Source organism: Ochotona princeps, chromosome 19 (assembly GCF_030435755.1).
Source record: "Ochotona princeps isolate mOchPri1 chromosome 19, mOchPri1.hap1, whole genome shotgun sequence".
In the NCBI taxonomy this organism is placed as follows: Eukaryota; Metazoa; Chordata; class Mammalia; order Lagomorpha; family Ochotonidae; genus Ochotona; species Ochotona princeps.
The window spans coordinates 4,040,955-4,112,255 of NC_080850.1; the positions used below are offsets into that span (position 1 = coordinate 4,040,955).

General features: G+C 49.9%; 1 protein-coding gene across 1 annotated transcript; it reads right to left on the reverse strand.

The window, feature by feature from the left end:
• Positions 1 to 52,472: 52,472 nt before the first annotated feature.
• Positions 52,473 to 57,193, reverse strand: MSX2 (msh homeobox 2). The gene is made up of 2 exons (XM_004587409.2): positions 56,722 to 57,193; positions 52,473 to 53,016 (listed from the first exon to the last, which is right to left on the reverse strand). The coding sequence occupies exons 1-2, from the start codon at positions 57,098 to 57,100 to the stop codon at positions 52,592 to 52,594; spliced, it is 804 nt and encodes a 267-aa protein (XP_004587466.1). The 5' UTR covers positions 57,101 to 57,193; the 3' UTR covers positions 52,473 to 52,591.
• Between the last annotated feature and the right edge of the window lie 14,108 nt (positions 57,194 to 71,301).

Consider the following 71,301-nt stretch of genomic DNA (forward strand, 5'->3'; position numbering starts at 1 on the left):
GGCCTGCATTAGCAGGAAGCTGGGATCAGAAGCATAGCTGGGACTCAAATTTAGACCCTGTGTTATGGTGCGTATCTGATCAGCATTGGGACCGCGACCCCAGACACTTCCCTTTATATTATTTCAATATCTACTCTAGCCTTGTCTTTTTTGAGAGTGTTGGGTTTTTTTTTTTTTTTTTTTGTAAGATTTATTAATTTACGGGCCCAGCAGCGTGGCCTAGCGGCTAAAGTCCTCGCCTTGAAAGCCCCAGGATCCCATATGGGCGCCGGTTCTAATCCCGGCAGCTCCACTTCCCATCCAGCTCCCTGCTTATGGCCTGGGAAAGCAGTGGAGGACGGCCCAAAGCTTTGAGACCCTGCACCTGCGTGGGAGACCTGGAAGAGGTTCCAGGCTCCCAGCTTCGGATCGGCACGCACCGGCCTGTTGCGCTCACTTGGGGAGTGAATCATCGGATGGAAGATCTTCCTCTCTGTCTCTCCTCTTCTCTGTATATCTGACTTTGTAATAAAAATATAATCTTTAAAAAAAAAGATTTATTAATTTACATAAAAGGCAGAGTTACAAAGAGAAGAAGAGAGAGATCTTCCATCTGCTGGTTCACTCCCCCAAATGGCCGCGACACCCAGAACTGAGCCAAACCAAAGCCAAGAGCTTCAGCTGGGTCTCCTTTGTGGGTGCAAGTCCCCAAGCACTGTTCCCAAATGCATTAGCAGGGACCTGGACTGAAAGTGCAGCAGCAGGGACTTGAATCAGCACTCGTATGGATGTCAAAGATGCAGGCTGCAGCTTGATCTGGCTTGAACCGTCTACGCCACAGTGGCAGCTTTTAAGTTTATCTTTGAATTCCACTTTCCATAAGCTTTAGCTTAAAAAGATTGATTTATTTTTATTGCAAAAGCAGACATTACAGAGAAGAGAGACAGAGAGAAATCTTTCACTTGCTGGTTCACTCCCCCAGTGATTGCAATGGCTAGAGCTGGGCTTATCTGAAGCCAGGAGTGCTTCCTGCTGGTCTCATATGTGAATGCGGGGTCTCAAGGTTTGGGCCCATCCTCCACTGCTTCCCCAGACCATAAGCAGGAAGCTCAGTGGGAAGTAGAGCAGCCAGAACATGAACTAGTGCCCGTAGGGGATGCTGGCACCACAGGCGGATGGTTACCTTACAATGTCACTGTACTGGCCCCATCATAAGTTTTTGGAAGGGTCTTGAATTTGAGGAGTGGCTGTGGAACAAGGGACAAATCTCTTGAGTTTCAGCTCTAATGCCTACTGGCTGTGACCTTGGACCAATCACAGGACCCTCCTTCCTTTCCTCCCAGAGTCCCAGGTGAGATGGTGGCTTGAAGGAACTTGGTCAGCAGGAAAGACCTGTAGCCTCCTGCCTACATTATACCTGGTCTATTTTGTGCTAGATCAAAGGCATGCAATACAGGCGGATTCTGCAGATGGCATAGAACAACTGGGCTGTCTTTTTCGTTAAGGGCTGGATGGTGAAAATGGCCAGCTCTGCAGACCCTGAACGTCCCCCGCTAGAACAGCTCTGTCACTGAGGAGTGCCAGAAGCCGTGGCTTATAAGGCAAGTGAACAGATATGGCGCCAATAAACTTTCACTTTATGGGAGAAGCAGAGAGAAAAGAGACAGAGCTCCTAGCTCCTCGGCTCACTCTCCGCATGCGCACAGTGGCTGGGGTTGGGGTCCGTGGGGAATGGGAGCAAAGTCAGGGGCTGGTCAAGTTCAAGTAGCAGCATTCCTGCCACACCTGTGCAAGACCAGGACTTGATACTTCCCAGGATCTCCGTGGCCAGGAAGCTGCCGTCAGCAGCAGAGCTGGGAAATGAACTCACGCAGGGATCTCTACGTCTCAACCACCAGCTAAATGGCCACTCCCTAAAGCTGTGCTTAGAAAAACAAGCGGATTGGATGGACGCACTGTCAATCACAGTCCTCTGGCATACAGGACTCCTCCCCCCCACACACACACCCTACACAAAAGCAAAATGCGAGGTAAACCTGAAGTGTGCAGGATGGCGAGATCTAGTTGCACACTGACAAAATGAAGTTCCCTTTCCCACGACAGGGCTCCTCTCATAGCGAGTGAGATACGCGTAGAAATACGCGTGCCAAGTTCTCCAAAGATTCCAAGGACTGTCAAGGGGGTTTCTGGGAACAGCTTTCAAGTCGCGCTTCCTCTGTTTTGCATTCCAGCTCGGTAGGAGTCCCGGAGACCTTGCCTGCATCCACAGCCAGGACTGTTTTTGTGGGAGGAGGGGCCTACCTAGCATCACAGAACCGCTGTCTTAGAATGATGCAAGACCCTGACATGGCCCTGAAGAGGGCTGGAACTCCACCACCCTCCCTGGGCACCAGCCCTCTGCCCTCCCTGCTCCGGGACATCTGCCAATATCGGTGAACATCAGTGGCTGTCCCCGGGGAATGCGGAAAGCGATGATACCACTCATACCTGAGGAGGGGTGGAGGCCAGGGTTGCCAGTTACCCCAGTAAGGCACAGGAGGGGCCCTGCCGCACCCAGCACGTCTGCACCTCCCTGCCTGCTGCAGGGAGTTGCTTTTTCCATCACGAAATGGGGGAGGCAGAACGGGACACGAAGCCAGCCTATTTCCCCATCAACCTCACCAGGAAAGTGCAGAGTGGACTGGCGTGATCACCTAGGGATTCCCTTTCCTACATCATATGACCTTGACCTGAGGTCATGCCCTTTCACCTCCTGAGTTCCATGGGGCCGGTGACAACTGCTTGACAGGCACCTAGGAATACCACTTCTTTGTTCCAGCCCCTCAAAACTTTTGCAGCAGAATTGAGTTGAACGCGAGATGAAGGAAAAGAAGTGTTCTGGAATCCTTGAAGATGGAACGTGGGGACACTTTCTGAGCACTGAAGGCCACGCTGCAATGCTGAATGCTGTTCATTTCAGGCCTGGAATATCTCCAAGCGAGGGCAGCATCCCAATGACATAGAAAAGTTAATGACGGGGGCCCTGCGACATAGCCTAGTGGCTGAGTCATGCACCAGGATCACATATGAACACTATTTGATGTCTCAGCTGCTCCACTTCCCTTCCAGCTCCCTGCTTGTGGCCAGAGAGGGCAGTTGGAGGACAGCCCAGGGCCTTGGGGCCCTGCACCCACGTGGGGGATGGCCCAGGAGAGGTTCCTGGATCCTGGCTTCGGATCAGTGGATCAGTGGATCAGTGGATGGAGGATCTTTCTCTGACTTTCCTCCTCTCTGTAGATCTGACTTTCCAATGGAAAAAAAAATAATCTTGGAAAAAAAAGAAAAGAAAAAGTTAATGACGCCCCTTGGGTCTCGTAGGCTGGCTCTAATAGTGAATTCTAATCCCCACCTTCGGCTGTATGTTTCTACGTACCACCATCCCCACCACCACCACCACCACGAGCCTGAATGGCCCTTAAGGGTCCAGGTCCAAGCCTGGCCCCCAGCCTGATTTTCTCAGGCCCCCCAGGTCATTCGACTGAAGCCAAGAGCAGGCTGGACTCCACAGAGGGTGCGCTTTCCGCCAGAGGCCGCGCGGGGGCGCCCTGGCGCCAGCCTATGGCGGACCGTGGAGAAGACACCAGGAGCCAGGACCATCAGCCCCGGTGTGAGGGGCGGACCAGGGAGAAGCCACCTCCTCACTCTACATATCAGCGCATAGTTTCTGCATGGCAAAGACAAATATTATTCCATCCGCGAGATGGCTGTAACCACTTCATTAAGTCTGTCTTGTTGCAACATAGTGGTGAATTCAGTAATTGACCATTTAAATGTCATGGAAATCCGCTCCCTGGGCCAGACTGTGGGCTGGTCACGGGCAAGTCCTGCTGTGGTTCCCTGGGCCTGGACTAACACCAAGAGCTGGTCTTCCTTTGCAAGCTGCAAGCCGGGAGTTTGTGTTTGCAGACCTTTCCCTTTCTAAGCCCCCAGGCCACTGTCTGTGGCTCCCTCTCTAACCTCCTCGAGGGACTGCAGATCTGCACTGGGCCCTGAGGAATGCCTAGAGGGGCCATTTTTCCAGTTCCCTTCTCCAGCAATCCCTGCTCCCCACTCCACACACACACACACACACACACACACACACACACACACGCTCTCAGCAGGTGTAGCCCTGTATTCATCTCCCCAAGTCTCCTCCATGTACCTGGATCAACTCCCACAATGGCCAGCTCCCCAAGAGACTCCTTAACTACACAGCCAACGGCTAGTTTATGGACAGTCCTTCCTTGGCCAGAAAGTCTTCTGATAGAAAACCCCAAAGAAGTTTCCGTCCAGATAGTCTTTGCACATAAGCAAACTCGGCAGATCCTCCGTAGCCACAGTCAACCAACTGCAGAGTTTCAAAAAAAAAAAAATTCCCTCCCCAAAACTTGAGTGTGCTGGACACGTACACACTTGGTTCCTATTCCCCAAACAGTAGGGTTTTAAGAACTATTTACTCCACTGCTGGTACAGCCTCTATGGAAATCAGTATGGAGAATATTCAAACAACTCAAAATCGACATACCGTATGACCCAGCTATAGCACTCCTAGGAATATATCCAAAAAACTTGTTTTACAAGAAACCAACATGCACTCCTATATTCATAGCAGCACAATCAGTAATTGCAAAAACATGGAAACAACCAAAATGCCCATCAGCAGAGGATTGGATAAGAAAGCTATGATTCATCTACTCCATGGAATACTACTCAGCTATTAAAAAAAACAAAATGCAGTTCTTTGTAGCCAAATGGGCCTAACTGGAAACCATAATGCTAAGGGAAATGAACCAATCCCAAAAGGTTAGATACCACATGTTTGCCTTAATTTAAGATGATATGATGTTAAGCACAACATGTTATGTTATGGATGTTATGTCATATGTAGTATATAAACTAAAATTGAACTGTGAATGGGGAGGTCACAGAAAGTGGCTAAGAAATCGCATTTATTTTTAACATGTTGACTGCTCAATACCATGTCAATTAATTCCATAATGATGTTAATTGTTGCAGATGGTATATTAGTGCTTTTATTTGACCGGGATGATACTCTGCTATCTCTGCCCTCAGACCAGAGAGGGTCTACCCAATAAGCAGTTGGACTTGACTGGACTGTGGGATGTTGGACTCTATGCTTGGCATATACTTGCAGGGAGGGAATTTCATCTGAACTTGAACTATGGTTATGCAACAAGGTGGAGGAACCCACCATGGGGGGAGGTTGGGGGGAGAATCCCAGATTCTATGTAATTACAACACAATGTAATTGATGAATAAATTTAATAAAAAAAAAAACTATTTACATGACATTTGCATTGTTAGGTACTCCGAGTCATCTGGAGCTGGTTCCGAGGCTCTGGGAGGATCCCAGAGTTCTATGCAAATCCTGCACCATTTCGGAGCAAGGCAGCCAGCAAGGGGGGAGGGGCACAGAGCTCCCCGGCCTGTCTGCTTCAAACCTGCCCTCTAACACCCCTCGTACCCCCTCTCCCGTTCCTTGATATATATATATTTTTCAATTTATTTAACATTTTTATTGGAAAGTAAGATTTACAGACAGAAAGAGAGACAGAAAGATCTTCTGTCTCTGACGCATTCCCCAAGCGGCCGCAGCGGCTGGATCCAAGGCCAGGAGCTTCTTTCTGGGTCTCTCACGTGGGTGCAGGGTCCCAAGGCTTTGGGCTGTCCTCCACTGCTTTCCCAGGCCACAAGCAGGGAGCTGGATGGGGAAGTGCAGCAGCCAGGATATGAACCAGCACCCATATGGGATCCCGGCACATGCAAGACAAGGACTTTAGCCACTAGGCTGTCGCACCAGGCCCTCCTTAATACCTTTTTCTCCAAGGCAATTCGCTAAATGATTCTTAGTCTTGATCTCTGTGAGTTCAGATGGAACGTACATCTCACAGGATAAACAACTCAGTAGCAACCAATTAGATCCGATTAAAAAAAAAAAAAAAAGACAACCAGGGCTTCCCATTCAAAGTCAGGCTCTTGGCACCTCCTGAGGGGTCCCCAATCTGCAGGGCTGAGGAGGGCGGGGCCTCAACTGTAACCAGCCCTAACTTTCTGAGCCTGGGAGCCTAGGTGGGGGGAAGCCCTCAGTCTTGGGGAGCAGTCTCCTGTCCCCACCCCATCGCAACCCCACCTACCCCTCTCCCTGCCTCAACTCCTCACCGTTCACCCCTCCCCTCCAGCTCAGCCCCCCTGCCTTCTTCCACTTAAGATATCAACATTAAAAAGATATCAACATAATCTTTTTTTTTTTTAAGGTTTATTTTTATTACAAAGTCAGACATACAGAGAGAGGAGGAGAGACAGAGAGGAAGATCTTCCGTCCGATGATTCACTCCCCAAGTGAGCCGCAACGGCCGGTGCTGTGCCGATCCGAAGCCGGGAACCTGGAACCTCCTCCGGGTCTCCCACGCGGGCGCAGGGTCCCAATGCACTGGGCCGTCCCCGACTGCTTTCCCAGGCCACAAGCAGGGAGCTGGATGGGAAGCGGAGCCGCCGGGATCAGAACCGGCTCCCATATGGGATCCCAGGCGCATTCAAGGTGAGGACTTTCGCTGCTGCTAGGCCATCAGGCCAGGCCCAGTAAAATAAACTTTAAAAAAAAGATTATTTTGGGCTTGGCGGCGTGGCCTAGTGGCTAAGGTCCTCGCCTTGAAGGCCCTGGGATCCCATATGGGCGCCGGTTCTGATCCCGGCGGCTCCGCTTCCCATCCAGCTCCCTGCTTGTGGCCTGGGAAAGCAGTCGAGGACAGCCCAAAGCCTTGGGACCTTGCACCTGCGTGGGAGACCTGGAGAAAGTTCCTGGCTCCTGGCTCCAGTTTGGCACAGCACAGGCCATTGCAGTTACTTGGGGATTGAAACATAGGATGAAAGATCTTCCTCTCTGTCTCTCCTCCTCTCTTTATATCTGACTTTGTAATAAAAAAAAGTTGTCATGCACTCCATGTTGGTATGCTCCTACAAGTCAGATATTGGCAATCCCCAGGTAATGGTGTTGGGGACGGAGGCCCCAGTACCGTCAGGAAAGGGACAAGTGCCAAACACGATGTACTTTCAAGGGGGGGGGGATGCCACACGATGATCTTCATTGATGAGAAGCCATCTGATAACGTCCTATAGCCTTTCATCATGAAAACACTCAACAAACCAGGAATCAGAGAGGACATACTACACCTGAAGGAGGGCAACTGAGACATAAGCCACCAACAACTTCAGGGGAGACAGTGAGAATTCCTCTCAAAATGAGAAGCAAGGCAAGGATGTTCTCCCACGTACCTTCCTGCTCAACGCCGCATTGGAAGCTCTAACCAGGGGGCCCAGCGCGGTGGCCTAGTGGCTAAAGTTCTTGTCTTGAGCACGCCTGGATCCTGACAGCCCCGCTTCCCATCCAGCTCCCTGCTTGTGGCCTGGGAAAGCAGTCGAGGACAGCCCAAGGCCTTGGGATTCTGCGTCTATGTGGGAGACCCAAAAGAGGCTCCTGGCTCCTGGCTTCGGATCGGCTCAACTCCAGCCGTTGCAGCCGTTTGGGGAATGAATCATCGGACAAACTGTCTCTCCTCCTCTTTGTATATCTACCTTTCCAATAAAAAAAAAAAAAAATCTTAAAAAAAAAGTTCTATCCATGGCAATTTGACAAGCAAAAAAAAAAAAGCAACATTTAGTTTAGAAATTAAGTAAAATTATCACTACTTACAGAAGATATAATCTTATATTTCAGAAGTGCTAAACACACACACGCCTACAAACACCTTTTTAGAGTCTTTCAGAGAGAATGAATCCAAATGGCGCGATACAAGACCAACATATGAAAATCAGTGGTTGTAGAACAGCAGGTGAAACTGCTGACTGTGCATTCCAGATCCAACATAGGCATCAGTTCATGTCCCAGCTGCTCCAGTTCCCGTTCAGCTTCCTGCTGATGGCTTGGGAAAAGCTAGGGAGAATGGCCCAAGTCCTAGAGCCCCTACCACCCTCATGGAGACCCAGAAGAAGCTTCTGGCTCCTGGCTTTGGCCTGGCTCAAGCCTGGCCATTGTGGCCACTAGCAGATGTAGGATCTTTCTCTCCCCCTCCTTGTAACTCTTTCAAATGAATAAATAAAGTAAAAAAAAAAAAAAAACAATGGATGGAAAATCTTTCACTCTGTTTCTTCTCCTCCCCTACTGTGTGTGTGTGTCTTTCAAATAAATAAGTAAATCTTATTTAAAAAATAAAATATTCTCAGGAGTGGTGATAGTAATACAAACCTTAAAAGATCCTCAGTTGTACACTTTAAAATGGTTTTTCGTGATGAACTATATATGTAAACTTTAACTCAATTTTTTTAAAAAGTCATATATACTCATTCTGAAAATGCCTTTAAATTCAAGAGAAAACCCCTGTCTTCTTGTGCTGCTCAGCCCTGGTCCTCATGAATGGGATGCTATGTGTTTTTTTAGCTCTATTACACGCATACACACAAAGAGAAAGGTTGGGGTTTTGTCCCGTAAGATAACAATTATAATATGGCATTAGTGACGCCACAACTAACATCTTGGTGCATCTCTCTTTACATATTAGCATATTACATATTGGTAGACCGACCTGTTTCCATCTGAGTTGCTGCTAATCCATATAGCATATTTCCCCCTAGGAATATACAGGGATCTGGAGGAACCAACTGGCATCTCTCCTTGGCATTCCAAGGCGTGGCTTGAGCAGGGAAGAGGTTTCAGGGCTGCCGCTCTCAGAAACACAGGGCTACGAGGCCGCCAGAACTCCAGGGCTGTCCCCTTCCTCCACTCCGCTTCCAGCAGGCCAGAGATCTGCCTTCTAACGGCCAGAAATGCAGTGACAGCAATGCCTGTGTGCACACTTGCACTGGAGAAGAGGGGACAAGAGCCGCTGGGGTCATTTCAGAGGAAGGCTATGAAACGCCCTGGAGGAAGAGCCCACTCGGCTCACAACACGCCGCTCGCTTCTTTATGTGCAGCAAGCCAAGCTTTCCCCAGAGTGCGCTGCCTTAACCCCTATCACTTACAAGTGCTTGGAGCCCAGTGTTTCCACCTCCTTTGTTTGCCTAGACAAACCCCTTGTGCCTTCAACAGGTTGGCTGTGCTGTGTGGTGGGTCAGCTGCATGCATGGTGCAAACAAGGAATCGACTTAAATCTGATTACAGAACGTCCCAATGCCAACACGCAGACATCCGGGTTCCCAGAAGCTACTGAAGCATTGGCGGAAGAGCTAAGTTGGAACCCATGCCTGTGACCAGCTAATCATATGCACGTGAGGCTTTGGTCCCCCACCTTGGCATTGGTGTAAGTACCAGCAATGAAGACAGGCCCAGGTTCTGGGAGGACAGGGGTACAGATGTGCCAGGGAGCCCCTCGTTTCTGAATGTACTAGGACAGCCTGCTATTTCAGACTCTCCATGCGAACCCTGTTTGGGTTGCTCTGTTCCTGATTACAGAGAACACACATAGTTTCACTATGAATACATTTGTTTTGGAAGTCTTTTTGTTTGACAAGAAGAGAGAGGACTGCATACAGCTCCATAAATAAACAAGACTCTATCAGCAATGAGCTCCACTGTATGCAGAAGGGCGAAGAGATGGAGAGAGGTAGGGAGCAGAGCTGGTCCAGCAAGCGGCTCAGGGGCTCAGTGAGTAGAGCTCCCGTGGTCAGAGAAGGGAACTTGGGTGCTGAGACTCGACTGAGGGGACGATGCGCTTCCGGGCTAGTTTGGGAGAGCAGAAGGACCTGGGGTGAAAAGGAGAGACACCTCCAAAAGGCAAAAGCCTAGAATCAGGGGGAAGATGTCAGAGGTGGGCGGAGCCAGGAAGGGTCTCGCCCAGCCACAGAAAGGAGTGTGGATTCTGTTTAGGAACTCTACGGAGCCCTAGGGTATTTGCAGTAGGGAATGGCAATTAAAGAAGACTTGACAAATGTTGAAAAGACGGCTCCCATTCAAACTCCCAGGGAGCACATACCGGCCACATCTTTGCCTCACTAACCAGGAAGCCAGAGGATGGCAGGACCACTTCAAAGCACATTCGAGCAGCAGAGGTATATCGAGTCCTTTGGGGAAGTCATGTCAAGATACATTAGCTAAGCTCTACACAGAACTGGTTCATGCCCTGTAGGGCAGGCCACGCAATTCCAGTGTTTGTAGCTCATTTTTTTAGTTCAGGGAGCTCTCATCTATATTTGCATTGAGGTGAACGTTGCCACACTGCTCAGCATCCGAGATCCGCTGTCTCACCCTCTTCTTCTTCCTAGTACATCCAAAATTGGGAATTGAGTGCTAACTTACATCTCTAATAAAATTCCCCCCTTAATCCCTTAGGAGGTCCAAGAATCAAACGAAGGCTTTCTGCGCTTTGCAGAAAAAGACCTGCTTCTTTGTTCCTTGAACCATTTCACTGTCAGCAACTGGCTAAGCAGGTGCCAGGCAAGTGGATCCAGGTTTTGGAATTCTACTACATCTCTGCTTGTTTTTGTAGGACAAGCACCTGCAACAATGCATGCCATGTGGTGTTTAAAATAATCATAATAAAAAAAAAAAACACATGTTGATTGAATTAATGAATTGTTGCTTTGTCCTAAGTGACTGTGAGCCTGAGAAAAAGAATGAGTCTCTAAGCTAGATGAAGATAAATAAATGTAATGAGCCTTCCACCATTCACCAGATACCCTTCCAGGCACCAGGGATTTGGTGATAAACCAAGCAAGGTTTTTGCTCGCATGGGGCTGACACTTTAGTGCAGAGTGGGAGACAGTCGGGGAACCAGCAAATGATGACACTAAATCATTCCAGACTGGAGAAGCCCGTGTTTATTTGCAAGACTGGTTAGTAAGCCAGATGCAGTTTCTGAGACAAAAATCTAAAGAAAAACTACATTCCAGAGAAGACGGTGATGAAATTATGTTTTATTATTGTTTCGATGACAGAAGCCATATGTACTTGTTGCAACAAGTGAGATAGTTTTCTAAAGTGTCCAAACAGAAAGGCAAAAAAATTCATGACTGGCACTGCCAGACGGCTGCCTGGTAGAAACCCTGACACATACATGAGTACTTCAAAATGTTTATGGGAAACTGGAATGAAAGATAAGCTTCTTTTGGCACAATATTCTTTTAAAGCCATGCATTATTTTCTTTATAATGCACATTTACCATTGATGCTCCCAGAGGAGCATGAATTCCAAACCCAGTTGCTCCCTTTCTGTTCAGCACCTGGATGCTAATACACTTAGAATGATGGTAGAAGATGGTCCAGGAATGACCCCATCACTCACCTGGGAGGTCCAAGTGCAGTTGCTGGCTCCTGGTTTAGGTCCAGCCCAGCACTAGCTGCTGCTTCAGTCATTTGGGGGAATGAAGATGAAAGATCTCTCACTTTCTCTTTCTCTATCTCTCTTTGAAGATTTATTTATTTTTGTTGGAAAGGCAGATCAGATTTACAGAGGACAGACAGAGAGGAAGATCTTGCATCCACTGGTTCGTTCCCCAAATGGTTGCAATGGCCAGAGCTGATCTGAAGCCAAGAACAAGGAGTTTCTTCCGGGTCTCCCACACAGGTGCAGGGTCCCAAGGCTTTGGGTCGTCCTCTACTGTTTTCCCAGGCCACAAGCAAGGAGCTGGGTGGGAAGTAGGGATGCCAGGATTAGAACCAGCAGCCATATGGGATCCTGGAACTTGCAAGGTGGGGATTTATCCACTGAGCTATTGTGCCATGCCCAGAAGGTCTCTTTTTCTCTCTTTCTCTCTCTTCTCTTTCTGCTTCGCACTCTATCACTCTGTCCTTCAAATAAGCAAAATAAACTTTAGGGAAGAAAAAACTAAACCTGCATTATGCATGACACTGCAGCTTCGTTTTTGCACATTGTACTGTGTCATGGGTGTGGCCTCCAGTCAACAGGCAAATTTGGCTAGAAGGTTCCAGACTGCCTCCCAGTCTGACTCAATCAATGGTAGCGGTGTTTGTGCTCTGAGAAGGAACAAAGCAAGAACTCTGTCCCCAGGAGATCACATTCAAACAGCGAGTGCTGACAACCGAGTCTCAATGTTTCAATGAGGCCAAGGCCCCAACACAACGGCCCAATGGTTAAATCCTCAACTTGCAGGTGCCAGAATCCCATGTGGATGCCAGTTCATGTCCTGGCTGCTCCACTTTCCATCCAGCTCCCTGTCTGTGGCCTAGGAAAGCAGTCAAGCATGGCCCAAAGCCTTAACACTCTGCACCTCTGTGGGAGACCCACAGAGGTCACCACCATGCAAATTTTGATCACCACCATGCAAATTCTAGTTTCTTCTGGATCCTAGCTTTAAGCAAGCGCAAAGGTCAGTTCTGCTTCCACTACTGGCTATGATGCATAGTGGATGCTCCCCTGGGGAATCTTGCTGTTTTGAAGATCATTAAGAGATTTTACTTTTGAAGGGAATGATGAATCACTGTAGTACTTGCTAATAGACGCAAATCAAGGGGATTTTTGTTCTGAGCTTTTAAAACTTTCAATGGTGGTGTGGACTTCAGCCTTGCCAAGGAATTTTGCTGTTTAAGAAAATGCCAACCAAGTCATCATTCCATGGGCAGTAATGTTCATTTTCAATTGGAAACTTTAAAAAAAAAAAATCTCCCAAAGAGACTCTTCCTGGTTCCCTCCTAAGATATTTTAAGATTACTAGAATCTTGGGGTAGTCCACTACTTCTCTCACTGTGGCACTGGCATCCCAAATGGGAGCCAGTCCGAGTCCCACCTTCTCCATTTCAAATCCAGCTCCTTGTTTATGGCCTGTAAAAATAGAAGAGGATGTCCCAAAGCCTTGGGATCCTGTACCCAATGGCTGATCCAGGTCTGGATGTGTGGCTGTGTAAGTAGATTAGCAGATGAAAAATTCTCTCTCTCTCTCTCTGACTTTCAAGTAAAAATAAATAACCCCTTTAAAAAACATTCCTACAATCCTTCAGGTTCCAGTGTATTCTGGTCCCCATAAGGGTACAGGGCCTGCCTTGCTACTACTCATTTCCTGCTATCCCCAAAACTCCTCTGACTCTAAAGAAAGGCTGTTTCTGCTTACAACACGGACCAGGCTTTCTGCACTGAGGCTCAGGCTGGACTGTGATTTACACACCATAAACCTTGGTGTATTTTGCTCACCTCCATGGCTTGATACTAAACAGGCTCCTGAGGGATCCAACGTGACTGGGGGATTTTCTGGGCAGTCCAGGGCTAAATTAGAAGAAACCCAAAGCCACAGGGGAAATCTGTCCCTGGCAATGTCAAAGGTCTCAGAAGTAATGATGGAACACAGACCCAACTCTGATGCTCCAGGGGAAAAGGGATGTGAAGTCGTGGTGGCTGTGCTCGGATCAGTTTCTGGCACAGGGCAGGCATTGGGCCCCATCTACTCCTTGGAGACATACGATACCAGCCTGTCCCACCTTGGTCCAGATTCCTCTTCCAGTCTTCAGATGTTCCCCCTCTAAGACCTACGTTTCCATCCCCCTTGTAATGGTGCCTTTGATCAGCAAAGACAGCTGGGACCCATGATCACCCAACAGAACCTAAGTCCTACTGAGCCAACCTCCCCAAGACCTGGGAGGGACACAGCACTCAGCAGGGTCCTGTACCTTCTTCCTTTTCCCCCATTCATTCTCGCTCCTCTCCCTTCCTTCTGAATCATCAAGGGAGCCCCGCATGTTCTTCCTTCAATGTCAAGAGTGTATTGCTTCTCCTGGCATCTGGTGTCACACTTGTGTACTCAATCCCAGTTATCTCACCCCGCCTGATGCTTCAGGGGATGTCCCAGTTTCAACGGCGATTGGGACAAATATTTAAGAAATGTCTTCTGGTTTTTTTAACGTCATATTTATTTGTTTAGGGATCTTTCATCTGGTTGCAACAGCCACAGCTAAGTCAGACAAAGCCAGGAGCCAGCCAGCCCATGCAGGCCGCCCACCTAGATGGTAGAGACCAAAGTATTTGGGCCATCCACCACTGCTTTCCCAGAGGCATCAGCAGGGATTGGAACCAGGGCAGCTAGGACTAGAACCCCAGGGGTGTCAGTGTCTCAGGTGGAAGTTTAGCCTGCTGTATCCCAACACTAGCCCCAGGTAAGGTTTTCTAAGCACTTAGTCTAATAATAGGAGCTAAATCCCACTCAATAGAAATGCATTACTCAGCTTTAGCTGTTCTGAGATTCATATAGAAAAAAATATATTAATAATCCAATCTATGATAAATTATTCCAAAACTTAGTAACTTCAAATGGTAACAATCGTTTACCACCTCTCGTAGTTTCTGTAGCTGTGGCTGGTGCCAGGGTCTCTCCTGACGTCAGGCAGGGTTGCATTACAGACTGGCCTGGAAGATCCTTTGTTCAGAGAGCTGTGACTCCCACAGCTATGCTCAGGAGGCCTGATTTCTTCTCCACACATGGCAACTTGCACTCACCCTCAGCAGGTGGATGACTTTCTCCAAGCCCAGTGAGCCCAGTGCTCATCATGGAACTTCCAATTAAACGTTTCCTGTTCAGGCTGCACATCGCACGAGCAATTCCACGTGTCCTAGCAGTGATGCCAGCTCTGTTTTAATGCTCAACAGCAGAAGTCCAGGACCCCTGGAGCTGTGGGTGTCACCTGAGACCAGAGGCAGCTCACAGTCTATCCATATTATTTTCATCCCTATTTCCCCCCTGGACCTCTATGCCACCTCCTTGTCTCCCAGGTTAGTAGCTTGCTGCATAAGCTCTTTGACAACTGTACTGATTGACAGTTCATCTGCTTTCTCTGACAATTAAAAAATAATTATATACTTGGCAATCGTAAAGTGGTGACATCATGTCCACCTTCTCACGGTGGTTGTGTAATAAATGTGCCAACTGCAGCATCTGGCTCATATTATGTATAAAATAAATGCAAATGACTATTATGATTATTATTTCCATTACCATTATTCTTAACTCCATCACTGTCAACATAATCATGCCATTATGAGCTGCCTCATGGGAAGTCAAGCCCGAAATCTCACTTCCCATTGGTCAGCAGGTGGATGCAGGACACCAAACATCTGCATCCTTTCCTTCCCATCCTACTGCCTTTCAACACAAAGAGTTGCATTCAAAAGAATGAATTGTGAGCCCCCAAAATAACCTTGATTTTATTCTTTATAACTGATTTATTTATTGGTTTAAAAGATCTGCCATCCCTTGCTTCACTCCCCAAATGGCTACAATAGCAAGGGGCTGGGTTAGGTCAAAGCCAGGAGCCAGGAATTACATCCACGCCTCCCACACTGGATGCCAGAGGCCTGAGCATGCGAGCTGTCTTCTGTCTGTTGCTTTCCCAGGAACATTAACTGGAAGCTGGATCAGAAGTGGAACCACGCGGCCTTGAATCTGTACTCACGCAACCCTGCCGTGCAATCTTCAGTGCGTGTTTCGGCTGCTCCACTTTCAATCCAGCCCCTTGCTAACGGCTTGGGAAAGCAATGGAAGATGGCCCACGTCTTTGGATCCCTAACCCCATGTGGGAGACCCACATTAAACTTCGGATTCCTGGCTTCAGCCTGACTTGGCTATTACACTTAGTCGACTATCTCTGCTTCTCCCTCCCTCAGAAATCTTGAAAGAAAAATCACCTTTAGCGGGAGTATTGTGGTGCAGCAGATGAAGGGACAGCCTGGAACATTCACGCCTCAGAGCAAGGTGCCTGGGTCTGATCCAGCTGCTGGGTGGTCACGGGTAAGCTCTAGGGACTTGGCTCACTGCCACCCACACAGGAGATCTGAACTGACTCCCAGGCTCCTGGCATTGGACCTTGACCTTGGGTCAGCATTTGGAGAGTAAATCAACAGGCAGATGATCTGTCTGTTTCAAAGAAACAAATAATTTTAAAACAATTTTGAGAAGCTCAAAAATCCTCAAGAAACCCCTGAGCGGTATCCATCTCTCTGCTGACCCTGGGACTCACCTGGCAGCTGCCAGAAGTTGGGTTTGAATGCCTGCTCCACCCCCTCCTTGCTGACTTACTCTTTCCCAAACTCACTTTACCAATCCATAAATTGGTGGTCCTAACACCTGCTTCCTGGAGTCATCTGGAGATGTATGCAATAGCATTCAAGTGAAAGTACAATGCCTGGTAGCTACTCTTACCCCGGCTCAGAACTTGGCTGGACCACAAGAGGAGCAGCACTTCATCCCCCAGCTGCAGTCCCTCAGCTACTCTTGGTCTCCTGAAAGGGAGACAGGTTGGATCTGCATCATTTAGAGTGGGAACCCAGAGGTTCCCATGGACAAGCTTTTTCTTTTTTTTTTTTTTTTTTTGAAGATTTATTTATTTTATTACAAAGTCAGATATACAGAGGGGTAATAAAGAGGCTTGAGAGAGACTTCTCCGTGTGTCGGGGCTTGACCCCCGACCTTCGCCTGACCCCCGACCTTCGCCGTGTCCATGTTACCGGCTTAGCTGGCCGCGACATATGATCATCTCAATAGATACAGAGAAGGCATTTGATAAAATCCAACACCACTTCTAAAAGCCCTAAACAAGATAGGCAGAGAAGAAATATTCTAAACAGAACAAAGCAATATACGAAAAAACAAAATGCCAGCATCATACTAAATGGGGAAAGACTGGAAGCTTTTCCACTAAGATCTGGAACTAGACAAGGATGTCCACTTTTTCCACTGCCACTCAATGTAATATTGGAAGTCCTAGCTACAGCTATTGGGCAAGAAAAAGAAACTAAAGAAACTCAAATTGGAAATGAGGGATTAAAATTAGCCCTGTTCACAGATGACATGATTCTATACACAGGAGAACCAAAAGACTCAACAAAGAGGATATAAGAACTCATAAGAAAGTTTCTCAGGGTAGCAGGGTACAACATTTATTAGCATAAATTGATGCCCCAGTATATACAAACAACTTCATGACTGAGAACTTACAAGTACAGTCCCTTTTAAAATAGCGGAGGAAGCCTTAAATACCTTGGAATAAACCTAACCAAAGACATGAGTGACCTCTAATCAGGAAAACGGCAAAACATTAAAAAAAAAAAAGAAATAGAAAAGAATGTTAAAAAATGGAGAAAATTACCATATTCCTGGATTGGTAGAATCAACATTACCAAAATGCATAGAAAACGTGTATTAAGAAAAATTCATGGCCCGGCGGCGTGGCCTAGCGGCTAAAGTCCTCGCCTTGAACGCCCCGGGATCCCATATGGGCGCCGGTTCTAGTCCCGGCGGCTCCACTTCCCATCCAGCTCCCTGCTTGTGGCCTGGGAAAGCAGTCGAGGACGGCCCAATGCCTTGGGACACATCGGATGGAAGATCTTCCTCTCTGTCTCTCCTGCTCTCTGTATATCCGGCTTTCCAATAACAATAAGATCTTTAAAAAAAAAAAAAAGAAAAGAAAAAGAAAAATTCAACTTTTTTGCACAATAAACTTTTTTCACTCCATTTTCCCACAAATTTTTTTTGCACCTGTTTGTTTTAAACCACTAAGTTCTACATGAAAAGCTAAATTTTGTTCATTAGAAGCTGATAATAAGGTGATGTAACAAGCCAATCCTCATTCAGAGCCAGTATTCCGTATGGGCGTGGGTTCCTGTCCCCGCTGCCCCGCTGCTGTCCAGCTCCCTGATGATAGCCTGAGAAAGCAGCAGGGGATGACCCAACTCTGTGAGCTCCTGCAGCCACATGGGAGACCCAGAAGAAGCTCCTGGCTTCTGGCTTCAGATCAGCTCAGCTCTGGCCCTTGTAGCCATGTGGGGTGTGAACCAGCAGATGGAAATCCTCTCTCTCTCCCCTCCCTCTGTAAAATTTGCCTTTCAAATAAAAAAAATAAATAAAACAAATCTTAAAAAAAAATATTAAGGAAAAAATTTCACAAACTAATACCTAAATAACAAGTAGTGATGAGCATACATTTTGTTATGAAATATCTATAAATACACTGTGATATGAAAATACTCTGTGATTTTTGTATTAACATTCTTGAAGCTATTGATTTGTGGCTTGCACTCCTAAACCAGGGAAATGGAGAATTTTAGTTTGAGGTTAGCAAAAACCAAGATCTTACTTTGCATGTGTTAGGGGGAGGTAGATTTCAAGGTAAAAGCTGTGCATCCCGACTTTACACCCCTGTGGAGAAGCAGGGGCTATGAGGTGGTGCTAGGAGCTGCAGCTCTGCAGGTGCAGAAAGGGCCAACTCCCCGCTGGGGATGATCAGGCCGGCAGTGAGCCTCCGCATTCCCATCTGTAAGATGGGTGCTGAGAGCTGCTCCCCTAGGAGACCGTTGTTTTGCCCAGAACCCATGGCACAATACAGGTTCTACTAAAAGACTTCGGTTTATATTGATTTATTTCATTTAACCTTCAGAGAAAGCTCTACAAGATCGTTTATTTTCTCCTTTTTCTTTTCCACTTGAAAGAAACTGAAAGAAACGGAAGTTGTTGCGCCCATGGTATGCTTCAACGAGGCAATATTGTTAACTTTCTACTATTCTGCTAACTTCCATCAACATGAACATGACAATACACCCTTCTTGCCTCATTCTGAGATCCCTATCATAAACCACATCTTATACTAGTAACAGATGAATTTTTAACATATTTATTATATATGTGTATGTATACAATAGTTACCTACAGGAGTTGATGCGGTGGTAGAGCAAGTTAAGCTTTCACCTGCAGTGTTGGCATCTCAGATGGACTCTGTCCTGGCTGCTCCCCTTGTGATCCAGTTCCCTGCTAGTGGCCTGGGAAAGCAGTAGAGGATGGCTCAACTTCTTGGGCCCCTGAATCCACATGGAAGACCCAGAAGAAGCTCCTAGCTCCTGGCTTCAGTTTGGTTCCACTCCAGACATTGTGGCCATTTGGGGAGTGACTCAGCAGATGGAAGATCTCTTTCTGTTTTTCTCTCTCTTTAGCTCTGCCTTTCTAATAAATAAATATTTTAAAAATAGATTTTAAAAAAATAGCTACTTATGAACTGCTAAAGCAGTAACAACTGTTAAACCTTAAGACTAAATAAAATTAACAAGAGAAAAAGGAGAGCCTGGCCTCATGGTACTCCAGGTTAAGCCAGTGATTGTGACACCGGCATCCCAAGGCGACAGGTTGTTTTCCGTCCCAGCTGCTCCGTTTCCAATCCAGCTTCCTGTTAACGCACATGGGAGGGCAGCAGCAAATGGCCTGGGCACTAGGGTCCCTGCCCAGCCCTGTGGGAGAACCTGATGTTTTTGTCTCCCAGCTTGGGTCAGGTTCAAGCTCAGCTATTGCACGCATTTGGGGAGTGAACCAGTGGATGAAAGATCTCTCTATCTCTCCCTCCCTGTCATTATTCCTCTTAAATAAATAATTAACTCTTTGAAACAACACATTTTTTTTTTTTAAAGAAAGTGACAGCCACGCACCCAGTTTTACTCAAACATCAGAGGACAGCTGCTCCAATCAGGAAAATTCCAGAAAAGTGAACATCCAAGTCCAGACGGCGAGCAGAAAAGGCAAACTATTCAGCCATTTACCAAGCAGGTGGCTTCGTTTGCAAGTTCAAAGTCACTTCCCATTTTCCTCAGTAGCTGACTTTGCTCTGTTACAGACAGCTTACCTTGAGCCAGCTGCTAGAGGCAAAACCAGCTCCTATCTTCTGCAATGTGACCAGCAGCAAATCAAAGTGTGCTATAGCTCCCAAGGCTGCCTGCCTTTGGGAACCACTCACTCCTCCCCTCGGGACATAAATAGCTGTTGAGGCAGCCCTCCAAGCCCCAACATGACCCAGAACACCTATCCTGCTGGTAAAAGGTCTAGACCAGAAGAGGCAGGCTCAAAGTGCATGATGATAGTTGGCACATTAGGGAAAGGGGCTCTTCCTTCCCTCAGGCTGCTGGGATGCTGGCATGGAAGCCTGCACCCATTGCTAGGCATTTTTATCACCGCATGGGAAGCACCTGCCCGACAAAGAGAAAAAAGTAAGCAAATCAACGCTGAGAACTGAAACTATAACTCCTTCATGTCAGAACCTGGATCAAGACAAATCTGAAGACAGATTTGTTTGTTCAACCTTTCATGTCTAACAAATACATTTTATTTTCCAGTTTAACAACTATAAGTTGGAGTTTATCAACTCACAAACAAAATCATCACAACTAATAAAAATCCACTTCTCATTTTCTGGCCTTGAACTTTCCTAGTTCATCTCAGCAGGGTTCCCTGTGCTCCACCACTGGTAGGATTTATCCTTCTCATGGAAAGACAAGGTCTTATCCGCTTTTAGAAATTTCGGTTTAGCTCTTGGTGGTGTGCTTCCATTGCTCTGGCACTCTGACTCTTGGCTTTCCCAGGACAGAAAGCTCATCACTAACTCTGAGCAGCATCCTCAGATGACCATAACCACATCCTTACAATCGTGTATCTTTGAATATGTTACAGATTCCAGATTCTAAAAGCAAAAAATTGTCAGCCCAGGATAATGTACCCAGTAAAACTTTCCTTTCTCTTTGAAAATGAAATAAAATTCTTCCACAGTAAAGAAAAGTTAAAAGAATTTGCCTCTGGGGCCCGGTGCGGTGGCCTAGCAGCTAAAGTCCTCGCCTTGAACACACAGGGGTCCCATATAGGCGCCAGTTCTAATCCCGGCAGCCCCTCTTCCCATCCAGCTCCCAGGTTATGGCCTGGAAAAGCAGTCTAGGATGGCCCAAAGTCTTGGGTTCCTGCACCCACATGGGAGACCTAGAAGAAATTCCTGGCTCTTGGCTTTGGATCAGCACAGCACCAGCCGTTGCGGTCACTTGGGGAGTGAATCAACGGATGGAAGATCTTCTCTCTCTCCTCCTCCTCTCTGTATATCTGACTTTGCAATAAAAAATAACTAAATCTTAAAAAAAAAAAAAAGAATATACTTCTTCCAAACCTGCCCTATAAATGATACTTAAAATGTTCTCTTCACAGAGAAAAGGCAAATGTGAGGAACATCCCAGTGAAATAACAACAGAAGGCTAAATCAATTAACAACCCATTGCTAAAATGACAGGACCAAATTACCACCCATTAACCTTGAATGTAAACGGATTAAGCTCATCAATCAAATATCATAGACTAGTGAACTGGATTAAAAAAATCTATTTGTTGTCTACAGGAGACATATCTCACCAACAAAGATCATGGATTTCTATTTCTTTTAAGTTTCATCTCTCCAAATAGATCTTACAGTAGCATCATTTTCTTCAAGAAAGTTCTTGATTTTCTTTTTCATTTCGTCAGCGACACATTAGTCATTCAGTAGCATGTTATTTAACTTCATGCCATTGTTAATTTCTTTCTTCTTCCTGTTGTTGATTTTATTTTGTGGCTTTTCATTTAAGTATAGTAACTGTGTAATGGTGACTATCATATCCAGTAGCATGTTATTTAACTTCATGGCATTGTAAATTTCTATTTTTCTTCCAGTTGTTGATTTTGTTTTGTGGCTTTTCATTTAAGGGGATGTATGGTAACTGTGTAATGGAGACTACCATATCCAGATGTGAGGATACAATGCAGTATGCATCTCTACTTCCAGATTATAGATGGACTCCCAATGAAACTGTTTACTCTATCTTGACAATAGGATGCTGGACTCTCTGCCATTGTCCATGCCCGCAATGATGGACATCTGACTGTTCATGAAGAAATATACTATAGCAATAATACAGGGGAACTCAGTGGGTAGGTAGGGAACTTGGGGGGGGGGAGAGAAATCCCTGGGCCTATGGAACTGTATCATAAAATGATGATAATAATAATAAAGCCTGTGAAATTAAAATAAAATAAATAAAATAAAATAAATCTAAGCAAAAAAAAAAAAGAAAAAAAGAATTATCGGTTTCTGTTTCTAAGTCAGGGTCAGCGTTCCCACTTGCTGGTTCACTTGGCAATTGCTCCAGGCTGAAGTCAGGGGTCGGGAACTCATCTGAGTCTCTTTGAGCCTCCATAGCTGCCTGCCTCCCGGAGCACACAGTATCAGAAAGCTGGTATAAAAAGTAAAGGCAGGACTTGAACCAAAGCTCTGATGGGGTATGTCAGCTTCCCAAACAGTGACTTCCCTGAACCAAAACCCTGTCTCAGGGCCATGTGTTCAGCTCCTCCCCACTCGCTGCTGTCACCAAGCAAGGTCAGGGGCCTGGCGTGGCCCCTGAGGCTGTGTCTTGGTTCTGGAGCTCAGTCTTAGCTCTCGGTCACACTCAGTGGGTCTTGAGCCCAATGTTACACCCACATCTGTAAGGTCCTGGGACCACTTCCCCTCCCTCAGTAACATGTCCCAGCACCCCAGGGAGGCTGCCCTCCAAGCCAGTCCCATCCCTACCCTCTCTTTATTCCAAGGCATATCGTCAACATACCAGCCGCTTTCGGCTCCATTATAGCCTGACTCATATCCATTTTTTTTAACACTGTTTCTCTATCTGGCAAGGGAACTGTATGGAAAATGAAACCTGGGGTAGCATATTAAACTGAAAATAAAGTCCTTATGGAGATCATTTAAACCTAAGCCATTACAAATCCCAGCCATAAGAAGCAGGAGGCCTAAGACTTTCTAATGCCCCAACAGTTAAAATAGTCATTAAAATCCAGCCCGATTCTCTAAGCCATGATTTTAAAGTCCTGTTGAGAAAACTCACTCAGGTCAAGTGGGTTGACTGAGTGAGAGAACTGTAGATGTAGACAGAGGGGAGAGAACGAGTGTTCTTGGCTTCCCCGTTATAGCAGGGCCCCTCTGCACAGCTGGCAGGGATTCCCAGCTGGGACCACACCTGGCTCAGAGCCCAGACCGTCTCTCCTTTCTGGGGCAGGCCGAGCAGAAGACACAGAGTAGAGGCGAGACATGGTTATTTTCTGGACACCGCTCTGTGCACGGCCTTGAATGAGGCTCCCCCAGAAGGAGGCAGCCCCCCAGTACAGGCAACTGCCTAGGCTGCCTTGTTACCTAGGCATGTGTTCCATAGTTGCACTTTTTTAAAGATATGTGGGAAAGGTGAGGAATGAGGGGACTGGGACAAGCCATCTCAGCCCCAGTGGTGTGGCAGGGGGTACCGCAAAATGCCCAGGGGAGGGGATCTGGGACATATTGCAGTGGGAGCAGCTGAGGGCATGTTTGCCAGGGGAGGAATGACTTCTGGACTCTTGCATGAACCAGGCATTTGCATGCAGATAGGTGATGGAGCTGAGACAAGGTGGTTTTAGTAGGGGGAACCGGAGGACATGTCTGGGTCAAACCAAGGCACTCACATACATGGGAGGCCTGGGCTGGGCTAAATAGCATTGCCTGCCTCACACTGGCACTTGCAACAGCTGGGGCTGGAGGCAGTACCTGAATGGGCTAGGCCACAGTACCCAACTGTGAGTATTGGAGCAGTGTATGGGCTACTTCAGGCTGGGCCACAGTACCCACAAGATCAGGGTACAGAGTCTGTAGAGGACTTGTGGGCTTGCCTGTGTCAATTGCAGCACCTGTTTGCACAAAGAGCTGGGGGTGATGGGCTGAGCCAGGTTGGGTGATGGAACCCACCTGACAGGAACTCACCTGACACTTGAGGCAGCTGGGGTTTGCAGGAGGCCAGCCTGACCAGGTTGCATCAGTCTCCAGCACATACAAAGGCTGGAACTGAGAGCAGACCACGCCAAGCAGGGCCAGCGAACCTGCCAGCACACATGAGATCCGGGGCTGGGAGTTGGCCTGGTAAGATAACTTGGGGAACTCCTCTGCTAAGTAAGCCACAGCTCCCAATGGGGAGTACATTATCTGGACCTGGGTTCCCCACCAGGCCAGGCAAGACTGCACCATCTGCTGCCAAGCACAAGAGCCAGGACAGGTTGTGGGCCATGCCCAACTGGGCTAAACTGCAACACCCACCAGTGAGAACTGAAACTGTGGGTGGGTTACTGTACCCGCCCTGAACTCCAAGCAAGCGCCTGAAGAGAGACGCATTGAGACTCATTGGGGCTGGATTGGAGGCTTCTCCGTCCGTGTGCAACAACATGAAGCCTCTCGTGTAAAGTGGTCCACACATCCATGAAACTAAAGCTGTTCACTGCATTGCTCACACTCATGAGTCGGCTCCCTGTATTGTGCCCCGTAGCCAGCCCAGCATCAAAGTGAGGGGTGACAAAGAGTCAGTTGCTTGTCGAGAATGATCAGAGAGCCTACCCTGGGGGAGGTGGAGTTCAATACACTGCAACAGGGGATTGTTCAAACACATTATGTCTCACATGCAGTGCATGGCTGGATTAAGAAAAAGCATCACATTATCAAAGAATGTATGGGACCATGGGGAGATGCTTATAACGCAATCCTAAATGGAAGACTGGCAGCCCAATCAATTCAGGAATGGTGCCTGGGGGCGCCCGCTGTTATCTTTAGATGTTCAATGCGTCTCTCTGTGTTCCAATGTCATTCCACCTTTATTCACCACAGATTAGATGCTGATACATGGTGTTGGAATTTCTATATCTGTGCTCTTCATTTTCAAAATGTTTTTGAATGCTGGAGATATTTTGCATATCTTTAAATGTTTGTGATCCTCTTATCAATTTCAGCACAAAATAACACAGCTTAGATTACACACAGAGAACATCATGCCTGTGGGACCAGCCTTGTGGCACAATAGGTTAAGCAGCTCTCTGCAATGTTACAACCAATCTTAAAGCAGCAGTTTGAGCTCTGGCTTTGAGTTCTGGCCGGTTCTGCATCTGACCCAGATCCTTCCTATTGGGCGTGAGAAAGCAGCAGAAGATGGCCCTGGCCATGCATGTAGGAGACCTGGAGGAAGTGCTGGGCTCCTGGCTTCCGACTGACCCAGCCCTGGCTATGATAGCCATTTGAGGAGTGAACCAGCAGATGGAAGATCTTTCTGCCTCTCTCTCCCTGCCACCCTGCCTATTAAATAAATAAATCTGATTTTAAAATGATCTCCATACATTCACAACAATGAACAAACATTTCTGTTTTCACTTGTTTTCTTAACGAATGATTGACTGATTGATTGATTTGAAAGGCAGTTACAGAGAGAGGGGGTAAGATAGAAAGAGAGATCTTTCATTTTCTGATTCAGCCCCCAGATGACCATGACAACCAAAGCTAAGAAGCTTCTTCTGGGTCTCCTAAGTGGCCACAGGAGACTAAGGACTTGGATCATCTTCCTTTCCCCAGGCTGTTAGCAGAGCAGCCAAGACTCCCATCTGTATCCCCTGTGGACACGAGCACTGCAGGTGGTGGCCTAACCTGTTAGACCACAACACTAGCCCACAAACATCTCTTCTATCCTGACTACGCCATATATAATTGCTCCGAACAGGATTGCCCTGAGAACCGAGCTGGGATGCATGCAAACCACAGTCCCACATATTACATGATGCCATGGATATGAAATGTCCAGAGTCAGTAAATTCACAGAGACAGAGAGCGGTTTCCCAGGGGGATGGAAGTGGTGAAGAATAAGAAGAGACTGCTTCCTGGGGACGGTGTTTCTTTGCTGGGTAATGAAAGTATTTGGGAACAAAATAAAGCGGACGGTTGTACATCATGCAGGTGCTAGCTGTCACAAAGCCTGCACCCTTACATGGCTGACCGTATCCCTGCATTTTTTGAAGAATTTCCCCTAAATTTTAGATTTTATTTAATTGAAAAGGCAGACTTAAAGAGACAAAAAGATCTTCCATTCACTGGTTCACTCCTCAAATGACCGCAACGGCTGGAGCTGAGCCAATCGGAAGCCAGGAGCCTCCTTTGGGTCTCCTGTTCAGGGGCAGGGTCCCAAGGCTCTAAGCCATCCTCCACTGCTACTGCAGGCCACAGGCAGGGAGCTGGATGGGAAATGGAGCAGCCGGGATTAGAACCGGCACCCATATGGGATCCTGCCCATGGCAGGTGGAAGATTAGGGAGCTAAGAACCCTAATAGCCCGAGATTACACAGTAATAGCAGGATTGGAACCCAGGCAGACCAGGAAGAAACATTCTAGACTGTCATGGACGACAGATGTGGAGATAAAGTATTCTTTTAAAAAGTGTTCTGTTGGGCCCGGTACAATGGACTAGTGGCTAAAGTCCTCGCCTTGAACCTGCCAGGATCCCATATGGGAACTAGAGGTGTCAATTTGTGTCCTGGTTGCCTCACTTCTAGTACAGCTGTCTGCTTACGGCCTGGGAAAGCAGCAGAGGATGGCCCAAGTCCTTAGGCCCGTGCACTCACTTGGGAGACCTGGAAGAAAGTCCTGCCTGCGGACCAGCTCAGCTCTAACTACTCCATCCATTTGGGGTGTGTGTGTGAGTGCAGCCAGTAGAGGCAAGAACTCTCCCTCTCTCTGTGTCTTTCCTTCTCTCTGTAAATCTGCCTTTTGGGCTTCGTACAATAGTTCAATTGGTTAATGCTCCCCTCTGCAAGTGTCGGATCCAAATGGGCACCAGCTCATGTCTGGGTTGCTCCACTTCCCATCCAGCTCCCTGCTTGTGACCTGGGAAAGCAGTCGAGGACGGCCCAAAGCCTTGGGACCCTGCACCTGCACAGGAGACCCAGAAGAAGCTTCTGGAATTGGACAGGCTCAGCTCTGGCCATTGCGGCCACTTGGGGAGTGAACCAGCAGATGAAAGATCTTCCTCCTCTCTGCTTCTCCCTGTAAATCTGCCTAGCCAATAAAAATAAAATCTTTTAAAAATCTGCCTTTTCACTAAAAATAAATCAATATTTCATAAATAAACTTTTTTTTAAAGAAAATGAGTGACATAATCCATCGCTTTGCCAACTCAATGCAGTTATCCAAATGGCAGGTGTCATGGATAGACACGAGGTCCTTCTTCATCCAGGCTGGGTAGCAAGCAGGTTCCCTGCGGACGTGTGCACGGTTGCACCTGACCTCTTTAAACTGAGCTGCACTACAGTGGGCCCCGTACGCTTCATGTGTGAGGGAATCTGCCGCACCACAGTCATCCTCTTTGCTCTCCAGCTTCGCCCACGGAGAGAGAAGGTCAGAGGGCTGCCAGGCGACTGGTAGCACCCAGGGGTCAGCCAGGTAACTGCTCAGGTCCTGTCAAGCTTGCCAAAGCTAGCCTTCAGGAGCTGGGGCAGTTGCAGCAAATCCCGAGTGTCTCAGGACAGCAAATCCCAGGACTGTGTCCCAAGGGGCGGGCTCAAGGCTACTCTCCTACCCCAAAACTCTCCCCAAAGAACTTACACAAGACAGTGCAAGCGGACTTGGTCCATCGCGGGGTCCACTTTCCTGAGCAGGCACGTGGAACCTAAAACAAAATCAATATGCATTGTTGGGGGGGAGGGTGTTGCAGTTCAGTGGGTTAAGCAGCCTCTTCCAGTGCTGGCACTGGGGCCCCAGCTGCTCTGCTTCTGGTCCAGAATGCACCTGGGAAAGAGTGCCTGGGATGCTGCCACCCACGGGGTGACCTCAGTGGAGTTCCTGGCTCCCTGCTACACATGCAGGGCAGTGAACCAAAGGGCGGTGGATCTCCGACCCCGCCTCTCTCCCTGTCCATGTGCCTCTGAAATAAACGTATTTTAACACGTTTTTCCCAAAATTCTGTCATTAACGTTGGAGTCCCACGCAGTGGCTGCATGTGTTAAAATATCAACTATTTTAAACACGACGTCACAGGATCTCTTAACATGGTTCTGGTGTTTCTCCATAGTTGTGGCAAAAGACTCATCTGGGTGTGGCTAGGTCCCTGCAGGATAGCTCCACCTACGGCGACCCGCGGCGGTCTCCGGGAGGGAACCAACTTGCCCGACTCATGGCCAAACAGAAGCCCTAGGTCTCGCACCTGACCACACCGCTCTCGCGCCTAGGACGAAGCCAACAAAAGGCACCATGAAAGGGGCCGCGGCCCGCGGTGGGGTAGGCCCCCTCCCCAGGCCGGGCGGTTCTTGTCCTCGGAGTGAACTCTCCGTCTCCGCGCGCTGCGAATGGCGGGACGCGCGGCCGCGGCCCCTCTCCTGCTCGCCTTTAAAGAGAAGGGCGCGACTGTGCGGATTTCACAGTCTGCGCGCCGCTGAAAGGCAGAGAATGCAGTCTCCCTCGCGGCTCTTTTCAAAGGGGGCCGAGGCTGCGATTCGCCTCCATTCAGTGCGCACGAAGCCCTTTGTGCGCCCGGGCCAGGCGGCGGCGACGGCGGCGACTGGCCCCGGGCGCGGTCGCCTCTCGAGGCTGGAAACGCACAGTAATTACCGCGGGCGCCGCGCCGCCTCCGCGCGCCTGGGAACGCGGCCGCCCCAGGGCCCGCCGCGTGCACCTGAGAACGGCGCGACGCGTCTGCGCCCGTGCCCCCGGCGCCCGGGGGGTCATCCATTGTGGCTTGGGGTGGCGGCTCTGGCGGGGTGCGCGCGGGGCCCCGCATGTGTTGCTGATGAAAGCCCAGCTGCCTGCTGCCGGTGCAGGGGGAGGGAACCCCGGCCCCATGCCGGCGCAGGGGGAGGGAACCCCGGCCCCAGCCCATAGGAACCCCGGGGCGGGCGGCTCTGTCTGGGACTCTGGAAGCGCGGCCGGACGGTGGAGTCAAAATACTTCAAGTCCTGCCCATCCCCGCTCACGTTTGGTCTAAAAAGGATGAAATCTGGCGCTAGCGGCTGGGGTATGCCAGTGTTTTGGGGTGTGTCTGTGTGTTTTCTTTTGGATCCTGCTGGTGAGCTGCCTGTATCATTTACACAGAAATGCAGCCCCATCAAAGACCCTTGCAATGTGCTTCTTGAAGAGCAAGAAAAATTTGTTCTCGACCACGCAGACCTGTATTCTTCACAGAGCCTGACTGAAAAGGGGAAAATTAAGTGGTGGGAAGCTGGAGCGAATCTGACAGTTTGCTGATGACACATCAACTTTGTCCGGCTTCCCTTCCCTCCCCGTCACCTGACTGCACACTAGGGAATGCAAATTGCTTAAAACTATCCTGCTGGGAGTTGAGAGAAGGAGGGGTTGTGGCACCTTGCCTTGCCTGGCATCCCTTAAGAATATACGGGTTCCTGTCCTGGCTACTACTCCACTTCCTATCCAGCTCCCTGCTGGAAAGGCGTCAGAAAATGACCCAACTGCCTGAGCCCCTATCAGTTAAGGGAATAACCAGGATGGACTTGGAGCCTCCTGGCAGTTGCAACCATTTGGGGTGTGGATAGAAGATCTCTCTGTCTCCCTCTGTGTGTGTGTGTGTGTGTGTGTGTGTGTGTGTGTGTGTGTGTGTGTGTGTCTAACACTGCCTTTCAAGTTCTGGAAGAAGGAGCGGTTTGTCAGGCCAATGGCCATGGTGCGAGGTCGCCCTGGCCAGGTAGATAACCTTGGGCTGCTGAGTTTCCCGAGGAGGGGTCCAAAGGCCTTGGTCTCACTGGAACCTCTGACTCCTTACCTGGTAGGTGGGCATGACAGGCCTTGCTGCTGTACAGGTTAAACCGGGTGTAAGGAGTTATTCGAATATCCCTCCCTGGACCCGGCGCCATTTTTTCTTCCTCACAGCTCATGAAGTTCGCGCCAGTCTAGCCATCCACCAATCAGATGTAACCTGGCATTCCACCTGAGAATCCCACCTCCAATCTTCCAGCCGCTTCCCCAACTCCACCCACTCGCCAATCATCGCTAGGCATTCACCTGCAGGCACCAATCCCCTGGGGGCCTGCCCTCAATCCCTCCCAATCCCCACCCCCACACCTGGCAGACAAAACGCCCTCCCCCCCAGGTGCGGCTCTCTCTTCTCTCTCTTGCTCTTCTTCTTTGCTCTCCCCTCTTCCTCCAGCGTCCCTTCCCCGCTCCCCTTCCACTCCACCCTGTTCCTGCCCCGCTGGAATAAACCTCCTAAGATACCTCGTTGCGTCTGATGTTTTCAGCCCACGGTAAAGAACCAGGTTGCGGGAATTAGCTGCGCGTAATAATATCGTAATATCATACGAACTAGAACTCACATTGTTTTTTTTTTAAGATTTATTTATTTTATTATAAAGTCATATATACACAGAGGAGGAGAGACAGAGAGGAAGATCTTCCGTCCGATGATTCACTCCCCAAGTGAGCCGCAACCGGCCGGTGCGCTCCGATCCGATGCCGGAAACCAGGAACCTCTTCCGGGTCTCCCACACAGGTGCAGGGTCCCAAGGCATGGGCCGCCCTCGACTGCTTTCCCAGGCCACAAGCAGGGAGCTGGATGGGAAGTGGAGCTGCCGGGATTAGAACCGGCGCCCATATGGGATCCCGGGGCTTTCCAAGGCGAGGACTTTAGCTGCTAGGCCATGCCTCCGGGCCCATATTGTTTTTTAAATAACTAACACCGGGCCATTCATATCTAATTATTATAAGGAAACAAAATCCACCTCACTTTGATTTGGAAGATGCAGAAACTTGCTCCCTGGGAAAGAAACCTTTTCCCTGGAGGTTAGGGGTTTTGAAATCTGCGCCAAGTTCCTCGTCTTGCGTATGACTTTCACTTGGCCATCTTGTTTCATCTAGTTGCTGGGTGAGCAGAAAGTAGTTCTGCTCTGGTCCTGTCTCTGCCCTCCATTCCCTCCTTTCTGCAGCAGTTTGCCGCCGCATGAGTCCCCATGACAACAGTGACGTGGTGTCTGCACCTGCCCTTCCTGGCACTTAGCACCTTTCCAGTGAGGTGCCCCAAGGAACATGGCAGTGCCCACCCTGTAACCTTGAGTTGTATTTCGCATTTGAAGGGAGTAGCACCTCTTTGGAGCAATGGCTCTGAAATATACAAATATATAAGGCGAGCCTGGGTAGTCTTTTGTAAGAGAGCCAAGACTTCCGAAGATGAATTAAGTTATATGAAACAGACGGGAAACTTGGAAAAGAGGGTTGGTTGTTGACACACCAACAAGAAAATGGCTAGAACGAACCAAAACACATGCAATGTGTCTAAAGCCACATCCCCTCCAAGAAGCTTGTATATTCAAGTCATTCATGTGACAAATGACACCTAAAGAGAAAGGATTCCGGGCCTGGCAGCGTGGCCTAGCAGCTAAAGTCCTCGCCTTGAACGCGCCCGGGATCCCATATGGGCACCAGTTCTAATCCCGGCAGCTCCACTTCCCATCCAGCTCCCTGCTTGTGGCCTGGGAAAGCAGTCGAGGACGGCCCAATGCTTTGGGTCCCTGCACGCTTGTGGGAGACCTGGAAGAGGTTCCAGGTTCCTGGCTTCGGATCAGTGCAGCACCGGCCGTTGAGCTCACTTGGGGAGTGAATCATCGGATGGAAGATCTTCCTCTCTGTCTCTCCTCCTCTATATAATCAGCCTTTCCAATAAAAATAATAAAAAAAAAAAAAAAAGAAAAAGAAAGGATTCCAAGGGCATGCAGGCTGTGGGAGAGCATGCAGACAGAAGCCCTGACGGCCAGGGATGGCACACTGGAATGCCTCACTCAAGTCCTGCCACTCTACTTCGGATCCACTTCCTGCTAATGCACACTGTGGAGCAGCAGGTGCTGCTTCGAGTGCCTGGGTCCCTGCTGCTCCTATGGGAGACCCGGATGGAGCTCCAGCTCCTGGCCTCAGTCTGCCCTAACTCGGGTCCCTGCTGGTCCTATGGGAGACCTGGATGGAGCTCCAGCTCCTGGCCCCAGTCTGCCCTAACTTGGGTCCCTGCTGCTCCTATGGGAGACCCGGATGGAGCTCAAGCTCCGGGCTTACAACGGTTGTCTTTTAGCGAGACATACTAAGATGTTTATGGATTAAATAATGTGGTATGTCTCGAGAAAGACGACATGGATGCGAATGGTTCAGGCATAGCAAGGTTAACCAGGAGGTGCTCAATGCAAAGCAGGGTCCTAGTTACATAGGAATTCTTTCTGCAGTTCTCTCTCCTGTCCATTCCATTTTGACTTGTTCCAGAGCAGAACTTGTCGCTGTCCTGCAGCGATGGACTTGGTGCACGGAGCCGATAATAACATGCTTGGACTACTGACTGATGATCAATAGGCAAAATTTATTAAGAGCAACAGACTTTATATGCTGAGGGTCATACAGGATTAGGGTAGAGATACTTAGTTCATCAACAGAACCATCAACTGTTTCTATGCCTTAGTTTGGAAGTCCTTTTGCCTTGTATATTGCTTCCCACTCAACTGTTCTTATACAAATGATATCTCATCAGGTATACAAAAGGTAGCCATACAGTTGTTCTCATGCAAAGGATATCCAATCAGTCACACACAAGACATCCATTCAGTTGTTTATCATACAAATATTGTCCCATCAACTGTAATCCTGTGCTCGCTGACTACGGTCGCTGACCTACGGTCACAATGTCCTCCTACAAGAACTAAAACAGGAAAACTCGTGGCAGACAGCGGCTTTGAGGTAGGGGAGATGCTGGGAATTAGAAGAGGAAGCCCATCTGTTGCATGGACGCTGTGGCTGACTGCCCACTGTGAAGCCGTGTGTGTGTGTGTGTGTGTTTCACTTTGCTCTGTTTTCTCTGCCAACCTGTGAGGGCCACAGGAGCAATGCCATGGTTTCAATGCTTTCTGCACAACTCACATTGATGTTTTCTTGTCAGGAGCTGGCATTTGGCATAGTAGGTAAGACCCTACTTGGGGGATCCGGTGTGGTAGCCTAGGGGCTAAAGTCTTCGCCTTGCATGTGCTGGGATCCCAATGGGCATCAGTTCATATTCCAGCTGTTCCACTTTCCTGCTTGTTGCCTGAGAAAGCAGTGGAGGATGGCCAAAAGCCTTGGGACCCTGCACCTGCCTGGAGGATCTGGAAGAAGCTCCAGGCTCCAGGCTTCAGATTGGCTAAATTCCAGCTGCTGGGGCCACTTAGGGAGTGAATCAGTGGATGGAAGATCTTTCTCTCTGTCTCTCCTTCTCTCTGTAAATCTGACGTTCTAATAAAAATAAATAAATCTTAAAAGAAAAAATATTCGGGACGCTCAACTCCCATCCCAGAGTTCCTGGGGTTCCAATCAAATCTCCACTTTCAATTTCAGCTTCCTGGGGATCAGTGGGTATTTGGGTCCCTGATGCCTGTGGGAGACACTGAGAAGCAATTCCTGGCTCTTGGCTTCAATCTGGCTTAACCTCAGTTATTGCAGGCATTTGGAGAGTGGACCAGTAAATGGGAATATTTCTCTCTCTCTCCTTTTTTAGCAGAAAACAAAGCATTTTCTTGCCATTGAGACAATACTAGCAAATGGAACCTTTAAGAGGCAATTCGATGAGGTGCTGCCCTAGTGAGTTGATTGATGTCATTATCACAAGCTTGGGTTTCTTACAAAGCGAGTTAGGCGTGATCTCCTTTCTAGATCTGAGCATGCTCCCTTTCCCTTCTGCAGTGTTACGATGCAGCATGAGGCTCTCACTGGATCCTGGCACAGGCTCCTGGACTTCTGGCTTCCAGGAACTGCATGAATTCCTGTTGCTTGTCAGTGACCCTGTCTGTGGTATTCTGTGACAGCAACCAAGCATGGCCTCAGCCAGAGAGCACCCCTGTCTTGCTCATCATTGTGCTTGGCCAGAGATCAGCAGATACTTGTCAAAAGATGGTACTGCATACAAAAGCCAGGACCAACATTTCTATCTTTTATGACTTGAGAGGAAAAGAGACATAAAACATGGGACAGAAGGCTAGACAGGGCTTCCATGTGCTACTTCACGGCCTGTAGAAGCTAGGACTGAGACCAAGACGCAGAACCACAATCCAGATCTCCCACCAGAACCAGGACCTGACCCTGGGCACTCTGCTCGCTTAGTCTTTAAAAGGCTACAGCAGCTGGGGCAGGGCCAACGTGCTCATTTGACAGATGGAAATACTGAGGCTAAGACAGCTGGTGTTCTTGCCCAGGGTCACCGAGCTTCTTGGTGGAGGGGCTGGACCTCACACCCCAGTGAAGCTCCTCCTTTAGAATCTTTGCATCGGAGTATCACAGCCTGGTGCAGGAAGCTGAAGCAGGCCTCCAGGGCCTGTCATTTCTTTCCCTATTCTCTGGTGGAAACATGAAAAGTGGAGCCATGGAGAGGGAAAAGGCTAAACACCATAGGACTTTACCCCAAATGAACTCACTGAGCATTTAATCCTCCAAAGTCAGTGTCAACTGCTATGCAGGACAATGCAACCCCTTCGTGCTTGGGTTAGGCCCTTAACTATTGCTTTGAAGAAATAAAAGTACTGCTCTGTGGCGTTCAGTGGGGGGCTGCACCTGGGGGGAGCAGCATAGTGTGTCAGGGCTTAAAGCAAAGGCAGATGCAGCCGCCAATGACAGTAAGCACTGCTGAACGCCATGGTTCCCCGTCTCTTAGCACCGGCTGCCCCACAATCCTACAGCAAACCCCTCCGTAGCCAAAAACTCCCCCCGGCATGATTCTGGGCTTGCGTCTTTCCCTTTGTGACATTCAGTTTCTCCATTAAAAACCCTGCGACTTGGACGAGACGGATGTTCACAAAAGACACTGCCGTCCCTGACATCCTTTAGTTCCACGCTGAAATTCTATGATCCCACCGAGGGAGCCATGGTGTGTCGGGGACGTCTCCACATCCAGCAGTTGGAGGCTCATTTTTTCAGCCCTCATAGATGTCTCTGACAAATTATCCAGGGTCATGGATTAGTTGAAATACAAAAGCTTAATTTCCTCTGCTTGGCCACTGCTATCAGCCATGATCAAAAGAAGTCAAGGAACAAACACAGTTGGCCGGAGAGAGAATGCCAGGGATGAACTGGGGGACGAGGGCTCCCCAGACCCCTCGGGGTTTGGAAGTCTTTGGGTCCTGCGGCTCGCTGCTGCCTTGGGCAATGGCTGAGATGAATCATAACATTTTGAGCCCTCAAAGGAAGAAAGAAGAAAGGGGAGCGAGGCCAGGGAGAGTAAAGGCCCAGTGTTTTCTCAGTTAAATACATGTTTTCATTGCAGTGTGATGGGTGGAGAGGAATGAATGGCCGTGATTTAGTTATCTTTTGGATGGATGATTTTAAATGCTTGTTGGGAACAGCTTTCATGGGATGGAGCCTTAAAGGCCAGGCACGAAGTGGAAGTGTCTGGATGGGGAGCGTCGCTTGCCTTTCAGGGGCTTGGAGATTCCTGCTCGTGGGCAATCTGTTTCTATGTTTGCAACCAGCACACGCTCACTTCCAGCCCTCAGCCTCTGCCATCAGGCACCTTGTCATGGGACAAAAACAAGAGAGCAAGCCAGAGGGACACTGCAGGGGTAGGACAGGAAAAGGCATGAGCGTCTGGAATTTTCACCCCTGCGTTGTTTCTTGGAGACCTGCTCTAGGTGGCATGCAGATGAGGTTTTTTTGGGAGGGTCTGACGATGTGGCTTAAGAGGCTAATCCTCCACCTTCGACATCCCACGTGAACATGCGTTCGTGTTCCCGGGTGCTCTACTTGCCATCCAGCTCCCTGCTCCTGTGTCTGTGAAAGCAGCAGAGGTTGGCCCTAGTGCTTAAGAGCCCTGCACCCACGTGGGAGACATGGAAGAAGACCTTGGCTCCTTGCTTTGGCCTGGTCCAGTCTGTGTTACTTGGATATTTGGAGCGTGAAGCAACGGGTGGGAGATATCTCTCTGTTTCTCTTCCTCTATTAACTCTGCCTTCCAAATAAACATTTACAGCTTCATACTGTGGCAGTATTATAGCCAATGAGGCTTATCTGAGGTGTGATTGTTGTTAACTGGACCAAATAAATATTTGTTTGAAAGGAGAAAGGAGAGAAACAGAGGGAGGGAGAGAGAGAGAGAAAGAGAGATATCTTCCATCCACTGGTTCATTCCCCAGATGTATGCAATAGCTGGGGTCGGAGGAGGCCGAAGCTAGAAGCCAGGAACTCCACTTGGTTCTCCCACAGGGCAGCAGGAACTCAAATGTTTGATCCGTCATCTGCTGTTTCCCAAGCACTTTGGCAAAAAGTTGGCTTGGAAGTGAAGTAGCCAGGACTGTAGCTGGGTCTCCAGTGTGGGGGTGTGGGCGTCTCGGCAGCACCACAGCCCCTGCAATAGGACCAGAATTCTTATCAGGAGGTATGAAGTTTATGGCACAAGGTAGGCTTTCTCTGGGTCACACATCATGAATAGCGTCTGAACTCACCTTCCCAACTCCCTGAGACAAGTACCATTCTCACACTCATGACTCTATGAAGAAATCAAGCTGCAGAAAGCCCATGTGGCTTGCCCCAAGTCAAGGTTGGTGTCTCCAGAGACTGAACTCAGCAACACTGACCCAGAGTGGATACACCGGAACACTGCGCAGTACCACCCTGGTCTGTCCCTCCTGGTGCCCTTACCAGCCCCTTTGCGATTCCTGGGCACCCAGTCACTGTATCTTCTGTCACGGTTCTCTTTCTCATGCCCCTCTACTTGGAAGATGGTGAATCCTGCAAATCATGGTGGGGAATTCCATCCCATCAGCCCTGCTACCTCGGTTTCCCCTTTCTCCCAGCTCCCACAGCCCTGGGGCTTCCCTGGGGGACTGTGCCACACAGCCCTGGGAGGTCATTGTGTGACTCCCTAGTTCTTGCCCTATCCACTAGAAGCTTCTGGAGAATAAGCCTGCAGGAGGAGACACCTAAATGCTCAAATAATAGCATACACTTTTTTCAAAAATAATTGGAAAATAAGAAAGCAAACAATTTGCATGCCATTCAACAGAGATAAAATCATACCAACAACTCAAATATGCAATATTTGTAGCAATAAAATGTGGCATATACATGCAACAGAATATTACTCAGCCTTTAGAGACAAATTTTTTTGTCTACTGTTAGCCATTGCCATTTAATAATTATGCATACTCATGGAATCTAGCATGAGAATCTGATACATATATCACAATGATCAACATTTCCATCTCCTTAAACCTTGGCTGTTCCGTTGTGTTGGGTACCATTGAACCTTTTCTCTTCTGGCTATTTATGCAATCTAGAGCACATTGTTGTGTGATAGACTTACCCACAGTCAAAGGAAGGAAATGCTGATACATGTTACAACACGGATACACCCTGAAAGCATTAGGCTGAGCATACAGGTTGTGTTTCTACTTAATGAGGCACTGAGAGCTGTCAAGTCCGTGGGGACTGCAGGAGGGCTATGGCCACCAGGGCCCCCAGCAGGGAGGACGGTCATTACTTCGTGGGGACCGAGATTCATTTCGCAAATGAACGAGTTCTGGACACAGTTCTGATGGTTTTACTCAGGAGTGTACTTAGTGCCGTTGGATCAACTAAAAGGCAACGTGTGGCACAGTAGGTTAAGGGCTGCTTGCAATGCTCCCCTAGCCAGTTCACATCCTAGCTGCTCCACTTCCGATCTAGCTTCCTGCAGTTGATGACTTATGGCACTCATGGAAGAGAAGGAGTGGAGATGGTGGGTCCTGGCTCTGGCCTGGTCCACTCCTGGCTATCATGACCAGCTGGGAAGAACTACCAGCATATGGTAGTCCTCTCTTTCTCTTCCTAAGTCTCTCTGTTGTTCCAATTTTCAAATAAATAAACAAACTATTGTCCATACAAGTGATGTGGATGGTGAATTGTGTTACATGTATTCTGTTACAACAAAAGGGAAGGGAAAAGGGAGGGAGGGAGGAAGAAAGGAGAAAGGGAGGGAGGGAAAAGCTAAAACCCATGAGAAAGACTAATAATAACACTCTTTTCTATACCATTTCCCTCTATTTTAAGACATGGGTTTTCAAAAAGTTCTTGTAAGGGACCAGTGTAGTGGTACAGTGGGTTAAGAACCCGCTTGTGCCACTGGAATCCCGTATGGGCACCAGTTTGAGTCCTGGCTGCCTCGCTTCCTATTTAGCTCCTTGCTAACGGCCTGGGAAAGCACAGGAGGATGACCTGGATATTTGGGACCCTGCACCCATACAGGAGACCTGGATGGAGTTCTAGGCTCCTGGCTTTGGTTTGGCCCAGTCCCGGCTGATGGCCTCCATTTGGGGACTGAATCAGCAGATGAAAGATCTCTCTGTTTCTCTCTGCCTTTCAAATAAATAAATAGGCCTTTTTTAAAAGTTCATGAAAAATGTGTATCGTAAAAAAACTATGGATTTCAGGGTCTGGCATGATGGGTCAATGGCTAATCCTCACCTCCTAAGTGCCAGGATCCCATATAGCCATCAGTTCATGTCCCAATTGCTCCACTTCTCATCCATCTCCCTGTTTGTGGCCTGGGAAAGCAGTGGAAGATGGCCCAATGTGTTGGGAATTTGCACCCAAGTGGGAAACTCAGAAGAAGCTCCTGGCTCCAGATCAGGTCAGCTCTGGCCATTTTGGCCATTTGGGGAATGAACCAGCAGATGGAAAAATCTGTTTCTCCTGCTCTCTGTAGATCAGATATGCTTTACCAATTAAAAAAAAAATACTTTGTTTAAAAAATTATGGATTTCAAACCATTTTTGCACCAAAACAAATTTGGCTTTTAGTCCAAGTTTTCAACCACCTTTTAAAAAAAATGTGCTTGTTTGGCATTGTGTGGGTAGCCCAAGCAACACTGCCTGCCATGGTGACATCCCATATGGGCACCAATTCCAGCCCCTGGTAGAATGCTGGAAAAGCAGCTGAAGATGGTCCAAGTGCTTGGACTCCGGCACCCGAGCGGAAAGCCCAGGTGAAGGTCTTGGCTCTTGGTTTCGGCCTGGTCCAGCCCACCCATTGCGGCCATTTGGGCAGTAAATCAGCGATGGCAGATCCTTCTGTGTCTCTCTCTTCCTCCCCGTCACTCAAAAGATTTTTTTTTTTTAAGGGTTTACTTGTTTCTGTTGGAAAAGCAGATTTACAGAGAGAAGGAGAGACAGAAATATCTTCCATCCACTGGTTTACTCCCCTAAATGGCCACAGCAGCCAGAGCTGAGTCAATCCGACGGCAGGACCTTCTTCTAGGTCTTCCACACAGATGCAGGGATCCAAAGACCTTGGGCCATCCTCTACTGCTTTCCTAGGCCACAGGCAGGGAGTTAGACGGGAAATGGAGTAGGTGGGACATGAACCAACACCCATATGGGATATCATATGTGCTTGCAAAGGGAAGATTAGCCAATTGAGCCATCACCCCGGGCCCCAGATTTGTTTGTTTGTTTCAAAGGTACAGTTACAGAGAGAGGAGGGGAGAGACAAAGAGAGAAAGATCTTTCTTGTGCTGGTTCACCTCCCACATGGCCATAGCAGTTGAGGCTAGCCCAGGCTAAGGCAAGAGCCAGATGTTTCATGGGTCTCCCTTGTGGACAGCAGGAGCCCAAGCACTGGGACCATCTGCTGCTGCTCTCCCGGGGCCATTAGCAGGGAGCTGGATGGGAAATACAGCAACCAGGACACAGAGCAACACTCATGTGTGATGCCGGCAATACAGGCAGTAGCTTTACCCACCACCCTACAGCTCTGGTCCCTACACCAACTTTTTGAATTACACTCATAGCAGAACAGAAAAGAAAACCACAGAAAGCAGCGTGGCAAGGCTGGCACATGCTAGAATTTAGCCTTACTTTCTCTAATCAGTCTGCTTTGTCTGGGGGAGTTCATGTGTCAGCTGGGCATTCGGAAGGCCCATCTTACAAAGTGCGCTCACCAGCAGCAGCGACCACTGTGCACCTGCCAGGGCTGACAAACTACCACCTGATCCCTCTCTCCTCCCCTTACCTGTCTCCCAGTTGCCTCCTCCTTCAGCCCATCCCCTTGCAATCCATAAATAAGCTGTACACCCTTGAACATCAACTGCCACCCTTGAACTTCATACTGTCCATACAACCTGTGCCCCTTGGTTTCCTCCTTCACCTGCCTCCATCCCAGGGGTGACAGACCTGGGTGACCTGCGAAGGAAGAGGTGCCAGCATCACGGGCCTAGTGCCCTCTGCAGTTCTCGGGCTGGCTCAAATGCTCTCTGCATCCAGATGAATGAGCCCACCCAATCAAAGCAGAGCTCTCAGCATCACAAAGTACTCTTTGTCCAGTGATTTTATGTGAAGCCATTGAGTTGCTGATCATATTTCATAACCCGGCAGCAAACGGCCTGCCGTATATTTCTGAAAGCCAATGAAGTCTTAGTAACGTGAGATCCCATTCCGGCCCCGGGCTTAGAAACGTGGGACTGTCAGATGTGGGGAGAGGTTTTTACAGTCTGTGTGTTTGTAATGTGTGACATGGTCAGGATTTTTTTTTCTTTACTGCGATGCTGGAAATCATGATACAGTCCACAAAGCATTCATTGTACACCCACAAGGTCTCTTCCCTTCAATCCCGGAAGTGACTCTGAGTTGAATCGAGTTCAGGATGACACCTTTGATGGTGAAATTAGCTGTGTTCCAACTTCCCACCTAATTCCTAGGAGTAGCCGTTAGGGCTGGTCCCTAGGACGCAAGAGGTGCTAACCACGCCCTAACTGTGCCTCTGAACTGGCAGCTGAGGGCTTGGAAGGCAAAGGGCCTGGGTCCCATAGGGCAGAAAAGAAAAGGGAGGTTTTAAAGATAACTCATACCATAGGCAATGAGGTGTTGTGGCTGCCTCCCAAAATGCCTGCATCGAGTCCCACCTCTGCTTCTAGCCCAGCTTCCTGTTAATGCGCATCTCGGGAAGAGCAGGTGATGGTTCAAGTACTCGGGTCTCTGTGGCCCACGGGGGAGACCCAGACAGAGTTCTATACTCAGGGCTTCAGTGTGGATGAACCCTGCTGTTGCGGGCCCTTGGTGATGGGTGTGGGGGCCAGAGGGTTGGGGTAAGCCAACAGGTGCAAGGAGGAAGGATCTCTCTCTCTCTGTTCTTTCAGATTAAAAAAAAAAAAAAAAACAGGTAAATAAAATAAAACACTGAATTATTTTATCAAGTCTGTTTTAAAAAATAGGGGCTAGAATGGTAGCTCAATAGGTTAATCATCCGCCTGTAATGCCAGTATCTCATATGGGCGCTGGTTCATGTCCTGGCTGCTCCACTTTCCATCCAGTTCCCTGCTTGTGGCTTGGAAAAGCAGCAGAGGATGACCCAAAGCCTTGGGACCCTGCACCCAACGTGGGAGACCCTGAAGAGGCTCCTGGCTTCAGATCAGCTTAGCTCTAGTCATGAGATCATTTGGGGAGTGAACCAGCAGATAAAAGATTCTCTCTCTCTCTCTCTCTCTCTCTCTATCTCTCTCTCTGTCTCCTTCTCTCTGTGTAACGCTGCTTTCCAAATAAAAAAATAAATATTTTTAAAAGAGAGAGAATAAACAAAACACTTCTTCAGGTTCCCTTTTCTCCCAAATCAGCTGCAGGTCAGAGGTCAGAATCCTCCCAGCCCCGAGGCCCTTCGCATCCCCGCCTGTGAGTGCATTCGTAAACCCTGGGACCACACTGTGAAAGGAGCTCTCCAGAAGTGTTCTCCGTCCCCCTAGACTACTTTATAAGTCAGGAAGGTTTCATTTAATGTCTTGTTCTAAGCCATTTTTTTGCCTGTGAAATATAATGGCAAGTAGCACTGGCTCTGTTGCATCTGGCTAACCCACCAGCTGGGGTCATGAAATTCCCTTTAATATTCACTGGTGGCTAGTCACAGAGGCTTGAGCCAAGTCGATCATTTTTTATAACTGCCTTGGTAGTAGTATCTGGCCCATTCTGCCTAGTGCAAATCATTGTTATTGTCCTGTGACCTGAACTGATTTTTAAAGAGTTGGAAGTCATACCCAGTAACCAACCTCAGAGCACCCCAATTTTTGCTGGGATGGGACTCTGTCCCCGTGGGCGTCTTGACTGACCACTGCTAACCCTAGCTGTGGGATTGCTCATGGTGACATGAGTGCACAGAATCGGCCGTCACTGGTATGCACTGGGATTCAGTAGCTCATCTCTCACACTTGATGCTCTTTGAACAAAATATCAAAATAAAACAAAGACTGTGATCAAGCAGTGTGTTCGGAATTGGAAATTTGTCTTGTTTCTCACCAGGCGTGCTGTTCTTACCAAGATGGCATGCCCAAGAGATAAAGAAAATGGCATCATTGTCTTGAGATTGATTTATGTTTTGAAAGGCAAATTTACAGAGATAAGAACAGATGGGGGAGGAGGGGAGGAAACCATCTGTGGATCACTCCACAATGGTCTTAATGGCTACAACTGGGCCAGTCTGAAGCCAGGAGCCAAGAGCCTCTTCTAGATCTCTTCTGTGGATGCAAGGGGTCTAAGGACTTGGGTCATCCCTGGCTTCTTTTCCCAGGCCTATTAGCAAGGAGCAGTATCAGAAGTAGAGCAGCCGGGATTTGAACAGGAACCCATATGGGATGCCAGCACCAACAGGCAGAAGCTCAACTCGCAACGCCATGGCATGGACCCTCATATCATTTTCTAAAACAACACATAACTTTTGATCTTGGGGAAAAAATACGATTTGATCAACTGCTACACACATATTGTGAACGTGGCATGTCTGCAGGTGATGGATGAGTAGCACTGAAGATCCTTTGCTGATGGCCCCGAGCCTGTTCCTCTCTTTGTGAGCCACTAGCACCTCAAAGTGCAGGAATCCTGACTGTTTCACACTGATCAGAAATCAAACTTCAGGGGCTGGTACTGTGGCACGGCAAGGCAAGCCACTGCTTGTGACGCTGGCATGCCACATGGGAGCACTAGTTCTGGTCCTGTTCCCTCCTAATTGAACTGGGAAGGTAATGGGTAAAGGCCCCTGCCACTCACATGTAAGACCAGGTTGGAGCTGGCTCCTGGCTTTGGTCTGCACCAGGCTTGATCCCTGCAGCCATTTGAGGATTTAATCTCTCTCTCTCTCTCTCTCTTTCTCTCTCTCTCTCTCTCTCTCTCGGTGTCACTCTGTCAAACAAATCGAACATCAAAAAGAAATAGAATTTCGAAAGCCCACGCTCAGATGAGTTGAAACCAAGTAGAGAGGTGCCTTGCCTGCACTTGCAATAGTTCTCATCCACACAGCTGCCACGTGACTGCAGTCACCTGTTCTCTGAATCTCATGCCTGACACAGTCATGAAGTCACCTTCTCTCTGAGACCGCACAGTGTGGCCCTTCGACGGTGACTCAGCTCCGGCTTCAAGATTGTGGCCAGAGCTGTCATTTTGCTTCACTGTGTTCTTTCCACTCAGTTCACAAACACTGCGGATCCAAGGACCATGTCTCTTGGCTTGTCCTGCAGGTGGCACAAACACCAAACGGCAGATGCTCTACAGCAGTGGTGCTGTTCCCTTGGAATCCTGTCGCTCACTGCTATGAGCTTGGGGGCAAGTGGCACCATCCCTCAGGGTCTTCAATTCCTTAACTGGAAAATGGGACAGGCACATGACCTTACTGCCATGTGGTCTGAAAAAACAAAACTATGTAAAGGACTTCATCCACCTCTGGGAGTGCTTATTTAATTCAGTTATTACCTAAAAACATGAACACTAATTTTTAGGTTTTTTTTTTTTTTTATTGGAAAGCCATTTTTACAGAGAGAAGGAGAGACAGAGAGAAAAAAAATTCCATCTGATAATTCACTCCCCAAATGGCTGCAATAGCTAGAACTAAGCCAATCTGAAACCAGGAACCAGGAGCTTCTTCCAGGTCTCCCAAGCAGGTGCAGGATCTCAAGGCTCTAGACCATACTGTAATGCTTTTCCAGGCCACAAGCAAGGAGCTGGATAGGAAGTGGGGCGGCTGGGACATGAGCCAGCTCTCATATGTGTGTGCAAGGTAAGGGCTTAGCCACCATGCTGTCACACTGGGCCCAAGGCATGAACATGTATTATATTCTCTTGGGTATGGTGAGTTTTAATCTTTTCTGGCAGCAGCAATGTGATGACATGGCAGGCTAATCCTCCATCTGTGGTGCCAGCATCCCAGAGGAGTGCCAGTTTGAGTCCCAGCCAACAATGGCCCAGGGCCTTGAGTCCCTGCCCTCACACAGAAGATTCAGAAGAAGCTCCTGGTTCCTAGCTTGGGACTAAGCCAGCTCTGGCCACTGAGGTCATCTGGAGCATGAACCAGTGGATGAAATACCTTTTTCTCTCTTTGTCTCCTCTCTCTGTATATGATTCTGCCTTTCAAGTAAAATAAATAGTAAATCTTTTTTAACATGTCATCTGTTTTTTTTAAAAAAAAAACCTGTTTTTGAAGATTTAAATATTTATCATTTTAATAAATTATATTTATATATTTATTTTTGTTTTTTTAAGATTTATTTATTTTTATTACAAAGTCAGATATACAGAGAGTAAGAGAGAGAGAAAGATCTTGGGTCCTATATGATTCACTCCCCAAGTGACTGCAAGGGCTGGTGCTATGCCGATTCAAAGCCAGGAGCCAGGAACTTCCAGGTATCCCATGTGGGTGCAGGGTCCCAAGGCTTTGGGCCATCCTCCACTGCTTTCCCAGGCCATAAGCAGGGAGCTGGATGGGAAGTGGAGCTGCCGGGATTAGAACCAGTGCCCATATGGGATGCAAGGAGAGGACTTTAGCGGATAGGCCACACTGCTGGGCCCTGTCTGCCTCCTTTTTAAGGTCTAATGTCCTTGCACTTGACTGCAACCCAAAAGGGGAACTTTTGCCATCTCAGCAAAGAAGGCGGTAGCTTGGTAGTTTATCTGCCAGCCGAGGAGTAACGGAGGCCCACACGTCCACTCACAAAGGCGGCCACTGACCCTGGCCCAGGCCCAAGCCAGTGGTGTGGCGTGGGTGGGGCACTGCCCCACCACCTGCAGCAGTCCGCAGCAGTGACCCGCCACTCCGGGAGTGGCTGCTTTCCTGGAATTCTCAAGTCTGGGGTCATATTTCCCACACTCACTCCTGGGATTTTTCTACTTTAGTCTTTTCGGCTCCTCTCTCTTCTGGTGGCTAAACAAAGGGAAATGCAGCTGGAAAGACTAGAAGGGGTGAGAGCGTGATGATGCGAGCTCGGTAGCCTTCAGCCTGTCCCCAGATTGGCCAATTTCGCATCGGTGGCTGCCTCATCCATCACCGCCACCTTTCAGGTGATTTTCCGAGAAGGGCTTTCGGGAGGCACTGCAGTGTCTGCTACATGATTTCTTTACAGATGCATTTTTCCATCATCAAGCATTCTCAGCATCGGGATTTTTTTTTTAAAAAGACAGGATTTTGTCACTCAAATAGCTCCTTTTGTATCTGCCCTGCAATCCAGAAACCTCTTTCAGGAAACTGTACGTTTTCTTGGATCCATGGAAAACAAAAGAGCCAGACAGACTCTCATGCAGGGTGGGGGACCTCACCTCACCCAGCCCAGAAGGGCTCGGCACACACAGCTCAGAGGCTTGGGCTATGTCACCTCAGGCCAAGCCACCTCCCCTCTCCAAGCATCCCTGTGACTTTCTGTAAGATGAGGCTATGACAGCAATGATACCCTCCCATTGCCTGAATATCAGAGTATTTTGGACACTAGCATCTATTTCATGCATAAATATAAAGGATTAAGAAATGACCTGAGGGCCCCATGCGATAGCTCAATGGCTAAATCCTCCTCTTGCAAGTACCAGCATCCCATATGGGCACTCATTCGTGTCCCAAGTGTTCTACTTCGTATCTAGCTCCCTGCCTGTGGCCTGGAGAGCAGTAGAGGATGGCCCAAAGCCTTGGGACCCTGCACATGTGTTGGAAACTCAAAGAAGTTCCTGGCTTCAGGTCAGCTCAGCTCTGGCTGTTGTAGCCGTTTGGGGAGTGATCCAACAGGTGGAAGATCTTTTCTCTTTCTCTCCACGTCTCTGTAAATCTTCTATGCCTTTCCAATAAAAATGAATACATTTTAAAAAGAAAGAGAGAAAAAGAGAGAGAGAGAATGAATGATCGAACGAACATGGGGGGTAGTGTCATAGCATAGCAAGCTAATCCTCCACCTGCTGCACTGGCATCCCATATTGGCATTGGTCAAGCCCATGCCGCTCCATTTCTGACCCTACTCCCTGCTAATGTGCCTGAGAAAGCAATGGAGGATGGCCCCGGGGGCTTGAGCTCCTATACCCAAGTGGGAGACTCAGAAGAAGCTCCTGGCTCCCAGCTTTGGCCCATCTAACTCTGGTCATTGTGGCTGTTTGGGGAGTGATCCAGTAGAGGGAAGAGCTCTCTCTCTGTCTCTGCTCCTTTCTCTCTGGCACTTAGCCTTTCAAGTAAAAATAAATAAATCTCTTTTGTTTAAAAGGAAGACCATGGCACACGGCAAGTCAACAGTTGACTGCAGACGACACGGCCCTTCACACCACGTCAACTACAGATACAAGCAGCATGGGCTACACAACCCAAGCCGCTGCAGCTGAGGCTGACGGGGGTCTCCGGGCTCTGAGCTCACCAGCTGTCTGAGTGCAGTCCTGCTGTGTCTCCTCTCTGGTTGACTAAGGCTTGCTTACCTGCTCTGCCAAAAGAAGCACGCTTTATGGTGGCGGTGAAGGTTCTGAACGAAGACGGAGGAGCGGTGGATGCTGCTGATTCAAAAAGTACTTGGGCCAGACACAGGCGGGCTCAGGTTGAACCACACCTCAGCGTTTGGTGGGCTCGCCTGGAAAGTGGACTTCAGAGAGCACCTCCCTCACCAGGCTAGCTGCTCCCGCCTGAACAGTGTATCCACAAGTACCTGGCACCAGGTGCTGGTCAGCACACCTGCATGCCCAGAGCCCCAGGTAAAACCTCCGGCCTCTGGGAGGCACTATTGCTTCGTGCGTTCCTCCGTGAGCCGGGGCCTCGCCAGGTCACCAGGTCCCAGCCGACTGGGGCGACTGCGTAGTTTTGGCCACCGCAAGCATTTTCGTGTATATGCTACCGCCTGGGTCCCTCATCTCCAAAGCAGGCAGTCCCCCGATTCCTCGACGGTGGGGAGACTCCTGGGCTGGGAGGGGTGGGTGGAGACGGGCTGCTTTGCCGCTTGACTGGCTCCCCTGGAGAGTGAGTGAGGTGTAAGTTTAATGGGGGTGGAGCCGGGGTATAGACGGGGGGCGCCGGGTCGGCTGCAATCCCCTCACGGGTGGAGCGGGCCGGGCCTGTGTCAGCGCGCACTTATTGATGGTAGGTATTTGGGGAGTAATTGTGCGCAGCGGCCGGCCCGGGGCGAGAGTGGGCCTCCACGAGCAATTAAATGTGATTAGGCCGAGACCTTCGCGATCCAGCTGGGTGATTGATAACCCGGCCACATTCCTGCAGGGCCCGCGACATCAAACGGGCGGCCGTCGGCGGGCGGGGCGGAAGGGGCCGCGCCCCGGGACGCTGCCCTTCTCGCCCACGGTCCCCTGCGGAAACCTGGGGACGTGCCCCCACCCCCACCTCTCCGCCTCCGGCCACCGCCTTCCTGAGTGAGGGTCTCTCCGGTGCTCGCCTGCCAGGAGTAGCCCGAGAGGGAAGGGCGCCGGCAGGGACGTGTGGTGCTTGTGGCTCCTTTCCCCAGCGCAGGAGCGCAGCGCCGGACGCACCGTGCCGGGAGAACCCGCCTGGCAAGCTGACGAAATTGGGAGTCCGGAATTGGGAACGAAATCGCACGAGGCGGGGAAGAAAGAATGGAAGCCGAAGCGAAAAGGAGAGAGAGAGAGAGAGAGAGAGAAAGAGAGAGAGAGAGAGAGACGAGGTGTCAGCGAGGATAGGATAGGGAACAGGAAAAGGTTAAGGTAGGTGGACAAGGCGCAAAACCTCTTGAAAGGAAAAGGCAGAAAAGAGAAAGTGAAGGATAGGGGCTTGAAAAGAAGAGAGAGGAGATGACAGATCAGAAAAGCGAGCGGGCAGCAGGCGGAGGACGGAGTGCGGAGAGGAAATGTTGGCAAGGGGCGGGAGGAAAGACGAGAAGGGGAAGCCAGAGGTGAAAGAATAAGGAAATGAAAGGCAGAGAAAGTTAAGACAGAGAGGAAGAAAAGAAGGAAGCTGACCCGCTCCCTTCCTGGTTCTCCCCCTGCCCAGTCCCCAGACTGGGGCAGATTCTGTGGCCCGCTGGGGGTACACCTGGCCTTCGCCCCCAGGATCCTGCCTCTGGCCCCAACCCAGCATGGGGCCACCTCCGAGCAGCATCAAGGACACCCACCCCCCAACACACACACACATGCACCCTAGCCTCAAGGCCGGGGTAAGCCATCTTTGCACCCCAAGCCTGGCCCCCCACCTCCACCTCGTGGAGGTGCTGGGGTTGCCCCAGGCGGCCGCCTCAGGACCCTGGAGTTTGCAGAGCCAGGGAACAGCTTCTGTCTGTGCTGACTCCACAGACAGGATCTAAACAGCATGAAAGAAGGAGAACGCCGGCAGGAGCTGGACTTCTAAAACCCCCTCTCGGCCCCCATAGGCTTCAATATTAAAAAAAACCCTAGGAGCCTCAGACACTGTATTAATTAGTGCAACCACCCATGAAAAGTTGGGTTTGGAGCGGCATTCTTTGCCCTGTGTGAAAAACCAAGCCTAATAAACAATTGTTAAGTTGGCCTGTTGCCGCTGGTAAATTACATAGCATTAAAAAAAATAATGCTTTTCATATTAGGCACTAATTAAAGGTTGGGACAGCTTTAAAACAAGAGAGGGAGGGGGGAAATCAAAGAAAATATAAAAATGTTCTTTCAAGAGTTATGGGAGGTTAATAAAGTGTGTCTGTTAGAGTAAGCCGACTTTGCCCCTAGCTACAGCCAAACTGGAGCCGCCACAATTGGGTCTCAATAAGATAATGATATTCCTTTCTCTGCTATTAAAAGCCTCCCAGTGCAAACTTAAAATGATTTATTTAATTTAGGAAATTATGAGGTGTAGCTTCAAAGCCCGAGCGGTTAGTAATGGAAAATACCAGGTTGTTTAAAATTATAATAATAATTGTTTGGAGGACTCGGGACATCAAAGTGTTTTCATCAACAACTGCGGAGGGGTCTGGAGGAGGCTTGCCAGGAGTCACAGGAGGTGGATGGAGTTTGGATTTGATTTTCTCAACCTTATCAGGCTGGGGATTCGGGATTGCCGGGGACTCTGCTCCTCTTTGAAGGCGGCTGGGGAGAACGGCTTTACTGCTTTTTATTTAGTTTGTCGGAGGAGGCCGGAGGAGGAGAAAGAGGTGGGCGGCGGCTGGGGGGTGGGGAGAGAGAGTTTGGGGGCCCAAGAACTGACAGGAGGAGGCTCTTCCTGCTTGCTGTGACTGCTTTATTTCATTCAAGAAACCCACTGGCATCCCCCGGGCTGGGGCCGAAGGGGAGCGGGGCCGGGAGCGATAGGGTGTGCGTGCGTGTTTGGTTTTTTTTTTTTTTTTTTTTTTTTTTTGCGTTTGTTTTTGTTTCTGCTTACACGGGAAGGGGCGACAGCCACAATCGACTTCACCAAACAGCAAGCCCTGTGATTTCGGGGAGGGAGGGTGTGTGTGTGTGTGTGTGTGTGTGTGTGTGTAGTGGATTCCTTTATAAATGAGGTTTATGCTTATTTCAAACCCAGCAGTGGAAAGAGAATGGGGGTGGGGCCGTGGCCTCTTCCAACCCGTGGCAAATGAGAGGTTTTGATGGCGAAGAATGGCCGTGGGAGTTTTCATTCGGTCAGACAAGGTTCTGCTCAAAGGCAGGGACCCTCTTTTCAGGCGGGTCAGGCTGACGCTTTGCTGAGCGCCCGCTCTCAGCCAGGCCGCGGTGCCTACCTCCTGCGGCAGCCCTGCTTGGGGGAGGGGCCCGCAGCCGGCACCCTGGCAAGGAGGGCACGCTCACCTCCTCTTCCGCCCACAGCTGTTCCTCGGAGCCTCAGTTTCCCCAGCTATCACCGAGATCAAGAATACCTGGCCCAGGGGTCTGCTATACGGCTACCCAGAGGGCGTTAGCTAGAAGATGCGCATGGTGCCAACACATTCGCAGGTGCCCTGGCGCACTTCTCTTGTCCTCCTCCTTCCCAAAGCACAGTAATCTTGCTACAAAGTTTGGGATGCCAGAATTGAAAGTACTGAATGGCGGTTAGACTTGTATGCCGGGTTTCCCACAGGGGTCGGCTGTCTAGGACCCGCACCCGAGTACCTTCCGTGCTTAATTTCCAAGTGGGCGGCTGCGGCTAAGCGGGTCCTGACCGAGGCAGGGTCCTTCTCTCGCCGCGGCCGGGTCGAGCCTGAAAGAGGCCCGAACTGTGGGCACGACCCAAACCAGCCCCGGAACAAGAGGAGGCCCTGCCCTGCAGACACCACCCCCCCACCCCATACACCTGGTCTTCCACTAGATCAACCCAACCTCCCACCCGCGAAGAGGTTGCTGATGTTGGAGCCTCAATTTCTCATGGGGAGACCGGAGCGAGACCGGCGGTGCGCAGTCATCCAACCATCCAACCATCCAACGCGCAATCCAGTCTGCTCCTCTCGCGCAAGAGGCAGCCCGGTTTCTCCGAATTATATTGCGGATCGCGACTTCCTCCTCCCTGGGCTAGAACCTCCAGATCCACCCCCAACCCGGACTGAAATCGCCCCGGGCTGCGGGGTCGGAGCGGCGCCGGCGAAGGAAGCTAGGTGGACAGGCTAATTAAGGACCCAACTTGGCGGCCCCTGGAGCATGTTTTGATCCCGAGCTGGGACTGGAAGTTAAGCCCCGAGAAAAGAGGCACGACGGAATGACAGAAGGAGTTGTGAACAGGTTTTGGGATGCGGCGCGGAGGTTCAGCCCGACTGGGAGCCAGCCAGCAAGCGGGAGCAAATTGACTTTCAGCTTGGACAGACCCTCCGGCTTGCTTCACACGCCGCAATGGAACTCTGGAAATCTCAAAGACACGTCTCAAGACCCCTGTCCCGACCCTGCAAAACCACGGTTGCTGTCTAGGCTCACCGCGAGTGAAGGCGGCGCCCACAGCGCGCCTCTACTCCAAGCGCAGCTCCCCGCAGAGCTGCAAGTTTTTCGGCTTCTTTTCTGCCTCCGTTCCCAAGATCGGTGCCTCCCACCGAAAACAGGACTGGGGAAGTTTCCATCAATGGCCACTTCTGAATGTATTCGTTCCACGGAAAGCCCTCCTTGTTCCCGGCCATGGCTCCCAAGCCCAAGCCTGAGCAATGCTGCAGTATCCGTTGGGATAGGGACCTGGAATAACCTAGGTGTTCCTTTAGGGTCCCTTTCCTAGGGAGTGCAACCCAAAACACGGAGGTGCAGCCAGGGCCCAGGGCCCATCCAAGGCAGCTCACCTGCTACCACCTCCTCCCTCTGCAGACTCAGCTACAGGTGCCCAGTCCTCAGCTCTAGGTTGTCTGGGTAGCTGAGAGATTTCAAGTTCAAGATTTGTCCTTGATCATCTACAAAGCACTTTGAACGAGAGTCCAGCAGCACCTCTGTGCTTTTGTCAACCTCATTTTCTTCAGTACCTTGCAAAATTAATAGTTTCACCTCTTTTCTGTGAGTCACCAGAGGAAAGATTTCAAAGTGGCCCACGTTTTCAAAGGACTCCTTTGCCCTGGCCACCCCTAAACCCGCAGTCCACAGGCTGCCACAATTGTTGATGGTTCACGTTAAATTGACAATTAAATGCCCTGGTCTCTTTCAAGCTAAGACCAAGAAGCATCCCTTAGAAGAATTGTGAATTTGGACAAAACTTGATGGCATAAAACAAAACGTTTAATTTAATTCAGAATAAGAGATAAGAAATAACTCTTCAATAAAATATATAAAATTGTACAAGGTACCCTTTCAAAGGGATAAATGTATATTGGCGGGGAGAGGAGATAGGGCCACGGAGATGTTGAAGTTCCAGAAGGTTAAGTGGGCTGTTTGACAACACCATCTTTCTCAAGTTGAAACGTCTATACCTCCTGCCCAACGTGTGAAAAAGTGTATACATTTCTCTAATAAGTTTAGCACATATAATAGGTACACACAGAGAGAAAGCATGATTTTTTCTTCTTTCTGGATCTACTTATTGCCCAAGAATATTTAGCATATAGAGCTCATGGTTACAAGATTTTTTTTTCTTTTTAAGCAGAAAGTTACTGTGTCCCCTCCCTCCCTCCCTCCCCCATTCAAAAAAAAAAAAAAAAATCTTTGCAGTGTGTGAGGATTGAATACCTAGTATTAGAGAAATGAGCCGTCCCTCTAATCCACAAAGCTCTGAAAGGGTTAAGTGACCTGTGCGCCTGGAGAGGAATTAGGAAAGATCCTACCTGCCCCGGAGGCATTCTCGGGATGCTGCTCATCCCAGTGCCTGATCTTACAACAAAACCAGGAAAAACTTCAAGGATGTGAGAACAGCAACAGCTAGGGCCAAATCCCTAATGAGTCACACACATGTACAATGCAAACATGTGATAAGTCCCCTATCTACTTCCTAGGCACGTGGCGTCTATTGCTCTCATTTGTTTTCTATACACAGTCAATTTGTTTTATGAAAAAATGTCACAGTTTGGTCTCCCCTTTGAGAAAAACGTAGTCTCTTTTAGGATGATGAAATATAGAGAGAAGAATCTATCTATATATACGTATATAAATTTTGCTTTCCAAAATAATTTTACGTCTGCTGTATAAAGCTGTTATATTTCATTTTCTATAGCTGTATATACTTATTTATAATAATAATAAAGACCATCAGAGCCAATCTTGGTGAAAGGAGTTGGGGTCATCAGGGGGCTTCTGCCCTAAAGAGTGCATTCCAACTACTGGAGGGCCCCTTAGGATGGGGCACCCGGGCACCCAGTTCAGGAGCCCTGGGCTGCTGCTGCCTTCCAGGAGAGGGAGAGGGAACCCTTGGAGCCAACATCCGGCCTGGAGTCTGTGGCTGTGGTCTTCCTTAGGACAAGTGGTACATGCCATATCCCACTGGCGTGGCATAGAGTCCGACGGGCGGGATGGGGAGCACAGGTCTATGGAAAGGGTAGGAGGCTCCGTACAGGGACGCGGCTTGCAGGGGCGAGTTGATGGGGAAGGGGAGACTGAAGCCGGACGGCAGCATGGGTTTTGCGGCCATCTTCAGCTTTTCCAGTTCTGCCTCCTGCAGTCTTTTTGCCTTGGCCCTTCGGTTCTGGAACCAGATTTTGACCTGGGTCTCTGTGAGGTTCAGTGAGCTGGAAAACTCGGCACGCTCAGCGATGGAGAGGTACTGTTTCTGGCGGAATTTGCGTTCTAGAGCCAGGAGTTGAGAGGTGGTGAAGGGAGTTCGTGGCTTCCGGTTGGTCTTGTGCTTCCTGAGGGTGCAGGTGGTAGGGCTCATATGTCCTGGAGGGAACAGAGAGGTGAGGGAATTAGTGAGCCTACAGGTCCATCTCTTCGCTGAAAGCACTTAAGCCTAAAACACAGAACACACAGACTCTGGAATACGGCCTTTATCAAAACCACGTCTTGCGGGGTGGGATGGAGAGGGGCCATTTTTAAAGGAAACTGTTGCAGGATTCAGTACATTTGGGGAATCTCATGGCAGGACGAAACTCCCCCTATGGAAGACAAACATTATGACGGATCACGGAGCAGAACACGTGGCCACAACATATGCCTCCCAAGTCAGAGAAGCTGAGGACTAAAATTTCTGTCTACTGCATTGAATTTTTATGTTTAAAATGACAGACACGAGGACCCTGATCATGCTCTTTGTGAATGCTGAGTTCATCACACAGGAGAAAGAAAATGAAAAAATGCTTAGAACTGGGCTCGCAGCTTTCACCCATGGATGGAGCAGTGCATGTACCAAATACAGCAGAGCAAGGTCTGAGGGCAGTAATGGCATCTCTGCATGCAGTAAACGGGCACACAGCTGTCATGCCAGCCAGGCCCCAGAAGAGAAAAGCCTAACGTCATCCTGCTGAACTGGATGGCAGAGAATTCTCGTTGGCTGGGTGCTTCTAGAATATAAACTTTACGAAGATGGAGGGGAAAATGAGCTTGCCCATAAAAGTACTTGTCAGGGGAAATCAGGCCGCCTCTGAATTGAGAGCACATGATGACATCTTAGTCATCCCCTCTAGCCAGGGTTATGGTTTAAAGGCCAATGTGTAAATGATTAGTTTGTCACCAAAATTTCTAAGTGGGGGAATCATAAGAGAATTAGAGCTATGCCAACAGCACCCAGCCTCCCCTTCAAACACCAGCTCCGACCTAGGACTGAATCCTTAGACTCCCGGCAGCACCCAAGAGCTTCACTACTTGTTCCCCTCAAGGGCAGCTGGGAGGAGTGTGGAGCCGTGGGGCTAGAACGCTACACAATTAATGTTCTGCACTTGGCTTTTATGAGCTATGCTAATTTTCCAAATGTAGCCACAGTTGTAACTCCAGTGCACTCCAGGGAGAATGTCGCATTTCTTGTTCAGTAACTTCGGTGACCCAAGAAAGAGTTTACACTTCATACTTGAGGGTGACACAGCACAAGTCCCAACCCAGCCTCCTCTTCCAACAAGTGATAGATCTGTCCTAGTGTCACCTGGTTCACCAGCACTGTACTGATTTAAGAGAGAAGAGAGAGGTAATGAGTTCAGGCATCACTCCAAGAAACAGAAACCCTGAGAAAGACTCTGTAAAAAGTCAACTTTTGCATATGCTAATTCCTAAGTAAGCCAGAGCACCCAGAAGCCCACCTCTTCATTTACAAATGAACTAACAACTTGCTCCAGCAAAATTCTCACCCTCCCGAAACAGATCGGATAGGTCTCAGACTGCCTAGGGTCTCAGCTCAGCCACAAAATTCAGTGCAGACACCCGTCCCCTGGCTCCATCGGGAGGGTTTTGAAGTGTCCAGGGGCCTGGGGAAGGTAACTCCAGCTGCTCCGTGGGGGCAGCATTTAAATTATGAAATTCAGGCAGCCAAGGAGGTGGTCTGCATCCGCGTATCAAAGCCATAAAGCTACCAGGCTTCCCCTCCGAGCACCACTCCCCAACTGCCCCCTCCCTGCTCCCCACTGGAAACCAGCCGGAGGAAGGATGCGATTATACAAGGCAAAACAGCATTTATCCTACTTCCTCCGAATAACAAAACCAGGTCTGGGCCTCCCGGGGATCCTCGGCTCCTGCCCGCCCAGGACTCCTCCATGTCCCCTAGCTAGCACTGACCAGGCTTTCTCAGGATCTCGCAGAGTTCTTGTCTGGTAAGGCCCAAAGTGGCCTGACCGAGAAATGGGGGAAGCCCCTGAAAGGGCTGGAGGACTTGAATGGGAATTATCCTTCCAGACCCTTCCTTCCTCGAGGCCTGAGTTTGCCAGGTGTCTGAATGCTGGTTAAAGCCAAATTCCAGGGTCGCCCTCCCACCCCCAGCTTAGCAATACGCAGGTAGTTTCACTGTCAGCAGAACGGAAGAGTGAATAACCCCTCTGGCCTGATGTTGAATTCTGAATTTTACTACAGTGATCTCAGCCCAGTCTGCCACCTTTAAATGTCCCCAAGCTGGCTTTTTTTGGGGGGAAGGGGGGGGACAAGGGGTGTGGTCAGGCCCAGATGGCAGCAGATGCCTCCACACTCGGGTGGCTACTGTCCCAGTGCGTTAGCAAGGCCCACGGATAGCTTGCTGCCCCACGGACAAGCTCCCGATAAGATCACAGGGTGCCAAATGCTATCAAGCACTGTGCAAACTTGAGTTTAAATTCTTTGAGTCCTTAATCTCCATGCTCTTTGGAGTCTTTCAGAGTTTCTAACAGGGTAGAGAGAGACCGCCGGAGGGGACAGCCACTGACGCCTGGGTATATGGCCTTGTTTTGTCCGCCAACCCCGGGCAGCAGACGGTGGAAATGCAGAAAGGGTTTTGTTTTGTTTTTTTCATTCTTTTTTCTCCCCACCCCTCCCCCCCCAGCTTTGGAGAAAGCCCCTCTCCCCATCGCCGCTCCCTTCTTTCTCATCTTTTGAAAAGTCGGGCAAGGAAGAAGGTGAGGCAGACAAGGGCAATTCCGAGAGAAGACAGAAATTTAAAAAAAAAAGAAAGAAAGAAAGCAGGCTGCAGGCAATGTCCCCTAAAAATTGTGAAAGGATTCAAGCCCCCAAAATTGAATGTTTAAAGCCCAAAGCGGGCTGGGAGCAACCCAGTCTCATCAGTAGGAGGTGGCAGACAGGTGTGCGGAACTCAACTTGGTCCCCACCTGGAAAGTCAAGGTGTCCAGGACACTGAAGACCAGCGAAGAACTTGAACCCCAGCTCGCCTTACCCAAGTCACCAAAGTTGAACTAAGACAAGCAAATACAGTTCCGGGAAAAGCCTGGCTCTCCACGCCTAATAAAGGGCTAGACACACGTTAGTGGGGATCTAGCTCTGGTGAGCTAAGGCGCATCACTTTGTGAATTGGCAGGTCCTGTTGGAATGCTGTTAATTATTACTGTGAAGCCCCTGGAGCCCCACGTGGCTAATGGTTTCAGCCCGCTCCGGGCGAAGCCCAGAACTTCGCTGCCAAACCAGAGGAGACGTTTCCTCGTCTGCACGAGTTTCTGCGCACCACCCCTTCCTTCGTGGGCTAGGCTTTCCACCGTAACTGCTTCTCAGCGTTTGGCTGGACCCCAGGTTTAGCGCATCTTTAAAATGCGGACACAGTTGGCAGGGTTGCGCTCTGAAAGGAGACGAGGCACCCTCTCCCCTTCCTGCTACGTCTTTGAGTGTTCCCAAAATGTGGGTCACTGCACAATCCCCAGACACAGACCCTGTTGCACAGTGGAACTCAGACACGCCAGACGTCCGGAGCGCAGGGCGGAGTGGTGCCAGTCACTGTGCAATTCCGCAAGAGCCGGCGTAACACTTGACACAACAAGGGTCTCCTGGACGCGTACAGCACGGGACCCTACCCGGTGTCTGGCGCGCACTAGGCGCTCCCAACCACCGGGGAACCCACGAGTCCAGAGCTCGCCAGGCTCGCTTTCGGAGGCTAACAGCGCAAAGGGATCTCCACACGCCCCAACCTCGGGCACCAGTCCCAGCTCCCCGCGCACCCACCGACCCCGGGTCTCGGCGTGCACTCACTGGGTGGCGGCGAGTATCTGCCGGGTTCCTGCATCCACGCCGCGCCGTCCTCTGAATTCTCCGACTTGACCGAGGCCGTCTCGAAGGGCTTGACCAGAGGCCCGGGACTGTGCGCTTCCCGGGCGCCGTGTCCGGGCAGCAGCAGTGGCCGCAGGGTGGCCCCGACCGAGGCGCTTTCGGCCGGCAGCGGGGACGCCTCCTTGGGCGGCTTCTTGTCCGACATGAGCGCCTCCACACTGAAGGGCAGGCTGGAGACCTTGACGCGGCGCTCCTCCGCTGCCCCGTCGACACCCCCAGGCCCGGGGCCTGGCCCGGCCACAACGGCCGGGCCCTCCTCGTCGGACGAAAACAGATCATTGCCTTTGGACGGAGAAGCCATGACTTCTCTGTCCTTCGGAGCTCCCGGCGCGCGACTCGGCTGGCAACCGCGGCAGCCGCGACTCCAACTTTTTTTTGGTGCTGGTGGAGGGGGGAGCCGGGATGGGCGCGCCGGGAGCGGAGCCTCTCCTCCAAGGGGGAAGTGAGAGACTCAGCGCGGCCAATCGACTCAGGCTCTGGCGCTGACGCCACGGGCGCTCGCCTCCGATTGGTTCTTCTGCAGGAGGCTGGGGCCTCCTTTTTTTTTTTTTCCTGTTTGAAATAAATTAGGAGTTAATTACAGGAGCAGTCAGCAGAGCTGTTATTAGGCGATCCCTCAAGGGTTATAATCACGCCAAAACTGAAATGTCCAAGGCGTAATTAAGGCCGATTATTTAAAGAGGAAGTTCGCCGGGTCCCATGTCTTCTCTCTCTGACCCCTCTTAAAAGGGTACCCCGCGCCCAGCCCACTCCCCCCCCCAACCCCCGGCCACAGCCAGGATCCCTTTCAAATGCGCAGCTGGAAAGGCAGAGTGCTTGTGCTGGTCCTACTATGCACTCCCGTGGGGCCACCTTTGCAACTCCAGTAATGAAAAATCACTTGGAGCAAAACAGACTGGGCACTCAAAGAGTACCTCGCTTTTAGCCAGGGCTCACAAACACTGCTGTTAGCAAAACTCATTCCAACAACAACAACAACAACAATAATAATATCGATCAGGGAGCGAGCCACAGGGGTGCTTTTATCCAAAGGGGGCAGACAGGACATTGAAGCCACTTGCCCCATCTGTTCCACCTGAGAATATAACCAGGCGCTTAAAAAAAAATCTTGGAAAATGTGTGTGTTTTTGTCTCTAGCTGGGGGAGATCCAGACCCGACTTCTTAGTCAAGAATGGCTGTAAATGAGCGTCCTTGAGTGTGTTTGAGCTTGTGTTTGTCATGTGTGTTTGGGTGTCAGTGTTTGCTTGAGTGGGGAGGGGAGGAAAAGGCACCAACATCTTTGGAGCCTTCCTGCTGCTTTCACATCTCAAGACCACAGAGTCCCAAGTTTGCACACCCCCTAGCCCTGGTCTATCCTTTAAAAGCACATTTTTATTCATTGCACTTTTTTTTTTAATAAGCACAGATATTCCTGCCCCACCCTAAATTACAGCTTCAGTGATTATGTCCCAAAGCCTAGGTGATCAGACAGTCTCCATCCTGGGGAAGAGAACGTAGACTTGGAGAGTGTAGGGGGATCTCAGCTGCTCCACAGGCTGAGGGACCAGGAAGAGAACCCCAAAAGACTCCTCCAGGGCCGCTTTCTCCCCCTAAGATTATCCCCGCCAGCCATCCGGGACATTTGAAGTAGCTCATCTCAGCACCTCGCGAGGCAGAGGCTTGCAAAATCGTTCCCCCAGCGGTGGACAGCGAGGGCAATGGTTTAAATTACAGAAATGACCAGCGGGGCTGACTTCCAGTCTCAGCAACCTGACCTCTGGATGTGGGGAGCCTTGCTTTTTTCCCAGGGTACTTCTCTGATGCCTTGCGGTCCTTGGCCTGAAGCCTTTGCCTGGTGCCACGCTGGGCTGGCCTGGGAGAATGGTTGAAGTACTGGCTGTGACTTCCAGGATTTTTTTTTTCTTAAGGCACTGACCCATTGAATTAATTTTGATTAGAAGGCATCCTACAAATGTACAGAAATTTTAAATACAACCTTTTAAAACCTTTGAGTTCCTCTCCACCCCAAGGAGCATGAACATTCTTCTGTGTCGCTAACCAACTGAAATTCAGAGAAAGTTAAGAGAGAAAGAGAGAGAGAGAGAGAGAGAGAGAGAGAGAGAGAGAGAGAGAGAGAGAACTCTGAAAGCTATCTGGGGATGTATGCATTTCCCCCTGAGTCAGACCTGGTGATGGTGGGTTTGATATGCCATGCAGGTAAATCCAGATCGAGTTCCCTGCCTTCTAGATGTTTAAGGGCAGGTGTGAGTTACATATTTTGGAAGCAAGTTGAAAATTCGTTTAGCCCTGAGCTGCCAAAGTGTACAAAAGGGTTCAACTTTCAGTTAGTGTGGAGTCAGCCAAGGTTTTAGAATTGATCCTGAAATTCATTGCCAATATTTGCCAGCCTAGAGTCCACAGGTTTATTCCTGGGATTTTTATTTTTAATCAATGGCGCTGGAATTTTTTTTTTTTTAACAAACTTTGGGATCCTGATGTCAAGAAAGAGAAAGAAAATAATGAAGCCAGAAATAGGAAACTAGTAGCATTTTTTTTTTAAAATAACACTACTAACAATCGGTGTGGAAAATCAGAGTGTCAGGCTCTAGTCCCAAAGAGGAGATGCCGGGGAGGAGGCAACCTGTTGGTCATGCCTTCTGCTCGCGCCCTCCCAACTGGTGCTGGAGTGGGGACACCTAGGAAGAAGAGTCTCCCTGCTTGGGAAAAAGGCTGAACCCTAAAGAGCCCGAGCCTTCCAGCCAAGGTCCCGTCCCTGCCTTTGCTCCCACGCTGGCTGCGTTTTCCGGACCTTTTCTGCACCTCTCCCAAGCGGCGTGACCTTGGGTTCACTGCTCTGGCTCTGTGACAAGAGAGATAATCCTTTCTACCTGAGATAGCTCTTAGGGTAATTAAACTCAACAGACTCCGTAAAGTCAGTGGGCGTGGATCAATTTAAAAATCATTATTGTCTATCAAGAGCAATAGCAAATCGTCCAATGCTTGCTCTCTTCCAGGTAAATGTTCACCAGAGAGGTGCCTTCACGGAAAAGATCTCCACGGCGGAGAAATTAGCTCAGCCGGCAAAGTTTCCTTTTCCCCGGCAGGTTTTCCCCGGCTTCGCGCGCCTCCCCCCTCGCTTGGGGGTAGTTCCTGAGCGCTTAGCGCACTAGTTTGGGCTTTTCGGAGGCGTTCGGCACAGGTTAGCGCCCGGGGGTGTTTGCGTAGCTGCAGCATTCGCAAGCCGGAAAACTGGGGTTCCGATCGGAACTTGATCACCGCCGAGCGTCTATCCTAGACAGGGATTTAATACCCGGACCTATCCAGGGTCTCAACACGTCGCTTCGGGCCTGGGTTGATTTTCCCCTCCATTTTACGGAGGATGAGCCTTCGGCTCGGAAGCATCCAGTGAGCTACCCAAGGGCAGCCACGCAGGAAGCGGGAGTCCCGCGAATGCCGCCGTCGCGCGTGGCCCCGAGGCCTCTGCGCTTAGAAGACTCTCGGCCCTCCACGCTTCAATCGCTCCCTGGGCGTATTTCGCCCGCGCCGGACCCCTTGGTGGAGCGGGCGCGCACGTGCGTGCCCCGGGGTGCCCCGAGGCGAAAAGCCCTCCTGGCCAACCGTGCGGCGCAGAGCGCACGCCGTGGCGCTGGAACCCCAAGGCCTGATCGCTGGATCCTGGCGGCTAGGAGGAGGCTGGGGGAGGGGCCGCGCAGGGGGCTGTAGACGGGCCAGGGCTGCGGGCAGGCGCCAGGCGCGGGGAGATGAAAGGCGGGCTGCGAAGGAAGGGGCTGCGCCGGGTGACCGGCTCCAGCCGCGCCGGGCGCCCCGCCCCCGCTGCCCCGGGCAGAGGCGGCTGCCCGCGCCGGAGCCGCGTTAATTGCTCTCGGCCTCGGCACTCAGCCTGCGCGGAGCCGGGACAACCTCGCTCCGGGAGAAATGACAATTCGCCCTAATGGGACAACCTCGCTCCCAGAGGAGTGACAATTCCTCCTAATGGGCCGCTTGTTAGCGGCCTATTCTCCCGAACCCGGGTATCAGAAGCGGGGCAGACACACGGGCGCCAACGTCCGCCAGGAATTCCACCACCTTGCTCTCCGCCCTTAGCCAGTCGCTGTGTGACCCCGGGCGAAAGGCTACCCCTCTCTGAGCGCGTTTTTCTCACCTGTACGGTGGGTGTGGGAGTTGGAGAGGAGAAGCTGAGACCTCAGAGAGGAGGGCATTTCTGAGTGGGGCAGGCAGGTATTCCATAAAGTCATGGATTGGGCGACAAAATCATTGCTTGGGAAGTTTGGTGCACTCGGTCGTGGCGCGTTGCCCTGCCCTGGCGCACCGAGGCCAGAACTGGAAGGAAAAGATTTTGCCAAATCTCCATGCAGGTTTCCTGAAGCCTCAGCCTGTGTTGGCTCTCCACTACACAGATGGAGAAGTCGCGGGTGGCGCGCGAAGGGTACAGTGCGTCGCTACAAGTGCAACTCAGGAGGTCAGGGGAGGGAGAGGAAGGCTCAGCTGGGAGTGGAAAGGGCCTGTGCGTACAGACTTGCACGCTTTCTGTGGTTCTGTTCAAACCCAGGCCCTACTTCTTCCCATTTGCTGCTGCGGCCTCCCTGGATGCCACGGCCCCATTGCAGAAAACGGGCACACTGACAATACTCAGCCGACAGGTTTGCTGTTGGGGATCAGGTGAGAAGCCTTGCCCAGAACAGAATGTGGCTGTGGCCTCACGCAGTCAGGAAGAGCCATGCCTTAGAATGGGGCCTGGCCACTTGGTTCCTGAATCTCTTGCCTTCCTGTAACGTTGGTGTGCCTAGCAGTTGGTGCATGTCAGACATTTTTTTTTTTAATTTCCCTTTCCCTTGCTCTTTTTGAGAGCTGTTTGAGGCACAGAACTGCAACTGCTGTTGATTGTTGAGTTTGTTTTTCCGCCGTAGAATGGGTTAAGTGCCCATCTTTTGAGAAGCAGGCAGGTGGGCAGCTCTGCCCAGTGTGGGTGAGGATTAAGGGACGAAAAAAGAGACGGTATAGCTACACAGCAGGTTGTTCTGTCCAGCTGCCAGGCTCCGTGTGCTGGCACACTCCGAAAGCCCTGCTCTCCCAGGAGGTAGACTCTCACCCACAAGGCGAGGGCCCAGATTTGTCTGCACGGAAAAAAAGCCCCCGAAGGGCTCCCTGGAAGAGGTGTTCTCCAGAGCTGGCTGGCTGCAGCCCTGAGGAGCCAGCTAGACCTCTAGGATGGAACCTGGGAATTACTGCTTCCTCCCTCGCTTCCTTTTAGCTTTATCTGTCTGTAACACCAGCTTCACCTTCACACCAGGCTGAGGTGAGGTTGGTCCCTCCAGCAGCCCTAAGATGTTGGGATCCTCCAGGAGAAGAAAACGAAAGCTTAAGGCTTTTGGGTGCAAATCAAGCTTTGACCCATTCTGAACATTATGTGTTTAGCCCAAGGCAGAAGTTACTGTGAAAATGGAAGAAGAGGCACCTGGAGCTGCTTACCTCCAACAAGGAACACATTTCCTTTTCCTTCCGACTCAGAGGGGTTACTGGTTCTGGGAGGGGCCCCATCCCAATGGAGGAGGGAAGGAGAAGCTGGGACCATGGATCCCAAAAGAGCAGGGGTCTTTGACAGAGCCATGGAAATAGTGCATCGCGAAACACACAACCCCAAGACTATGCACAAATCTCAGTAGGTTCCTTGTCCTCCAAACAGGTTTGTCCTTCCGTTTGCCACAAAGGACTGACAGTGCTGAGCGGAAATCCCAAATCTGTCTTATTTGGTGGCCTCCCAGCTGTTTCGGCTTCCAAACATAGCCGACTCAGCACCAGAGAGGAAAGGGAAGAGGAAACTGAAGGAATTACTTAATGGCTGTAATTATATATTTTTTTTAATTAAGGAAAATAGCATTTCCCCCTCCCCAGTATCTCCCTCTGCTCAGTGGAGACAGAGCAGCAGCGCGCGCTCCCTCACCTGAAGAGGACGATTAGAAACATTGATTCCCAGGTTTGTTCACCCGCGGGAGGGCGAGGGGCGTTGGACGGGGGCTCCAGGCTTTGGGCAATCTTGGGATAGGGCCACAAGTCCCCAAGTCCCCCATTCCCCTTCCTCCCCCAGAGGCACGAGGACCCTTCCCTTCTGACCTGGAAGGGAAAAAAAAAAAACCCCTGTGTGGTCAGAGTTTTGCTCGCTGCGCGAAGCGCTTCCACGTGCCAGACCTCGCCGGCTCCTCGGGTGGTCGCACCGCGGTGGGGTACGGGGACCTCCTCAGCACCCTCAGAGCCCCCCCCCCCCGGCTCTGGGCCTGCATGCCCTCTTGCCCATCACCCCTGGTGCGGCCACTCACTCGCCCGAAGTCACGGAGACAGTTGGCAGCACGGGGACCCCACCCCCCGCCACCCCGGGCTTTGCAGCTTCTTGGCACCCTCGGAGATCGGTGGGCCTCCTGCTGGCTTGTGTCTCGCCTTTACAGCTCTGTGTCTGGAGCTCCGAAGAGCCGCTGACACAGTGAAAAACTCCACAAATACTGGTTACTTAAAGGGATACTTCCAGATGGTAACTATGCCTGGAGGGGCCCCCGGTGACCCTAAAGTTGCTGAAATCACCCCTGAGTTGTGATGGAAGCTAGCTGGCCCTAAGGACTGCAGTTGGCATTGGCACTTGGGTAGCCCGAGGGATGCATTTTAAATTGTCTCAGGAAAAAAAAAAATGAAGTGCTCATTTCTGCCCCAAACCCGGAAACACAGTCCATGTTTCACTTCATTGTCCAATTCCCATGTAGAAGGGGTCCTCATTTCACACCTGAGTGAAGAGTGGAGGGGTGTGTGTGGGGGGGGTGCATAGAATGTCTGTGCAAAGCGGGGCAGCCAGTGGCCCAGTCAGCCCTTGACCCCCATCAGAAAACTCTGCTGTAAACCTGAAACTAATGTGTCTTTTTCATCCTCACGCGGTCAGGTGCTCGTGGTCCTGCTTTAAGGCAGCAGAAACCGTTCGTCTTTGCTTATTTGCTTTCAAAATATCTAAATATCTTGATTTTGCTCATTCTTCTGCCCTATGAATCCTCAAGTGTGTTCAGAAGCAAATGACCTGACAGCTTGCAACCTCCTCTCCTCCCATCATCAGCGGCTGCCAGGTACCCTGCCCACCAACACAGACCAAGTCACTTACCCAGCTACCCTGTGGGGGAGGGTCTGCCTCTCAGACATGGAAATCCTGGGTCCATGTCATTTCTCTTTCTGATTGTGTCTTTGCAAGGAGATCATGCTGGCTGCATGATCTACCCACCCTCCAACCCTAGGAGAAAAAGCCATCACCACTGTCTACCTAGGAGAAGAAATTACAACCCACAGCTTCAGAATTTCTACACATGTCTCAACTCTACTACTCTCCGTGCAGGTAGGACTTCCCATGTCGCGCTCCTGTTCTCCCAAGTGTTGGATGGTGTGTGCTTTGTAGCTGATGAAGGGGTCCCATCTGTCACCTTTTCCACAGCTCTTGGCTTTTTGCACACAGGTCTGCAAGCCTTTTGGAGGAGGGTGGGGTGGAGCTGAGGGAGTGACCCAGAATCCAGCCAAGGAACCGCGGTTCCGATCCTTTCCCACCACGCGTTTCTGACCTGGTTCACTTTGAAGAGTTCACTCCCTCCTCTGGGCCTCTCAGACCAACCTCTCTGACAAACTCAAGTGTAGCTGCAATCCATGACTATTCTGGACTGGGTGAGCCCATGAAACTGTCCCCTTGTCCAGCACCTGGACTGATGGAGGTGTTGAGGGAAAACACCCCAGGATGGATCCTCAACTTTGTCTTACACCTCCTGTGTGCCTCGTCACCTGCCTCCTCTCCCTACCCCCATCAGAAAACAGGGCTTCCTCATCTCCTTTTGGGGTTTCTCATCTGCTTTTCAACAGGCTGGGAAGATTCCATGAGGTCATGGATGGCAAACTCAAAGAGAACAAGCCGTCCTCCCGTGCCAGCCGTGGCTGCCTCCCCAGCCGCTGACTCAGCTGCTGGGTGGACTGGGAGGAGGCATGGCCCACGGTCCTTAATGACACAATTAGAGCGGACACTCCCTGTGTGGACAGTGGCACAGAGGTTTAGGGAAATGAAGCTGCAAATCCTGGAAGCCTTTGGGCGGAACAAGGAAGCTTGGCCCAAGTGGAAGATCTTCCCAAAGAGATAGTTTTTGGAGGGGTCCGTGGTGAGGGGGGTGGATTGAACAAACTGGAAAGGGATCACTCCAGAAATCCTTGCATCCTACCCTTCTCCCTCGGAGACTGTTCCTGTACAATCTTAACACCTCCACACGGACAAAGCCTCAGCCCCTAACTAGAAAATAACAAAATACGCTGGCTTCCACGCTTCCCTGGCCTTCCGAGTGGACCTAATTATGGTTGATAAGTAACACACTGGGACATGAATTTCACTTTACAAATCTATTTTTTTTTCCATTGGAAGACAAGAATATATTTCAAGTTAAACATTAATTGAATAATAGAGCCGTTGGTACTGGGATCAGGCCAGAAACCGTGGCGATTGGTCTTAGACAAGGAAACAATGGGCTAGGCGCAGGCTGAAGACCTGGGCTTGCACGGAGTTTTGGAGAGAGAACCCGTTTCCAACAGCACAGGATCTGGTCGGAATCTGGCCCCACCTTCTCCTGGCTAGATGGCCTTGGGCAAGCTACTTCCCCTCTCTCTGAACCTTGGATCTCTTATCTGTTAAAAAAAAAAAAAAAAAAAAGGGCAGGTGGTGACCACCCCAGCCTCCCGGATTTGCAGGAAGAATTTATGACAGAGACAATAGAGGGCCGCATTACAAGTTGCTTGATGCCTGGAGTTGCTAATAGTATTAGTAAACAATGACTGAAAGAATTCGGTGAAAACACTGGTTTATTTACCTTGGACCAGGTTATCTGCTAACTTAATAGGAATTACAAAAGAGGAGAAGACAGTCTTAAAAGCTGAGGCCTTTAACAATCCCCTGAGCCTTTGGTTCATTAGCATGTCTGTTATAGACTGCCTTTTCGCCAGCAGACAGGTTTGACAAAACGTTTAGAACTTCCACGCCATACAGGTAAGCTTAAGGTCCCAGCAGGTCATAACCAAAGAAGAAAAATGTCATCCATTTGTCCTCTTCATAGATGATTAAACACATTGCCTAGTCTGTCCTTTTGTTTTCTTTCTTTCATCTGCTTCCCATGTCCCTCCCCCTCCCTCGTCCCCAGGCAGCCTTGTGCAGGGTGGGGGTAGGGGGGGATGGCCCTGGACTCCTCAGAAACCCCTACTCCAGCGGGGAGACTGGTGGGTCACACGTGCCCCAAAGGGTTGCCCCAAAGCCAGGGTCATCCTGTGGGATTCCTGCTCACAGAGTTGGCTGGGACACAGGGCCCTGCACGTTTCCGGAAGCTGCCAAGGGACTTTCCGTAGACATCTAGAATTCTGGCTTTTTTGGCATCAGCCGGAAGGAAAGGGGCCCCAGGTGTGCAGGTGTGTGTTCTCCCTTTCTGTGGGATGTGCCTGCTGCAGACTCCTCTGCATACTGTGCCCGCAAGGGAACCCGGAGGGGGAACACCACCAGCTCGCTGGGGTGGATGGCATGGCAGAGGGCAGGCTGCTCGGAGGAGGGGAGGTCTGCCGTGCTGAGCTTTGGAGCTTTCTGGAGTTTTGGGGGTTGAGAAGGGAGGAATGGTTGCTGACTAGGGGACCACAGTCCCTGGGCTGTGCTCTCGGCCCAGGTGGGGATGGGAGGCAGGAAAGGAGCTTACTTTTTGCCTTTCTCTTACCTTCCCTTCTTTCCTGTCCTTTCTCCTTCTTATTCCTTTCTGTCAGCTTCTACTAAACTCTTTCTTAAAAAAAAAAAAAAGAAGAAGAAGAAAAACGGATAGTTAGTGAAATAAACTGGAGAACTGAGAGCAATGAATTATCTTACTTTCCCTCATCTTGCCATTGTGCCATTTAACCTAACTAGCGATAATGGCCTCATATGGATCCCAGTTACCACTACCTATTACCAAGGGGGAACAGCAGGTATAAACATGGGAGGTGGGACTCGGGGAGTGTGTGTGTGCACACTTGCCTGAGTTTGTTTTCGTTGTTTAACTCATGTCCTAGCCATCACATCATATCCATAAATATGAATCTAATCAGTCCATGGCATAGATTACAAGTCATGTAACTATTTTTTAATCTTTTTGTTTTAAAGATTCATTTATTATTATTTTGCTATTGGAAAGGCAGAATTGCAGAGTGAAGGAGAGACAGAAAGATCTCCCATCCACTGGCTCACTCCTCAAGTAGCCACTCGGACAGAGTTGAGCTGATCCGAAGCCAGGAGCCAGGAGCTTCCTCCGGGTTCCCAGGCAGATGCAGGGTCCCTAGGCTTTGGGCCGTCCTTGACTGCTTTCCCAGGTCACAAGCAGGGAGCTGGAAGGGAAATGGAGCAGCCAGGACACAAAGAGGTGCCCTTATGGATCCCAGGCGTGCAAAGCAGGGACTTTAGCCACTAGGCAACTGCACTGGGCCCGCTCTTTTTTATCTTGACAGTAGTTTTCATCCAAATATTTATTGCTACCAGCAAGTCTTGATGAAAGCTTTATAAACTGTCATACGTGGACTGATATACATATAAAGAAAGATTTGCTTATAGATTTTTAAAATCCGTTTGTTTATTTGAAAGGCAGAGTTATACAGAGAGGGAGAGATGTTTCATCCAGTGGTTATTTGTCATAAGGGCTGTGATGGCCAGAGCTGGACTGGGCTGAAACCAGGAGCCAGGAGCTTTTCCTAGTTTCTCTCATGTGGGTGTAGGGGCCTAAGCACGTGGGGCCTCTCACTGCTTTCCCATGTGCATCAGCAGGGAGCTGGATTGAAACTGGAGCAGCTGGAATTTGACCCAGTACCCAGATGGAGCACCAGCACTGCAGACAGCAGCGTAAATCACTATGCCACAGGGCGGGCTAGCTCCAAATATTTACTCTATTTTTAGATGAATTTCTTTTTATTTGAAATGCAGGTTTTACAGAGAGAGATTAGAGAGACAGAAAGTATTTTCCTTCCACTGGTTCACTTCCCACATGGGCACGAAGGTTAGAACTGAGCTGCTTCAAAGCCAGGAGCCAGGAGCCTCTTCTGGGTTTTCCATGTGGATGCAGGGACCCAGGGGCTGGAGCCATCTTCTGCTGCTTTCCCACACTACATGCAGGGAGCTGGAAGGGAAGTAGAGCAACAGGGACTTCAACTGACTCTTGAATGCGGGCTATCAGTGTAGTAGGCAGAGGCTGTGCTTGCTGTACCACCATATCAGCGCCTAACGGGTGATCTTCTAAGACCCCAATCCCAGGGCGTGTTGCCCTCAGCAGTGCCCAGTTCTGCCCTTGCTCTGCTAAGCACCGGGAATCTTTGCTCTGTTTTTATTTCTGCCATGGGCACTTTTGAGCAAGCTGGGACAGAAGATGAGAGGCCCGGTGTCACCCCCCCACCTTTGAGACACTGCTATAGAGGGTTGGGGGAGGGGCATTGTGGAAAGCCCTGGAAGCCACGAGGAGATACAGCAAGGCTTTTGTGACCATGAGGAATCTGGAAGAGAGGTGTAGTGTTGGCTTTGGAGAAGTGAACCCAGTCGAGGAGAGGGAACCAAAAACCGATGGTGAAGAAGCAGAGCAATGGGTTCACGTCTCCAAGGGCTGGAGGCCCAACCTGCTGGCATCTTACTTGAGGATGTCCATGGCAACTGTCCCTTTGCTGCCCATTTCTCGGGTCTCCCGTGGCAGCAGTCAGCCACCCCAAGCCTCCTGGCCTGTGGTTCTATCTCACCAGCCACATGCGTCTGGAACCCAGTGCCATAGTAGGGCTACTTAGAGCAGAAGAATCGTCTTGTTCCATTTGGCCAGGACCTGGGTCAGTGAGCAGGGCAGGCAGGGGCAGACAGGGCAGGGCTGTGGGCAGGCACATCTCCGTGCCAGGGACATGGTGGTGCCAATGAAATCACTGGTGACTTCACATGGCCACTTGCTAATTAGCAGTGTTGTTACAGCTAATCCTCACTGATTTGCTTTTTAATGTATATGCCTTCAAGTTGGCAACAGGTGTGTCAGAAGGAACGCCTGCAAGGCTTGGGCTCCTGGACTGGCACAGGGTGGGCCAACCCCCTGCAATTGGGATTCTGTTGATGTGCATGGGGAGGCCGAAGGGTCTTTGCGTTGCTGGCATGTTTTTCTGCCTCCCGGTGTTTCCCTCTCCCTGGCAATGGATAACATTTAATTTTTTTTTCCAAGGGCCATGAAGTGCCTCTGAGGCTTCTGAGAAGCCCCGACGGCCAGGATGGGACTATCTTGTTCTTCTAGGTTTCCACAGTCCCCGCGGGAAGCTGGGGACAGCTCCGCAGGGCCTCATGAGCACCAGAGATTGCCATCGGTACAGGACAGCATGTCCAGCGCAGTATTTGCTCAGCCCTTACACGGTCCAAGAGCGTGTGCTGAGCTGTCCTTGACAATGGGTCCCTCGGAGTTTGTGATTAGCCCCATTCTCCATGGAGTAGAATGCGGGCAGCTCACACTGCCCAGGCACTGAGGTTTCTACCCTTCATATGACCTCCTGGCTGCATATGCAGCAGTCACATGGGCATCCAACAGACGTATTTAGCAATCCTGGACATTAGAATGCGACCGGCAGAATGGAAGTTAATGACCCATCCTGGCCTTGACAATGGGTTCCCCTATGACTATGATAGGAACACCTAGGTCTCCTGTTGGGAGAAGTGGACCGCATCTGCTAGCTTATCAGCTCTGAGCTGGGCATCATTGCCAGGGGACAGAACACAGGCTTTAGAGTCAGACTGAAACGTGGGGGGCTATGTGACCTTGGGTGAAATGACTCAACTTCTCTGGTGCCCCGTCTTTCTCCTCTTTTTTTTAGAAGCAGAGGCAAGAACACTGACCTGGAAGAGTTGTTGGGACGATGATGAATGAACTACAGGATGCACCTGTCTGCTCTCGGACCGAGCGGGCTCTGGGTAAATGAAATCAACAGTTTTTGAAGTCCATTGACTGAGTTGACTAACAGAGACCAGCTGACTATTGAAGCAAAAGGAGGAGGTGGAGGAGGAGGAGGGGTGATGGAAATTGCTCTCCTGCTCCCATCCACCCCCCTCCATTTCTGAGGCTGGCTGCTGGTTGCCTAGGTGATGCTACACAATGCGAGAGGAGGGCTTGCAAGGGCTGTGTGCAGCTGCCCGGGCTCCTGGTGCTTGCGTGCAGGGGGCAGAATGCAGCCAAGTCGGCCATTCCTTGACACCAGCAATAAGTCAGCTTGGGCTACTGGCAGAGGTGGTTGGGGCGAGTGGCTTCAATTCGCCCTGGGAAGAGGGAGCAGAAAGCAGTTGGTGGAACATGAAGAAAAGATAAAATCACCCATGGGATTGTAAATAACAGCAGTCATAAAATGTTCTTAAATAACCTTTCCCAAAGAACAACTAAAAACCCCCAGAAACAACATATACCAAAGGGCAGTTTTCGAGATTTGTTTGCAAACATTAATAAACAAACAAAGGGAGGAAAGGTTGAGCTGCCTTGAATGTTTTTTAGGATACAGCTTTGTTTTCCCTGGACTGTGGTATCCATTCTAAGGGGGAACTACAGGCCACAGAGAGCAGAGAGAAGCGGCAGACAGAAAGTCCTTGGGGGTATCAGGGCTGAATCTGTGAGTTTGCTTACAAAATAGTGTAATTGTTTAATTATTTTACAATTGAAACCAAGTTGTAAAACCAACTTGAAGTCCCACTAACTTGTTATCCTGTGGGCACTTCTGGTTGGGTGAGTGACTTCATTGATTCCAGGCATGTTTTCATTATATTTATTTGATTTATGAGAAAGGCCAAGTGACACAAGGGAGAAACAGGGAGGGAGGGGGGGAGACCTTCCAGCTTCCGGTTTGCTTCTCAAATGGCCCCAATAGCCCTGTCTGGGGCCAGGTTGCAGCCAGGAGCCAGGAATTCCATCTGCGTCTCCCAGGTGGGTGACAGGGACGCAAGGATTTAAGCTATCCTTTCCCAGTGGCATTTGCATGGAACCAGATCAGAAGCAGAACAGGTGGGACTCAAACCGGCACACTGACATGGGTTGCTGGCACCATTGGCAGTGGCACAACCCCCTGTACCATCATGCCAGCTCTTCCATTTGGATCCTTCCATTTTTCCTAGAATCCATTTTCTATCCACTCCCACATGACCAGGTTGAGTTAGCAGCCATGCGGTGTTCAGAACGGGTTTCCTCGCTGGCTGATTGTAATGTATATGGAAGCCGGTGTATGCTATTTGGATTCATTGAGCTTCCTGACAGAGGGGAAAAGTGAGACTTGCTTGGCTGTACTAAGGATGAAGCTGCTTCCGGAGTTCAAGTTCTTTTTCAAACCCGTCACAGAAGCCCCAAAGAATTGCTTTTCTTGGTCAACACCCCCTTCTTTGGTGTCCCATGGAATAGGAGGACTCATGTAGCCATATTTCCATTCCTGTCCCTCCCAGGAAGCCATGGAGCTCCTGA

Bases quoted from the DNA above. Each gene is read 5' to 3' on its own strand.
- MSX2 (XM_004587409.2), bottom strand. From the start codon at position 57,100: ATGGCTTCTCCGTCCAAAGGCAATGATCTGTTTTCGTCCGACGAGGAG. The intron at 53,017-56,721 runs GTGAGTGCACGC...TGTTCCCTCCAG, and splicing joins CAGATACTCGCCGCCACCCA to GACATATGAGCCCTACCACC.